Source organism: Callorhinchus milii, unplaced genomic scaffold (assembly GCF_018977255.1).
Source record: "Callorhinchus milii isolate IMCB2004 unplaced genomic scaffold, IMCB_Cmil_1.0 Scaffold2, whole genome shotgun sequence".
Taxonomy (NCBI): domain Eukaryota; kingdom Metazoa; phylum Chordata; class Chondrichthyes; order Chimaeriformes; family Callorhinchidae; genus Callorhinchus; species Callorhinchus milii.
Window position 1 is genome coordinate 88,986,020 of NW_024704743.1, and position 72,089 is coordinate 89,058,108.

The following is a 72,089-nucleotide window of genomic DNA, read 5'->3' on the forward strand; positions in this document are numbered from 1 at the left end:
CTATTTGCATTACCCAAGATATCTTGTCCTCATGTCTTTTGTAATTCAGATAAAACCCACCTTGTCAACACAAACAAGAAGGAAAAATGTGATTATCAGGTTTTGTGGTATCACCAAACCAAAGTTATTTTAATTTAGTTCCTGCTTAGAGAAAAAAAGGAAGGAGCTTTGAAATCAGATTTGAGTCAATCAGGCAATTCATAACCAAACTGTAAGCTCTGAAACTGGGTGATTAATAATAATCTTTGCGTTTGATATAGCGCCTTATCACATCTTCGAAACATCTCAAAGTGCTTCACAGAATATACCGTAAAGCGAATTGACTATATATTTTGTGGGTGAAACACGGCAGCCAATTACACACAACAGTGTCCCACAAACAGACGTGGATTGAAGTGACTAATTTATTCTTTTGATAGATTGGGTGAGGCAGTTTGGTGAGGAAATCAGGCATATTTATCAGACAGAGTCCGATAACTCTCTTAAAACATTAAACTTCCAATGAGATGCATTATTAAGAAATAATCTTGGAATTCCTGTATATTAGACCCTGGAAACAGGATGGAAAACATAATAATGGAAAATTTAAATTACTGTAGAGAATATAGAAGTAACACAAAATGGGGAACAGAAAGAGAGCAGGAAGTAAACAGAGAAGATAAAACAAGAAAGGGAAATTTTAAGTATGTATTTTACAATATTAGAATAAACACAAATGCATTTTGGTAGCATTATTGATGTTAAATTAATTGTGAATCACACGTGAAGTGCTAAAAAATGGCTTATATAAAAGTGTATCATTCTATATACATTAATATTAATATAGTGTGGGTAGGGTAGGGATTAACATTTTTATATCAATTCACCTTACTCCACTGGTTGAAGCATACTGTGCTTGGGAGTATTTTATGCAATGCCTGAAGTCCACTTGTGGTGCTAACAGTGTTCAGGAGTCTTACGTTATTATTAAATTTAGCTCCTGGGTCCAGGCTAAATGCCACCTGCTATTTTCACTCCAGGCTTTGAAAAACTGTCTTCACATTTTGACCAAAACTGCCACAGAAATCTGTATCCATTTCTGCTTTCCACTATATTAATGGGTAAGATTTAATGTTACAGAGACTAAGCTAAACGTTGCACTTTGGAAAGCTGTGGAAGTGAACCATGCTAACCACACTGAATCAGCCGGATTTCTGACTAGTTACATTTACATTACACAGGAACATAAGAATGTGCAAGGCCGGAAAAGGCCATTGTGTTGCATCAGATCCGTCCTCCCAAAATACACACTAATCTGACTCTTGAACACATGTCTTCACCACTTACATACAGCAGCTATTATCTTATTCCTTCTTGAAGTTGCTGACACTGTTCACCCAACCAGGCCAATAACAACAGATGCATCACTCACAAGTGCTACATAAAGCCTGATTTACAGCCCTAGCACCAACATTCATATTTCTCCATAAATGTTTGCAAAGTATGGCAATATGTTTTACCTCTGTTTACCTAGCAGTAAGTGGGAACCTGGTTGTTAGTCAATTGGTGGATTGCTGCGCAGTGTCCAAATTAAATTGCCTGTCATGTTTCGCCTGCAAAATACACAGTCAATTCAATTTACAATATATTCTGTGAAGCGCTTTCACATGTTTCAAAGATGTAATATGGCACTGTATCAAATGCAAGAATTATCATTAATAATAATATTTTCAAGACTTTGTCATTCCTACAATGGCACCTTCAGATTTATTTTGATTCAAAATTTAGTCCATATTCTTAATCGACTTGGGGATTGGTCATGATAATACAATCAATTTTGCATTCTACATCTTGTTGCCTCGCACTAAGCTTCATGACCAATCACCTGGCTCCCTATCCTCCTGGGGTTCGAGTTTAAAATCCTTGCGCTCACCTTTAAAGCCCTCCACAGTCATGCTCCGCCCTACCTCTGTTACCTTCTAAAACCCTACCAATGTGTCTGCCCACTCCACTTGACCTACTCCGTATCCCCTGCCCTGCCCCCTCCATTATCGGACGTTGGGTTTTCAACCTTTCTGCACCCATCCTCTGGAACTCCATCCCAGAATCCCTCATGCCATGCCCCTTAGCTTGCGTCCTTCAAGGCCCAACACAAAACCTTCCTCTTTGACCCCTCCCTGAGTCATCTTCCCACCACCATACTCCTTGACTTCACCCCTTTTGACTCCAGCCCACAATTTGGGTGCAAACGCTTGACCGTCCAACACCTTCGGACGTCCTCCCAACTTGAAAGGTACTGTATAAATGGAATTTTATGTTGGCACAGCTCGGATACAGACCCAAACCATTGCTCAGTGGTAAGGAATATGTCTCCAAGCTGTGAGCAGGAAGATACAATAAAAAATAATAATAATCCTTGCATTTGATATAGCACTTTTCACATCTTTTAGATGTCCCAAAGCACTTCACAGACTGAATTGACTGTATATTTTATTTATCGAAAGGCAGCAGCCAATTGTGCACAGCAGTGTCCCACAAACAGTCATAGATTGAGTGACCAATTTATTATTGTTTTTATTTTCTTGAGGGATTATTATCAGGGATGTTCAGTAAGGAAACTTGTCCAAGGTTTCGCCCTGCCACGAATCGAACCCAGGTCTCTCGCTTGCGAGGCGAGTGTTCTAACCACTGAGTTACAGGACTCCAAAGCTGATTGAATTTCTCTCACACATTTCATGCTGAGCTGTGTTGCTTATCAGGAAGTTTGCAGGGAGCTCCTGGTATCTGCCATTGATCCATGAGGGCTCAAACCCATGCTTGTCAGATGTCAAATGACCAACGAGTGAGTATCCTCCTAAGTGAATCTCCTTGGAACTTAACTGACTCCAAGGTGATATTCTTGGCAATGGAATGTCAGTATTTGAGTCAACTCTCTGTGGCAGTCTCGGTTTCTGAGTAAGGTGGGTCCTTTCAGTCTAAGGCAGTGCTGATGACAGACAATGTGGCTCATTAACAGGGCTTGAAGATTCAGACTGCATCGAGAGCAGGGATTTCTTCTCACTCAGCTCCTGTTAACCCTGTCCTAGGTGTATAACATCTTTACAAAAACCAGCAGTTGTGAAACAGCTCACTTAATGAAATCAGAATGCTTCCTATTTAAAATTGTTAATAAAACACTGTCTTACAATATTTAATGCCTACGAATCAAAATAACTATAACTAGATCTACTGTATCACACACAATGTTTTAACTATTTAATAAGATAACATTTCTAAATAGCTGGGACTTTGCAGGAAATAATAAAACAAATTTATAATTGATAGTTATTGTTAGGAAAGATTCCAACCAGATGCTGATTTGCATGTTCAAACAAATTTCTAAATAATTTTGAGCATTGCAGATTCCTTCACATGAAGCAGATATGAATTACTAATGCAGAGCCTGATCCGAAATGGTAAAGAGTGCTACAGTCAATCAATAGTGCCATTAAATAGCATTAGTGTCACTTGAGAAGCTATTTTAATCCTGTTGCAATCTTGTAGAAGGACAGAAGTTCTAAGCTGTACTGTTACTAGAAAGGGGTGGGGAAGAGAAGTTAGAGTTTGGAGATGTAAGTCTCCTCTATTCCTACCTAATTGTACTTCTATATCTCGCACACTATTAGCACTTGTGCTACTTTTTTTTTGATCACTTTTACTCTCCTTGAAAGTATCTTTCCCCCAAAATAAATGAAACAAAGGCTCCAGTGTTTGACCAGGCGAGAGTTTTAAAATAACATTTATCTAATTTTCCATTTCATTCATTGACTTTTCATGTTTGGGTGTGGGACTGGTTCCTTTAACAGCTACTTTAACACCTTAGAGACCAGAGAGCTACCAACTGAGCCAAGCTGACAGCTTGGCAGAGTGAATAAATCATAAGTTACATATACTTTGGGCGGCACATTTGGCACTAGCATTGAAGTTTCAAAACACTGGGTGAATTGTCCAGAAACTGTTTAATATGGCAATATGGACACTCCGTTTGTATTGATTTATTGAGGGAGATGGTGTAAACTCCTGATAACTCGACCCTGCCTAACTCATCACTATCACTTATGTTGTTGTTTCATCAATATCCCAAGCACTTTCCATATAAACTGCTTGCTGTACCTGTTGCAGCTTTGCTTGCAACCAAAGCATCCAATATGGAATGTAGATTGACACAGAGAGACACAGACAGACATTTCGCCTTTATCTATACTCAGCTGGGAGGACTCCTTTTGGGAGGACTCAGTGGGAGGATTCCTTTAATATATTTTCTCTCCCAGTCTCTCTATCTCTCTCTCCCAGTCTCTCTCTGTGTCTCTCCCAGTCTCCATCTCTCTGTCTCTCTCTCAGTCTCTCTCTCTCCCAGTCACTCTGTGTCCCTGTTGCTTTCTCTCAGTGTCTCTCTCAGTCTCTCTCTCTCTCTCAATCTCTCTTTCGCAGTCTCTCTCTGTCTGTCTCTCCCAAAAACACACAGTCACTACACTTTATAATATATTCTCTCTCAGTGTCTCTCTCTGTCTCTCTATTGATATGATCAAGAAAATGTATTTTGTTGGCCAACTGTAAGGGTTGGCCACCACAGGAATAGATGGATTTTAGGCCTCCACTATCTTAAAAAAAAGTGATGCAAGGGTTTGTTGTGTTAAAGCTTCGACTTTACTAACCAGGGGATTTCCTGCCCAACAAATAAAATAAAAATATTTACAAATATGTGAGTTGTGGAAATAATGGTGGTTTTTCCCTCAAAATTTACTTCAGGTTTTCCAGTGACTCACAGGAAATGATCTGCATACATTGTATAAATAAGAATCACAAGTCCGACAAGCCATTGGTCTTGGAATAAGTGTATGGATTTCACTTTATGCCTCTGTTGAAGAGAATGCCTCATACTGTAGAATGATTTCCAGTAGTCCTGCAGTAAAAGGGTTAGTGTATTTATATTATGCCAGAAATGCACCTCAGCTCTCCAAAATTCCAGGTGGAATGTCAATAGTTAACTATTAACGCTTCTGTTCCTGTATATGATACTCACCTCCCAGTTCTGCTGCCCAGAATTCTCTCCCACTATATGCAAATTTTCATATATTTTAATCACTCATTGCAGGTATATTTCTGATGCTAAGAAAGCTTTGACAATTTTATTTTTTGAATGAATGAATTAATTAATTACTCTTAATTCATAAAAGCTACACATGAAACAGTTGACAAGGCAATAAACAAGGTCTTCAAGTGGAGGTTATTCCTAAAAGATTCTAATCAGATGCTTTGTTAGTTAAGATTCAGGGATTTGTATTTGTTCTACATTTGTAAATGTTAAGGTAAGGTAAAAACAAACCTTGCATTTGATATTGTACTTGAAGAGGATGTCTCAAAATGCTTCACAGGATTTACTGTAAATTCATAATGACGGCTATGTTTTAGGTAAACAAGACAGCCAAATTGCTCAGATGAATGTCCCACAAACAGCCAAAAATGACCAATTTTATCTGGGATATTGTTGGACAGGACACCGGGAAAACCTCCCTTTTCTTTACAAGTTGTGCCATGGGATGTTTAACGTCAACCTGAACAGCCAGATAGGACCTTAGTTTAATGTCTCATCTGAAGGACAGTTAGAATTGCCACCTGGCTGTTTTTTAATTAGCCTGGTCATTTTTATATTACCATGTCAGTCGAAAAAATTCAATGCGCACTTGTTTTACAGTGCCGGGATGCATTTGTGAGTGTGTTTGTGTGATAGAGAGAGACCATTCCAAGAAATTTTTAGAAAAAATCTATACAGTAAACTCCTGATAACTTGACCCTGGCTTTACTTGTCACTATCACTTAAGTCATCATTGCTGTCAATATCCTGGCCACATATAATAATTATTTGGTGACTCAACCCTCAACTGTTTGTAGGAAACATTTGTAGTGCCCATTTCGCCCACAAAATATACAGTCAATTCACTTTACAATATAATTTGTGAAGCGCTTTGAGATGTTTAGAAGACATGATAAGGTGCTGCATCAAATGCAAGGATTATTATTATTGCTATGCCTAACTCACTACTCCAGATAACTTGTCGCTGAGCCCTATTCCCTCAGAGTAATGAGTTATCAGGAGTTTACTGTATGTTAATTAAAGTGAATCAGAAACTGGGGACTAATGAAGAGGGACACATAAGCCAACTGAGTCATGAAAGCACAGGATTAGGTAAGAAAAAGGAAATAGCAAAAAACTACACAAATTGTGTTTTTTTGTGTAAAATGGTTCTCTAAAACATGTTAGTGCTGTAGTTGCCACGAGGGCCCTTTTTGTTGGTAAATGGTGGCCAGTGGCCGTTTTGTTTTATGTCTCAGAGGTGGCAACCCTTGGGGCGGTATCTCAGTCAATGCAACAATTCCCCCCAGTATTGCACTGGAGCATTAACAACAACAAATTACATTTCTGTATTGCCTTTCAGGTTGGGATGATGTCTTAAGATGCCTAGACTATGAGCTCAAAATCTTGATGAGGAATTTGAAACAACAACCTTCTGACTCAGACAAAAATGATGCCAAATGAGCTAGCCTGCGGATCAAAACTCTTCAACCTCCCTGGACTCTCCCTCATACTCACCGAACCAGTGCATAACCTAAGCGTCCAGTTCGACCCCCAGCTGTCCTTCCTCCCCGACATCCAGTCCCTAATCATAACCGACTTCTTTCACTTCCACCACACTGCCCACCTCTGACCGTACCTTACCCAAAAATGCAGCCGAAATCCTCGTGCATGCGTTTGTCACCTCCGTCTGGATTACTCAAACGCCCTCCTCATCGGTCTCCCCAGCTCCACTATTCAAAAGATCCAGCTTATTCAGAACTCTGCGCCCACATACTGACCTGGACCAAACTCTGTACCCACATCTCACCAGTTCTGGCCAGGCTCCACTGGCTCCCCATCACCAAGCAGATCGACTTCAAGATCTTCACACTCATGGTCAAATCCCTTCACTCTCTGGCATCTCCCTACCTCTCCTACCTCCTCACTCCTCAATCCACCACCCAGCACCTCCATTCAACTGGCACCGGCCTCCTGCTCATCCCTCACACCCTCCACCCCACCATTGGCGGGAGCGCTTTCAGTCACTATGTCCCAAAACTCTGGAACACTCTCCCTCAATCCTCCGCCTTGCCACCTCTCTCCACTCTTTCAAGTCCCACTTGAAAACTTTCCTCTTCGACCGTGCTTACCGCCACCTCCCCCCCCACTGGGTCGGAGTTCGGCTCCGCCAGTGTTAAGTGCTCTGTGATGCGACCCTGCATGGAGGGCGCTGTATGAGGGCAAGTTATTGTTGTAGGGTGACACCTGGATGGGGCGATAGCACAATAAGTTGATGCATTTAATGTGTTGTACCACAGGTGGGGTGGGTATGACAGATTCGTTGGCAGTGCTCGGGTATGCATGTGGTCAACATTTTTTCTCACGTGATCAGTTTCTCCCTTGAATTAAGTCACAGAAACAGTTCAACTGAATGAACATTAGATGGCGTCCATGTCTGGGGAAACTCAGGACTTTTGACGGCTGTTTCTCCTGATACCACATGCAGACACAATGAGGTCTAAAATTGACCTCAGATTTGAGAATATCCAATCACAAAATTCACAAAAGGGTAAATTGCGAAACCCAACCTAGTGAAGTCCAAGAAAGGTTTCAGTCATTTCCTGCTTGTGTTTTGCTCCTAGTCTGTTATTTTTTTCTGGAGTTTGCTGGCTTGCGATTCATGATGTGCTGTATTGTGAATACAGTATTCACAATCATAAATTATTATTAACAAATCAAACCCCACTTGCAGATATCACAATGTAAACCCAATTTTCCTTTTTTATATAATAATAATTATTTTATTTGCTATAGCATCTTTCACACTGAAACAAAGTATTTTTCAGTCATTACTGAGACTGTTTATTTGTAGGTGAACGTGGAAGAAAACTTCTGCTAGACAATGTCCCACAATGTCTCACACACAGCCATTGATAAATGACCAATCTTATTGGGGAATTTTGGGCCAGGACACCGGGAGAAATTTACTTCTCTTTTCAAATAAAGTTATCAGATCTTTTACATCCACATGAAAAGCAGACTTCGGTTTAACATCTTATCTGAAGGATGGTACCTTTGACAATGCAGTACACCTCCATACTGTGCTGAAGTGTCTGCCTAGACTGTGAGTTCAAAGTCTCTAAAAAATTAAATCAATGTTTTTAGTCGAAAACAGATTTCTTATATCTGCTGTACCAGTTATACCAGATGTTACATTCAGTAATTGTACACAAGACTACATTGCTTTTCAATTAAACATAGTTCATAGGTAATGATATAATACATAGGTAGTGATATAGTACATAGGTAGTTTGGGACATATGTGCGTGCGACTGCCAGAAAGGTGGAAGGTGAACTGGACCTTGGTCTTTTTTTGTCCAGCATTTCTTATGTTCTTGTGTAACATTATTTTGTATTTCATCATTAACACTACATTAGCAAGATTGAGTCCTAAATTGTCTGAATATTTGTATAAAGAACATTAACAAGAGAAGTGAGTGCTAAATTGAGTCATAGGATAACAATCAGGAAGCCTAGCTTTAAACTGGACTGAGACATGCGTAAATTCCACAGTAATCTGAGGCATGTGGGATATTAGATTAAATTATGTGTTCCCATGTCAGATAGACAAGTATGTCACAATCAAAATGTCTCAGCACCTTCATGTTTATGCATTTTCTTTTATCATCTATGATCTCAGATCAACTCTCTCCACATGTCTCTTTCAGCTGGGCGAATCTGGGCTCATAGATTTCCTTGCAACCATTCTATTCATAGACTGTTACCACACAGAAACAGACCATTTAGCCCACAAATCTGCTGTGTTAAACAAGATGTGTTAGAAATTCTGGGAAGCAAAGGGTTAACGACTAAAGACTGGGAGGTGGCATGTGGGACCGGATTATTGAATTGCAATGTGTTAATGATACCTTTCATTTGTCAAATTGTTTGGGGAGAATAATTAGAAATGTTATCACCACTATGGTGATTGATTTGATTGAAAGAATTTCCCCCCTGCTCCCATCTCATTCTTTTTTTGATTTATTTTTCACTCTGAGATCAAGTGTCCTGTAGCTCAGTGGTTAGAGCAATCGCTTTGCAAGCGAGAGACCTGAGTTCAATTCCAGGCAGGGCGAAACCTTGGGCAAGTTTCCTTACTCCACACAGAGCCTAATAATAATCCCTCCAAAACCAAAAACAATAATAAAATTGGTCATTTTCAATCTACGACTGTTTGTGGGACATTGCTGTGCGCAATTGGCTGCCACGTTGGCCCACGAATATACAGTCAATTCACTTTACAGTGTGTTCTGTGAAGCGCTTTGGGACGTCCTCCCGTGAAAAGCGCTATATCAAATGCAAGGATTATTATTATTTATTATTAAGTGGGCAGCAATAATACAGATACCAGAGTATGTGGGGGTTGGTATGAATAGCTGGTCAATCAGATCTTTTTTTTAAAGGTCAGTGACCTAGTGACTTCTCCTACTTGTGCCTTTGAGGTGTTCCTTCACTAACTGCACATAAGTAGTTTCTATAAGATCTGAGAACAATTGAGGCTTCCACACTCAAAGACCAGATGAGGCAAGCTTCTCCTTTTCGCTTTCACTTTGAAGAGCATGCAGTGAGGCTGTAATTCAATTTGATAATTTTCCACTGGTGTGTCTAAAGAGATTCATTTTCTTTCAGTGTGAATACTTTTTTGTTTTTCAAAATTCTGAATGGTTTTGATAAGAGTACATTTGATAAGAGTACAGAGTACTTCTCTTTGGCCGTGCCTTCAGCTCCCCTCTCGACTCTCTACCCTCTCCTCGCTCCCTCACCCTGACCATTTCCCCCTTGCTCGGGTCCTGACCCAACTGTACAGCTCCTTGGGATGTCCTCCCGACGTGAAAGGCGCTCTATAAATGGAATCTTGTCTTGTATTGGAGTGGAACATATATCTAGATATTGAGATAACATCACTTAAAGAAAAAGGGGAAAGAGTAGGAGTGTGGAATTAGATAGATAGCTCAAGTGAGACCGCTAACATCAGCATAGATGGGATGTCATCTGTGTTGTAAAATTTCTGTGATTCAATGAATGAATCAATATTTCTTTCATCTTTATTATAGCTCAATTTGTGTCAAAGTATTCTAAGAATGTGACAGCAACATTTTGAGAAATAAGATGAACACACCCTTCTCTGACGTAATTTGGATGCCGGTTTTCCACAGATGCTTCTCCGATCACACTGAACTTTATGACCCAAAAGGAAATGAAGTCTAAATTTGAGAGCTTTCCAAAATTCTGCACAATTTTAAATGTTAATGCTAAGACTATGAAAACTGCTCAGCATCCAAGGCCCTAAATCTCGACTTAGAAGACTTCTGTCATAAAATTTAAGTTTGAACAATATTATGGATCATTCTTAAAATCAGGCTTAATTTGGAAATCCATTTTTTAAACAAAGAAAAGAACTGAAAAACTGGCTTCCAGATTCAGACTGAATTTAAGAGTTTTCCACATGCTGAATTTTAAGTCTTACAGACTATTACTATAAAAAAATTATTGACCTTTGATGCTGGTTGTGTGTCGAAATATTACTCTTCTAGCAATCCTTTGCCTAGTTTCAGTTCCTTTTATTCCAATGAACCACATGTCTGGCCCAGACTATATATAGTTACTGGCTGCTGATTGAGCTTTGTGGGCTTTAGAATTTCTATAAAAATCCTTTTCTTTTTTGCTGTAAAATGTGTTCCAGTGAAGTAACTTCAGCATTACTTCTTCTCCACATACTGTAGAACTTTTTTTAAAACAATCGTTTTAAGCCAAAAATAAAATGGATATTTTAACTGAACACCTATTATCAATAGATTAAAAACACAAATAAGAAAGTAATTACAAAAACTGGAGGGTAAAAGTATATAAAAAAGTCTAAACAAATCTTTATTTCAAGTACAACATATTTTATTGACCATTTGAAAGGTTTGAATTGTCAGCACTTGTATGGGAACTGCGAGTTTTTACATGTGACTGTAATGTTCCATCTGTAATGTTCAAATGAAACTGATCATTCACTCCATGTTTGTAAGTACTTCATTCCTGTGCTTATTATTTGGAGGAGGAGATGACCCTTTATCCACTGGACCAATATAGTAGTGTTATAAAAACATACATAAAATCATTCTATGTTCCAATAACACTTTTCTTGACAAATGCTCCATCACTTGAACCAATTTTGCTCTGAACTACATTGATCTCCATTATAAGGGTTGTTTGAGGAATCCACCTCATATCCAGGTTATATGTACTGAAGGCTTCCAATCACAAGGTTTTCAAATGCTTTTGAAACAGCAAATAACATGTTCCTGAACCACTGCTGTAATGTGTTCCAATGAAGTAACTTCCAGAATTACTTCTTCTTTCATTTTCACGCATCTTCTCCTAAAGAACAGTGGAAGCAGTTTTTAACCCTTCAAGGACTATGGTGCATTTCCACAGCAAACTTCAAATAGTTTGGAAAGCTTCAGTTAATTGAAAGAATGCGGCAAACAGAACCATATAGAATTAATATTTATCTTGTTTTGTGCTTTTCAACTTTGAAATACTATTTCATTCTGCAATCAAAGCACAATACTTTAAGTAGAATTTAATTTCCCATCTTGTTCATTTGTAGTGTCGCTGACATGATAAGGAGTGTTTGTTGATGAGCAAGTTCTTGTTGTTTCACTCTGGTTTTAGCACCACATTTTCCTATAAGCTGAAAGAGCTGTTCAATCTAGTTCATGGATATCTCTATAACTAACACCCATCCTGTGTGTGGTTGATGCATATGGAATTGTTATTCAGTAACAATATAAAAAATGTTTGCATTTGATAAAGTACCTCATCAATCTCTAAGATCCTAAAGTGCTTTGCACACATGCAGCAGTAAATCTGCACCAACCGCATTCGACAAACAACCAATCTGTTGAATGGTTAATTTCCTTTTGATGAGGGAGAAAAACTTCTGATTTTTTTTCAACTAATGCCATGGGATCTTTTGTATCAGCCTGAACCACCAGATTCGATCTTATTTGTTTTAAACTGAAGGACATACCTCCAACACGGCATTGTCAACCCAAAGCAGGATATCAATTCTTGTGGCAAGGCTGAAACCCACAACCTTGTGACCCAGATTCCCACCAACTGAGCAAGACAAGTTCTGTTTCGATTAAGGCTTTCTGCCAAGGTTATTTCTGTCGTCTGAGATCTTCCAACATTTAAAAATTCGAGAACATAAGACGAGCAATTCCATTTGGGTCTAGATTTACTCTATGTGGGATTTTGGAATGCCTAGAATTTGGGAAAATTTTAAATAAAGCCTTAATTTTTAAACTATTTTTCTGGAAGTCCTTCTTCGAACTACAGAAAACTGATTTCATAGTTGAAACTGAGTTGCACAAATTGAAAAATGATGGTCCCTGTAAAATTCTACATAAACAGAGTAAATGGCCTACAAAGACACAGTCACTATACTTAACAATAAATCTGTGAAGAGTTTTCAGATGTCCTCTCGACATGAAAGGTGCTATATCAAATTTAAAGATTTTTTAAAAATCTTGACTTGGATGGAATTTCCACCACAACATCAGTGATTTCGGCCTCAACAGACAACAACAACAACAAAATTACATTTCACATCGGGAGAATGTCCCAAGGCGCTGGACAGACAGAGTTTCGGACCCGAGCTGGGGGTTGGGGAGGGTGGAGGGGGGGAGGGGGTAATGCATGGAGATCGAAAGCAGAGTCAAAGAGGAGAGATTTGAGATGGGTCTTGAAGGAGGCAAGAGAGGGAGGGAGGCAGAGGGATTGTGGGGAAGAGTTCTAGAGGGTGGGGGCAGAAGGCCCACCCGCCAATAGTGGGGCGAGCGAGGCGGGGAACGTGAAACAAGCTGGAGCCCGCTGAGTGGAGGGAGCGAGCAGGATGATAGGTGGTTAGAAGGTCGCAGAGGTAGGTGGGGAATAAGACCATGGAGGGCTTTGAAGGTCAGGACCAGGATCTTGAACTGTATCCTCTGTGTGATGGGAAGCCTGTGGAGTTGGGTGAGGATGGGGGTGATAGGGTCACGGAGCCTACTGTGGGAGAGGACACCTATGTAAAAAAAAACCTTACAACTGCCAAGGGAGGGTATTTGGAAAATAAGTATAACATTTTAATAGTTTATTATAATTAAAAAAATAAATAGAAAATAATTAAACATTGAGAATTTTGTGAAACTTTTTTAAAATTTAGTATGAAAAGAGAATTTGAAACACTTTAATTAAAAATAAATTAGCGCTAAATGCAAACAAAATACAATATACTCTATTTCCTAAAAAATTTTTTACACAGTGCAAATATGGAGGGCTGGGCTTCTCCTATTTAAAAAAACCCATCATAATAGCAAACCCCTTCACTGAAAAAACTTCATAGAATTTTAAAGTAAATTCTGGTTTAAAAACTATATTTATTACATTTCTCTTGTACAAATTCATCTTACACGGATGGACCATTTCACATCTGTACATTTTGATGAACTGAATGAGATCAAACGTGCATTACTAAGCATCAGACATTTCCAAGAATCACTTTTAAGTAAAAAAAAAACCAGATTTCACAACAGTCTGCTTACAGCATACAGCTGTACAGCTATACAGCATACAGCATACATATAAGGCAGTCAGCTAGATGTGCATTTTTTAGTAATTTTTCTTAAAATGTATTGGGCAACTCCTATGTAAAAAAAATATTTCCTACTGTTTGGTTTTGCATTCACTGAATGAATGGTAAATGTCGGATCTGTCATCAAATCAAAATGATGCTTAAGTCCTGTGCTTCTTATATGTTCCTATACAATCTCAAGGCAACCTACCTCTGAAATCATGACCTGTTATCAAATCGTGCAACCTGGAAGATCGTATCACACTTCGCTTATAACCTCCTCTGAGCTATTGCTGACCCAGAGGACAATGAGAAGGTATGCTGCTTCTATAGGGGAGCCTATTATAAGGCAGTCAACAATAAATGCAAGGATTTATTGTTGACTGCCTTATAATAGGCTCCCCTACAGAATTTGACTCATTCTTCTTCATGAATACAATGGCAACAACCACCTGCATTTATATAATGCTCTTCATTTAGTGTGGTGTCTTGAGGCATTTAAATATCTGCAAACAGAAAAATAAAGTGAAATTCATCTGGGATGGCCTAACCTTCATATGAGCACCTATAGAGGATAGGTATTTCCTAGCTTCTGTTCACTCTATATTAAGTGTTAATATAGAAAGTAACATCTTCTAAACTATGGCTGGGATTAAAATATTGTGGGTTCATGTTAAATAATAAACGAAAGTCTGAACTATTTGTACAAAATCAACATACATCAAAAATATAAAACGACACAATTACGATAAACCAATAAGTAAGTGCCGTGGTTTACTTTGGATAACTAAATTCAACAAAGAAAATTGCCGACAAACTAAACAGTGAAGAGGAGAAGCTGCAGTAACATATGGCTCAGACAGCTGGGACTTCATCTCATTGGATCAACAAGGTCCAGTACTGCAGTCTTTACAAAACACTGTCTAACAGCCAAAAAATAATTCTGTTTAAAAACACCAGCCTCTTAAGGAATTCCACTAACTTATAAATACAATTGTGTAAAGACTTCCACTTCAGGCATTGCATACTGTAGATCTAGACCAGCAATATTTCCCACACGTAGGAACACAACAGGAATTTTAGACAAAGGACAAACAATCAACCTTTTAAATAATATAGCAATCCTAACACTAAGATTATAAACCAACTGTAATTGTACCTGTTACCAGCTTATTTAGGAACATATTTGGCTGATGGTCTCATACTCAATAGAGAATGGTCTCTATCCACTAAGGCAAAGAATGCAGGCTGAAAATTACATTTTCAGAATATCTTATCCTTTTTCTTCCTTTCACATCTCAACTGCAAATGCTTTCATATCCTTCTCCAGCTATGAAGAGAAACCAACCTCAGACTGTAATTGAAGTCAAGTGTCAATGTCTATGCTCAAACCACAGAGCTCATTGAGAAGATAATTCTTGGTCACCACACCATCTCCCTGCAATGTCTCACACTCAGCTTCGCAGAAGTATCCAATCTATCAGCCTTGCAAAGAATTTATCTGTGGCTAATGGACATTAAGCAAAAATCCCCCAGAATGAGAGGAAGCAAGGTTGAATGTCCATGTCCATGGTTGAATGGGCAGGGTCTTACACAATTTCTGTCCGCAAGATAAAAAAAACTCCATTATTTTTATTTGAAGCATCCAATGTTATATCAACACTGTTCATTACCTGCAATTTGCAGCACAAGGACAGTGTAAGATCAGAAAGCCCAGAGACCAGGGCAGGCCAGCAGTAGACTTCTCTGAAATATAACAGATATGCAAGATATTTCAAAACTCCACTGAACTGTAACAGAACTGAAAACATTAGCTGTAGATCCCGATATGGAATTATTAAACTTTGTAACTCCTCATAGTTTAAAGTTGCTGAAAAGAGAGTCATTTATCTCCAAAAGTCATGGAGATAAAATCTAATTAAAACAAGTCAGTCCTTGTCACTTGTATTTGAGATTTGTTGATGAAAAGCTCCCAGAAGCGACTGGAGAAGGCACAGCAGACAAATCTGGAAAAGGCTGCAGACCCATCTGTCTATTATCCTTTAACTTTTGAACAATAACTTTGGCAAAATCTTCTCCCTGGTTGTCACAGGTGTCGAGTAGCTTTCGGACTTTAGCTGTCCTTGTGGGTTTAGTAGCTATAAGCTCGTAGTCCTCTCGCATTATTAGATCTCGGGCGATCAGGCCATCCAGGGATTGATTGAGACACGCCTCCGTCATCTGACTGACAATGTCCTCTCTTTTATTCTGAATCCACTGTTGAGCCACCCCTTGGAAGATAAACTCTGGCAAGAGAACAGCACATAATATTTGAATTTATAAATAAGCCCAGTTAAAAGCAGCAGGAACAGCAATGGCAACATAGTGAAAAGGTGGTGTAAATCCTGGTTAAACTGCATGTTATTATAATTAGATACTATTATATAAATGCAAATCATGCCAGAGCTTTGCTGCTGAGATTACACAGTGGTTTTGGTAGGATTCCAATGTACTGCACTGCACTGTTAATGTGACTGTTGTGAACGCCTGCTGGCTCCACTCCCAGATGGTCTGTTAAATGTTCTCGAATGGCCTAATGCTCATGCCAGCTCCTTAATAAACTTGATTTTGGAGTTGTACGGATGCATTTATTTGCACTTTCATGGCATTTTGATACAGGTTGTTTTCTTTAACCTCCTCAAGCCAATAAAATATGGAAACAGACAGTATAAACCCAGCTCTGCACTGCTCTGCTGTTGGAAGTTTGATTCATTTCCAGAAGTAAAAATAGGCCATGAAAAGCCTCGTGTTGCTTCAGCATAAATTGAAACATTGGTCAGGATTTAAAGAAGCCTTAACTTTGACTGGCGCAGATCCCTCAACAGAATGAAATTTGAATAATAATAATTCGTACACTAGCTTTCACATTGGGAGATTGACCCAAATTGCTTCATAGTAATACACTATAAAGTGCAATGATTGTAGGTGAATATGGCAGCCAGTTTGAACACAGCAATGTCCTACAAACAGCCATGAAGTAAATGACCAATTTTATTTTCATTTGTGACTCACTTTCAATCCATTATTTGTTTGAATTGATTCTCTTGCTACAGTCCTCAGTAGAGGCAGAATGAATTAAGTTGCTTTAATAGGAAATAGATCGACATTTATGGAACTGAGCATATTAAGAAGTAAAGAGAAAAGACAGTAGACAATGGGATATTTTGCTTTGGTCAGTCTGATACATGGAGGAACTTATCACCATACTTAAGAATACCCAAACCAGACTGAGTTCCAAATATTTATATAACCTACACATGGAAGTTTCCCTAGATCTGGAATGGAGGGATGCTCCCTGCTTACCAAATTCCAGAGAATATTCGGCACAGGTTATCAAAAGCCATGGGTTGGATCATAAAGTCTGGAATCTATTTCTCAATTCCAACTGGGAAATAATTTTCCCTTTCAATAATAAATTACATCAAATTCCTTACTCACCAGTCAAAGAGGGCTGAAGGATAAATTCCCCTGGTCCAGAATCAGGTTCACTTTCAGGAACTCCTTTACCAGGCTTACAGAAACTGTTGGATTGATATTCAGCAGAACGGCGATGCAGGTTATCTTCAAGACTGAATTCAATTGACGATATTCTGTTTAACTCTTCACATTGAGGTTTCAAACTTGATAGAAAATTAGGATTTGCGATATCTATGGAGAGATATAACAACACGGAGCACTTTAATGTACAGGTTGTATGTGAAGGGCAACATGCAGCAACACTTATTGTACAAGTAAAACAGCAAATTCCCATAGAAACATCTAGCAACTCATTTGGACCTGCCATCCTTGAACAGGATATGGGATTCATTAAAAGAAACAATTTGATGCTGTAAGCATACGAAGGAAGACTGCTGAGTAGGCACTCTGGAAAGATGAGCTATGTATCTTTACTTCTCTATCCCTGTAAAGCTCTCTGAGACATTATGCTATGTGAAGGACACTTTATGAATGCAAGCTGTTGTTGATGTCTTATGATCATGATGTCTAAAATGTTTTCTGTAATGATAGATTTGTATTGTGCAAATTCAAAGGATCTGGTTGGATGGGATGAAGAAGGCCCTTTGGCCCATTTCATCTCTTACTTTCAGAACTCCCACTGTCTTGTACTATACTGACTTCTCATCACAGAATCAAGCTAATTTGATCTGCATAAAACCATTGAGCATGTTTTATATTCAGTTTATACTAACATAACATGTAGGAGCAGGAGTAGGCCATTCGGCCCTTCGAGCCTGCCCCGCCATTCAATCATGGCTGATCTTCCAATCTAACTCCAACTAATAACCTAACCCTGTCTTATCCCCATATTCCTTAATCCCTTTTGCAATAAGAAATATATCTATCTCAGTCTTGAATATGTTCAAGGACTGAGCGTCAACAGCCCTTTGGGGTAGTGAGTTCCATACATTCACTACCCTTTGAGTGAAGGAAGTTCTTCCTCAACTCAGCGCGAAAGGGCTGGCCTCTGATTTTAAGGTTGTGACCCCTGGTTTTAGTTTCTCCAACCAGGGGAAACAATCTCCCACTATCTACTCTATCATGCCCTTTGATGATCTTATAGGTTTCTATAAGATCCCCTTTAATTCTTGTATATTCTAGAGAATATAGGCCCAAATTGGTCAGCCTATCCTCGTAACTCACCCCTTCATCCCTGGTACTAACCTAGTAAATCTACGCTGCACCCCCTCCAAGGCAAGTACGTCCTTCCTTAAATAAGGAGACCAAAACTGCACACAGTATTCCAGGTGTGGTCTCATAGGGCTCTATACAGTTGCAGCAAGACGTCCCTACTCTTATACTTTAATCCTTTCATAATGAATGCTAACATACCGTTTGCCTTCCTAATTTCTTGCTGCACCTGCAGACTAACTTTCTGTGATTGGTGTACAAGGACACCCAAGTCCCTCTGGACGCTAACACATTCCAATCTCTCCCCTTCTAAAAAAAATAACCAGCTCTACTGTTTTTGCTACCTCGGTGGATGACTTTGCACTTCCCTACATTATACTTCATTTGCCACCTACCTGCTCAATCACCTGTTGATAACAAAATAACTTACAGCAACAAAGCAATAATGTTATTTTTATACTGACCGTTTACAGAATGAAAAGAACAGTATACAGTAAAACTCTCATAAGTCGTATCAGTTGGGACCATAACATTTAATATGATTTACGAGAAGTCCAAGATGCAGGCAAACTGTAGAAGTCGTAGAAAATCCGATTTAATCAATAATCTACAATGTGCATGCGTAATTTAATGCAGCCTGTAACTGCGCATGAGGTAGTTCGTCACTGCAACTGGTAAGCACGCATGCGGTGACGGGTTAAGATTATTTTTCTCACGATTCAGTGCATCCTCACTCATCACCGCAAGTGCACGTACTAACAAACTTTAGAATCGCGATAAATGAAGTTCTTCTGTGCATGGGTTGATGGATGAAGACTATGTTTCCTGCGATTCAAGGCCTCCAATAAGCGTGGGAGTAATGGAGGGTTGGGGAGGGGTATTATGAATTAGAAGTCAAGTAATACAAGTGGTGCAAAGAAATCTAAGTGGTTTTAATAATAATAATCCTTCCATTTGATATAGCGCTTTTCACATCTTCTAGACGTTTCAAAACGCTTCACAAAATATGCTGTAAAGTGAATTGGCCGTATATTTGTGGACGAAACACAGCTGTACTGTTAAACCTGCAAGCCAATATATGTATACTAAATTTTTATTCCTTGCCCCAACCAATGTAAAATTTATTGGGCATATCAAACTCAGCCATGCACAGAGCCCCAATAACTGGTGGTTTTGACCTTAGAAGACTCATGAGGAGCAGATGCTGAACGATTTGCAAAGCCTGAATTTATACTGCAGTTGTACAAATCAATCAATAATACTTCCCTCAGATAGATCTGACAATCAGGCTCCAGAAAGATTTGTTTTCACATTGTGCTGCTTATCGCCAATTTATACTGCACTTTTTTGGGGGCCAGCCGGGTGTCTGACATGTGTGGACACGCATACCATGCTCGAGAATATCCAAACTAGGACTGAGAGTTCTTGTGTCTGCCATCTATATATAGAAATTCCCATGTTTTGGAATGGTATGCACACTCTCTCCATGGAGAGACGCATCTTGCTTACCTAATTCTGGAGAGGATTAGGTTGACAAGAGTCAAGGCTTGAGGACCTCAGAGTGTACATTAGGGTACTGCTGGGACCTAACCAGCCAAAACTACATAGCTTGCCATTGAAAAAACTGTCTGGCAAGCTTTCCCGCTGCTTGTCCAGCTAGGACCACCCTACCAGTTACAGCCTTGGCTTGCAGGTTTAATAATAATCCTTGCATTTGATATAGCGCTTTTCACGTCGGGAGGACGTCACAAAGCGCTTCACAGACCACACTGTAAAGTGAATTGACTATATTTTGTGGGCGAATGTGGCAGCCAATTGCACACAGCAATGTCCCACAAACAGTCGTAGATTGAAAATGACCAATTTATGATTGTTTTGGGTTTTTGGAGGGATTATTATTAGGCATGTGGAGTAAGGAAACTTGTCCAATAATAATAATAATAATCCTTGCATTTGATATAGCGCTTTTCACATCGGGAGGATGTCCCAAAGCGCTTCACAGAATACACTGTAAAGTGAATTGACTGTATATTTGTGAGCGAACGCGGCAGCCAATTGCGCACAGCAATGTCCCACAAACAGTCGTAGATTGAAAATAACCAATTTATTATTGTTTTTTGTTTTGGAGGGATTATTATTAGGCGTGTGGAGTAAGGAAACTTGCCCAAGGTTTCGCCCTCTGCCTGGAATTGAACTCAGGTCTCTCGCTTGCAAAGCGAGTGCTCTAACCACTGAGCTACAGGACTCCATAGTACATGGTTCTTTTCATTCTGAAATGCAGAATAAACTGGACATTATTCTGATCACCCTCCTTCACCCCCTGCCCTCCACCTTCCCTGATCCCAATCCCCAGCTTGGGTCCAAAACATTAACTGTCCAGCGCCTTGGGACATTCTCCAGACGTGAAAGGAGCTAAACAAATGTAATTTTGTTGTTGATACAGCAAAATGGTTCTGTTCTTTCAATTCCTTGCACACCAAGCTGCTATATATAACTTACTACAGCTGTGCATCTGAATGTTTTACTTTAATAGTTTTACAGAACTCAGTTTTGTTGAATTACATTGAATCAACAGCAATGAAACAGTCTATTCAACCTAACCATCCTAATCGCCCTTCACATGTTCACTTTGTTGCCTCTAACGGCTTCTCTTCTAGCCCCCGCACTATCACGTCTGGCGTCCCCCAGGGCTCTGTCCTTGGCCCTCTCTCTTTAATATCTACATGCTCCGCCTTGGTGACATCATCTGCAGACATGGGGTCAACTTCCACATGTATGCGGATGACACCCAACCCTATCTCTCTCTCTCCACCCTTGACTTCAGGACCACTGATGTCTTGACAGACTGCCTTTCGGACATCAAGTCCTGGATGAGGGTAAACGTCCTACAGTTGAATGTGAACAAGACTGAGGCCCTCCTGATTGGCTCGCGCCAGCGCCTCTGCACCTCAGGCTCTGGCAGCATCAACCACCATGGTTGCACACTTCGACTCTCCAAGCCAGTCAGGAACCTAGGTGTCTTGTTCGACCCTCAACTGTCTTTTCTCCCCCACATTCAAGCCATGACAGATAATCCAGAACTCTGTAGCCCATGCCCTCTTTTGCACCAAACTCCGTGACCCCATCTCCCCCACTCTCACCCGACTCCATTGACTCCCTATCCTTCACAGGATCCAGTTCAAGATCCTGGTCCTCACATACAAAGCCCTCCATGGCCTCGCCCCACCCTACCTCTGCGACCTCCTAACCCTCTACCAACCCGCCCTTTCCCTCCGTTCAGCCGGCTCCGGCCTGCTCCACGTCTCCTGATCCATCCGCCCCACCATTGGCGGGAGAGCCTTCAGCCAACCTCTGGAATTCCATCCCCCAGTCACTCCGCCTCGCCCCCTCCTTAAAGTCCCACCTCAAGACCCTCCTCATCGACCATGCCATTGGCCACCCCCCTTCCCCTCCCCTCCCTTCTCCCCCCAACCCCAGCTCGGGTCTGAAATGCTGTACACTTTCCAGCACCCTGGGATGTCCTCCCGGCGTGAAAGGCGCTATACAAATGTAATCTGGTTGTTGTTGAGAACTGAAAAAAAATGAACAAACATGATTTAAAAAGTCTTCACTAATGTGTGTGATTTTCTCAATGGTGAAAAACAACTATTTTAATAAAGAAATCGCATGTGATATATTCTAGCAATCTTCAGCGTTCTATATCTTTTTTTACCTGTTGTAGGGAAAATGTTAAATTGAAGTGGCTGCTGGCTGGCCTGTGATGGCTGTGGTAAACAGCACTCTTCCTGATGTGAGCGCAGTGATCGGGGACCCATACTCTCTACCTGTAACACAGAAGACACAAATCTTTAAAAAGTAATGAAGTGTGTNGGGGGGGAACAACTATTACTGATAATAATAGCGCTTGTAATTTATTTAGCGCTTTTCACATTAAGGGGATATCTCAAAGCCTTCACAGAATTTACTGTGGATTTTGTAGGTTAACTCAGCACCAATTTGCACACAGCATTCTCCTCCAAACCACCATGAAGTGAGTGACCAATTTTATCTGGAGGATGGCCTTCTCATTTTTTTTTGAGTATAGTCATACTACAGGACCTTTAATGTCCACTTGAACAGGACCTTCATTTAACATAGCATTTAAAGGAACTCCAAAAAGGTCAGTGATCCCCTAAACTAGGGGAGCTCAAAGTCCAGATGTGGGACTTGACAGACTTGAACTCACAATTTCTGACTAAGAATTGAGAGAGTGCCTCAAGGATCTCTGTAAAAAGAGAAAGGATTTTCTCCCGGTGTCCTGGCCAACACTTCACCAGATAAAACTGGTTACTCACTTCATGGCTGTATGTGGGACATTGCTGTGTATAAATTAGCTGTTGTTGTGTTCACCTACAAAATGCACAGTCACTACACTTTACAGGACATCATGTGAAGTGCTTTGAGACCGCCTCCTGACATGAAAAGCATGATATCAAATGCGAGAATTATGATTATGATCAAGGATCACATGTGCGTATTACAAGAATAGGGTGTTATTTGTTGGTGCTCCAATGCCTGATAAACTGTGCTCTCAATAGTGCCATGTATCGAGTGCACAGCATTTCTTCTGCATGCAGGGCTTCATTTCCTGCAAGTTAATACAACAAGGCAAGCAAACTCTTGTAAGTGGAGCTACTGCGGCAGGATTTAGGGGGCATTCAGAGTTAAACCTGAATACATCTTTTGTAATTGGAGCAATAAGTGAGAACTCACTGCAGCAAGTTGTGCTCCTGGTCAATTAAGCTAATGGAGCAAATCGAGAAGCTGTCTGGTCCAAGCTATGAATTGCGTAAGATTAGTTTGAACTCGATAGCACTGGGGATCTTTCCAATCAAAATGGCAATGAGCTGACATAGTATAATTTAAAAGTCTACAGTAATCATTTTAATCAACTTTATATGTCAAATCCTGAAGCTAAATTAGTAGTTATCAATAAACTGACTTATTTAGACAGATATTAATCTGTCTCTTCATCTATTTTGGATACAAATAGTCAGGTTGAAAAAGCATGTGAGCACTGCATAAATGTTGGAAAAAGAACCTGCAAAGCAAACTAGATTTCTGAAGGGAAACTCCTCTGTCGGTCATTTTGACTCATGAGCTCTGACCCAAGCTCTCCTTGTAGCTGAGGTCTTATAGGCTGGTGCGATGTACAAGGGTTCCCTTCAGAAAACCCAGTTCATAGTCAAATGACTTTATTAGCCAGCATTGATTTCAACTTCATTTTGTTTCTTATGAAATTATCGACTTCAGGGCATGAGTCCAAATGCAAATTGTTTCCCCCATATTTAAGGAGGCATCAGCTTGACACAGTTTTAGAATAATATCCCACTATTACATCAAGGGAGTTATTAATAATCAGAGGAGCTGTCTTTCACATTGAAAGATAAACCAGGAACCCATCTGCCTATTCAGTGATTTTAAAGATCCCATGCCATTTGAAAAGCAAGTCCTGGCCAGTAATTCTCCAGATTCCTGGATCAATCACCTCAAGGCTGTTTGTAGGACATCGCTGGTGCAAATCGTTGCTGTATATGCCTATAAAAAATAGTCACTGGACTTGGCAGTCGTGATCTATGAAGCCCTTTGAGGCATTTTGATACATGCTATAAAAATAACCTTTTGCAAACATTAGTTAAAATTAATATTTGAATAAAATGTTTGCCGTTTAGCTCATTACAACAACAACTAGCATTTACATAATGCCCTTCATGTGGGGCAGCTTCTCAGAGCGCAATTCAGTGATTGTGGGCAGAATGTTCGCCCTATAGTGAGCTATAGCACCTTCCATGTTGCGAGGATGTCTCAGAATGCTTTATAGGAGTTAGTGTCAAGTGTAGTGACTGTGGATTTTGTAGATAAATGCAGCAGGCAAAGATTAATATACGTACATTTTCCCACTTGCAATACTGATAGCAGTGGATTTGATCTTAGTCCCATCTTCAACCTAGGATGCTGAGACTCAATGTGATATCAGCTAGCTCAGCACACACCAGCGTCTAGACTTGGGAGTTTTCCTGTTTTTATGGGTCAGTTTGAGCAGGATAGCATATTAACACACAGGTCTTCTGTAAAGCAGCGTCTGAAAAGGCTTCTCCCACTTCCAAAAGAAGCAAAATCTTTTTTGGCTGGCTTTGGATGCTATCATTATTCAGAGGTCGGGTGAGAGAAAATTTCTAAATATATTTTAACCTTGTACGTTAATTAAGGAATGAAATATGTTTAGGAATACCATATGCGCCAATCCTACATTACAGTATTATTCTATTAGCTGGTCTGGTATAAGGAATATAATATTATTCTATTAGCTCATCTGGTATTATAGAAATATTACAGTATCATTCTATTAGCTGGTCTGGTACAGTGAGTATATTACAGTTTTGTTCTTGTTTAGTTGGTCTGGTACAATACGAATATTAGAGTATTGTTCTAGGAGCTGGTTTGGAATAGTAGATATATTACAACACTACTTACCATTTCTGGTACCGGGCATATATGATGTGTCTTCAAATCCCCATTCAGTTTGTTTGTATATCCTGATGACAAAAGGTCCGAGTCACTATTCATCTACAATAAGAAAAATGAAAATAAATTATTAACTTAATGGTATTTAAAAATGTCACAAAACAAACCATTTCATGAGGTTACTATTAAAGCATAACCACAGACTATGTATTTATATATAATGTGGGTACACTATGGCCCTACAGTATACTCATAAAACATTTTGTCCATCAGCTAATAATGTTTTTTTAAAGGGCATTGAAACCCCTCTCTTTTTTCCTCTACCTGGCAACCAAGAGAACGTTGCAACCAATGTTGCTCTTAGCTGGTTGGAACACTAAACTAGTCAAGTTTGAGCCTCTTCCAAATCTGTCCCCATGGAGACGCAACAAACCTCTATCTGGCATCTCTCTGCAATTACATATCTGCGGTAAGAAGGTTGGAGCATGAGCGTTTATCTAACCTGCACCACTCACTGTAGTGCCATACCCATCAGTAATCCACCAAGAAATAAAACATTACACAAAGTATAGCAAAAACAGTGCCTAACAAAAGCTGAAACCCATCGTCATTCCTTAGATGCAAGGTCCCAAAGTAATACATTGTGGATAAAATACTCAGTGCACCCATCACCCTGAAAATCGGCAGAAAGGAACCTTTCCTGTCTTTTTTTCAAAAGAAGGAAATTACTTTAAATTCACTTACTTTTCCTCTTTTAAGTTGTAAAATATCTTCAAGTACAGTCACTTCATTGAATGTTCGCACCACTGGCTCCAATTCCATCAGGCACCCTTTATGAGCAAACATATTAAGAGTTGTTTGTTTTGGATTTGAATTTCCAAACCAATCTATTCTATATCCCTCATGCTCTGTGAAAAGTGTAGCCTCCACTGTTACCAGCACGAATCGTTCAGCACGAGTTCACATTGATTGAATCCTTCTACATTCAGAATTCAAACCATATGCTTACAATGGGAACATCATTTGAGCAATACCTGCACCACTCAGGAACTTTTTATCCCCTCTTCCAAATTTATCATCGACCAGCAAGTTGAACTCACAACTCATTTAACTAAAATTAAGGTGCAAATGCTTTTCTTATCTTTCCCCTGAAGTTTATTTTTTTCCCCACCCCTTCCTGACCTGAAGGCATGGACTCAGCTGGGCTGTGTTCCATGACCTTCGTTCATCCTCCAGTAGCTCAATCATAATGTTGCTCTTCGTGTGGGAGTCTCGTAGGCATTTTTCATGTCTCTATTCAACTGTGCAGACAAACCTGATTCGCTCTATTGATTTATGGAGGAAAGCAGAGGGAAAAAGCAAGGAAGTGGGATTTCAGTTGATAGCACTAGAGTACATTTGTGCACTCCCAGCCTTCTGTGCAGTAATTTCTATCATCTGACAATCAACATCTATATGTTTCTAGCCCAAGGGTGAGTTTGGTCGCATCAATCCATGAGCCCAGCACATTAGTCCCAGATTTGAACATTAACTCCTTACATCTATGACTTAAAGCTGCGCCAAAAAGTGCCTTTATCCTTTGGGCCATCAGGGCAAGATTCTATTCCCATTTCATAAAAATATTTTACCTTTCATGGGCCCACATCTAGATTTTTCATGTGCCTAACAAACAGAAGCTTGAAGTTGAGCATAATGAGAGCCGCTGCCTAACTAGCAATATTTCTTAATGAAGCACCCTATTAGAGTTCACTCAACCCTTGGCTGAACTAAGAAGATGGAGATCAAGGTCCTGTCATTTTCTTCAGGTAGGTGTTGAAATGGTTAATTAATGATTTCTCCAAACTGGCATTTCGGGAGGAAAGAAAAATTCAAATCTTTTGTTAGTTTTGTGCCAGCAGTGACTAACAGCTCCCCAAAGGGTGTGAGCAGCGCAGGGCTGCAGAGATGCAATTTTTCTGAATCCAAGTCTTTCTCAAGTTTTATAGTTGAAGATTAACATTTACTTGCTGCTGAGTTAGCTGATTCTAGACTGGGTGATCTTTACAGGATACTAAAAGTGATATCAGGGCCCCTGGTTAGGGAATGGAAAATTAGCTTGTTCCTGATTTGCATCCAGCAGCCATTGCCAAATGTGTTGTGTACTGAAGTTGAGGGAGGATCAAAACTGTTAAGCAGGAGAAAGGGTAAAATTGGTGAAGAAAATTGGTGAGAAAGAAAAAAAAGTAACTGGCATGGAATTCAGTGAGTTTCTATTTCAATTTAGCAATGAAAAGAGTGGGAATATTTGTGAAGTGAAAATATCACCGTGATTGGATGCAGTTCCATTGCAAATTATTGAAAGTGAAAGCTCCAAATAACTATCAATTGCTGCAGTTTTTAAGTTGCTTCAGTACATTGTTCATTTAGAGGAATCATCATATAGACATAGAAGTTGTGTGAAAAGGAGAATGGATTAAAACATTTATCAATATCAACTGTAAATGAACAATAAACACAACATTTAAAATAATTAAAACAAAACAAGAAGTAATATAAGCAGAAGTGACAAACAAGAGAGATCGATGAACAAAATATATTGCATTTTCTAGCATGTGAAATATCTGGAACTATCAAAATAAAACATGAATAAGGAGAACACAATGTGTGGCTTGAATCCACTTGATGATATAAACTAACACTGCAATGCTGCGTTGTCAAGGTGTCTTTCTTTGGTGAGCACCAAGTTCCCATTTGTGTGTTCGGGTGGATGTTAAATCCTATGGTGTTATTTGAAAGAGAAGAGAGTTTCTCCCAGTGTCCTGACTAACAATTCCCCATATATATATATATATAATCCCACATATAGATTGGTCATTGACTGTTTGTAGAACATTGTGCAAATTGGCTGTGAAGATCTTATCAATGCTTAAAAGGCACGATATTAAATGCAAAGATTATTGATCACGGTTATATTTTCCATTTGTGTTACCCTGAACTGCCCAATAGGAGGTGTACATTTCTCTTAGCCTTTACCCTTTGCCTTTGCCCTTTCCTCTCGGTGATTGTTTTAAAGTTAACCTATCAATGAGTGTAGCTCATAACAACTTACGTGTAAAGGAAGGTCGTTCATCAGGGTTTTTTGACCAGCCACTAGTCATCAGCTCCAGCAGAGTCTCACGATATGGAATGTCCTGTGATAAGCTCTCCTCACTGGTGTCTGGTCGAGAACCTTGTAGTACGCTAAACATGATCTGCATTGGATTTGTAGCATCTAAGAGAAAATGTTACTCATGAGGTACATCATGCTTCTGTTACCTTTAAAATTAATCTTGCGAAATGACACTGACTCAACATCCTCTCATCCGGTAATGGTTTTGAAACATTTTAACTGCACCAAAATGATCTGTGCAGCAGTAGGTTCAAAGGTGCTGTCGGTCTGTTCAACGACTGTCATAAGCATTTGATCACAGCCTGTGGTGGGCAGGGTGGTGGAATGCACCACAATGTCATATGTATCACATCACACATCACATTTCATTCTATTCACTTAAGTGAAAGTCTTTCAATCCAAAATAAGAAAGTCGTCATACATCACGGAATTCATTCATTTAATAAGTGTTTTAGCTAAGGTCAGTGAAACAGCAGAAATTGGGGACTAGTTTGCGATATTGAGAGATGGGATCCAAAATGCTTATTATGATTTCTGTTTGTGGGCATTGAGAGGCATTTGATTTAAAAATACCCCAAATGGATAATTCTGATTCTGAAAGTTGTTTTGCTCTTCGGGAAATCGCATTTAGGTGTTTTGTGAACATTACAAATTAGACCTAAATACTGAGGAGGCCTTTTCCCTGAGCCCCCCAACCAGATATTCTGATATCACACAAACCCAAGCTCCCACAATCCTGTGGCTACCCTGAATAGATTGAATTTGCTATAAAGTATCTCATGCATGCATTTTCATTTCAGTGATGAATGATTTTGCGTGTGACCTAAAAGGTAATTTTCTCTGATTCAGCAATCCCAGCCATTAAGGCAAGTTGAAACAAAATAATCGGTGCTTGCTATAATTGCTAAAATATATTCATAAGGGTTACAATATTGCCTACACTCTAAAACACAGCCACTTATAATTGTGACATGGATTGTAATGCAGAACAAAGTTAACATAAATTTCTCTCCTGTTCAACTTGTAAAAGAATTAAGACAGTTGTTCCTGTTCTTGTCACATATATGAGTAGTTACACCCCCAAATAATGAGGATGGGGCCTGGTAGAAAATTAATGGGGAGAGGTAAAAAAAAGTGGTGTGAGGACCTATTCCACATGGTACAACTCTATAGAATTTGTATGGGCTACTTTGTTGTCTCTGAGACGTGCTCCCGACGCAAAAGGCACTAAACCAAATGTAAGGATTTTTAAAATTCTTTACTTCCAAGAGGTAATGTATGGAAGCGGTAATTAGAAAGGAAACTGATAGAAAGCAGATTGAAACATAGGTGAGGAGATTGTTACCTACACCTACACAAATCAATGGGATTCATCACCTTGGATTGATCACTGTTTAGTGCAGGTTATGCCCCTCTCCTCCAATTCCGCAAACCTCAGTTCTATTAAGTTAGAGTGGATTTGTGGGTTTCAAGAGGGAAGAAGACAGGTTGATAGGGCAGGGCAGGTGGGGTTGAATGAACAGTTTACTCCCAGATGTGTTGCACACTTGATAGGCCAAATGGCCTCTTTCTCCACTGTAAATTTGCTAGATCTTTCTTTGGGAGAACATGGACATTGCTCTATATATTCATTTGAAAAGGGGCAGATTTACATGTTTTGATCAGAAGATATTTGAGGCACAAATAAAATAAAGTAAATGACAATGGGAGGTTGGGGTGGTCATGGCGATTTGAATCTTTAGCAACAATTTTATAAAATTATTGTGTAATGCAATTTTTTTGGTAATAGTCTCCCCATTGGCATCCTCTGGTACCTTACTCCAAGTGGCTAATGCTTATCTGTGACCCTTGATAGTGAATGGCTGCAAGCCACTCAATTGTAGAGGATATCTTAGCTGACCCTGACCTCTCCCCATGGCTGGGTTAACGAAGGATGGGGCCAATTTAGCCTCTCGTAAGTCATAGAATTATACAGCACAGAAGGAGGCCATTTGGCCCATCGTGTCTGTGCCGGCTCTTTGAAAAGAACTATCCAAATCAATCCCATTCCCCTGCTCTCTCCCCATACCCTGCAAACTTGTCCTTCCCAAATAATTATCTACTTCACTCTTAAAAGTTGTATCGAATCGGCTTTCACCACCCTTTCAAGCAATGCATTCCAAATCCGAACAACTCGTTGTGTGAAAAAATTTCTCTTCACCTTCCCTGTTTCTTTTAACGGCTATTTTAAATCTGCTCAGAACAACAAACTCAGTACAGCCCCGGATTCGAACCAACAAGCTCCTGGTCCATAAGCTACAGCTCTATCCACTACAATAATAACAATAATCTATCCAATAACAATAATAAATTGGTCATTTTCAATCCATGACTGTTTGTAGGACACTGCTGTGCGCAATTGGCCGCCGCGTTCGCCCACAAATATACAGTCAATTCACTTTACAGTATATTCTGTGAAGCGCTTTAGGATGTCTAGAAGACATGAAAAGTGCTATATCAAATGCAAGGATTATTATTATTGTTATATTATTACTACACTATCGGGGCAATATTTTCAATTGAAAGTCAATTTGAATTATTAAATTACTTACACAAGAAGCCACTAATTTATCAACACATTTGTCCAAACTTTAGCCTCAAAGCAGAACTCACCTTCAAATGGCTGCTTTCTTGAAAGAACCTCCCACATGATTATTGCATAGCTATAAACAGAATGTAAAATAATAATGAGATGAGGAGTTACATAAGAGTTGACAGTTCATATACCTAATTCATGTGACATTATACACCCTATTTCAGATTTGAACTGTCCATTGCAACAATTCCCCAAAATAAAATTGGTTATGATTTATTTCATGGCTATTTGCGGGAGATTGCTGCATGCAAATTGGCCAGTGCGTTCGGGTACAAATACAGGTTCACTACGCTTCACAATAAAATCCTGCAAGTTCCTTTAAGAAATATATTTATGTTATATTTAAGATTTCAGTCTTTTTTTCATTATAAGGAGAGTTGGTATTTTATGGGCCTTAAGATCATGTTATACCAAAGCTCCACTGAATATAATAAAAAACGGATATCTAATGGCCTGATTAGTTTGGGAAACCAATTCTTGATCTGACACGTGGAAACCTATCAAAAATTCACCAGGTCATAGCTAAGATCTATTCTCATTAATTGTCAATAGCCAATTTAAAAAACAGTTTTCAAAGCTGTTTTCAAGTCCAGAGTCCTTAGTAAGATGCCTCAGAAGCACAGAAATGTACAGCACAGAAGGCCGGAGCTAGTCGAGTGGAGGCAGCAGATTGTGGGTTGGGGGATAAGCAGGTCGGAGAGGTCGGGAGGTGCCAGGGCATGAAGGGATTTGAAAACAAGTGTGAGGATCTTGAAATCGATCAGTTCAGTGATAGGGAGCCAGTGGAGTCTGGCTAGAACTGGTGTGATGGGGGCACGGAGTTTAGTATGGGTGAGTATCTTTAAACCTCGCTTGTGATTGTGTAAACTGATTTTTGTTCATTGATCAGTGCCAGTGATGTGAGCAGCTTTGAGCCCAAATATTGTGATAGTGTTGGAGGAGAGCAGGGAAGGGAAACAGACACGCCTGAGTCCAGTCTTTAATTATGGACTTTTGTCAAATGTAATTTATCAATGTTGTGAGAATTATCACCCGTTATAACTAACACAAAATTATGAAGTTATTGTAGGAATCTGCGAGACCAGTTCCTAAACTATATAATTCTTTAAATATAAAATATCAGTCAAACATAAAATACCATCAAACTGACAATGCTATTATTGACCAAAAACTACTTCTAAAATAAACTATTTTGTAGGTATGAGGAAAGATTTAAGTAAAATAGACTGGAGAATATGATTAAGAGGAAAAAATGTAGACCAACAGTGGCAAATATTTAAGAATGCAGTGCAAAATTCTCAGCGGTCGCATATTCCCTTGCGAAATAAGAGTACCACAGGGAAAGCAATTCATCCGTGGCTAATTAGAGCAGTTAGGGAAAGCATCAAATTAAAAGAAAAGGCTTATAAAACTGCCAAGAAAAGCAGCAAATCTGAAGATTGGGAGAGTTTTAGAAACCAGCAAAATAAAACTAAAAAACTCATTAAGAGCGAGAAAAAGGAGTATGAGCGTAAGCTAGCTAGGAACATTAAGTCTGATTGTAAAAGTTTTTACAAATATATTAAGAGGAATAGGTCCACTTCAGTCAGAGACGGGAGAAGTTGTAATGGGGGATAAGGACATGGCAGAGTCCCTAAATGGGTACTTTGCATCGTCTTCACCCTAGAAGACACAACAAGTCTGCCAACAATAGAGATGCACCAAGGGGATAAGGACAGGGAGCAACTTAGGGAAATTTTCATTAGTAGAGAATTGGTGCTGGGAAACTGTTAGCACTAAAAAGTGACAAATCCCCTGGTCCGGATGGCTTGCATCCCAGGGTTTTAAAAGAGGTAGCTTATGAGATAGTGGAGGCCTTATGTCTGATCTTCCAAAATTCCTTGGATTCTGGAACAGTCCCCATGGATTGGAAGATCCCAAATGTCACACCACTATTTAAAAAAGGAGGAAAGGAAAAGATGGGGAACTATAGGCCAGTTAGTCTCACATTAGTGATAGGAAAACATTTAGAATCATAAATTAAGGATGTGGTAGTGTGGTATTTAGGGGAGCACAATATAATTAGGCCAAGTCAACATGGCTTTACAAAAGGGAAGTCATGTTTGACAAATTTTTTGAGGATATTTCCAGTAAACTAGATAAGGGTGAATCAGTGGATGTGGTCTATTTGGACTTCCAGAAGACATTCACTAAGGTGCCGCATAAAAGGTTAGTCCACAAGATAAGGGCCCATGGAATTGGTGGGAGCATACTAACGTGGATTGCGGAATGGTTAATGGGTAGGAAACAAAGAGTAGGGATAAACGGGTCCTTTTCAGATTGGCGGGATGTGTCTAGTGGAGTGCCACAAGGATCAGTCTTTAAGCCTCAGCTATTAAAGCTCAGCCATCTACATCAACGATCTAGATGAGGACATCAAAGTTAATATATCTAAATTCGCAGATGACACAAAACCAGGAGGAAGTGTCAACACAGAGGACGACATTAAAAAAATGCAGCGAGACATAGATAGGTTAGGTGATTGGGCAGGTAGGTGGCAGATGAAGCATAATGTAGGGAAGTGCAAAGTCATCCACTTAGGTAGCAAAAACAATAGAGCGGGTTATTTTTTAGAAGCGGAGAGATTAGAATGTGTTAGCGTCCAGAGGGACTTGGGCGTTCTTGTACACCAATCACAGAAAGTTAGTCTGCAGGTGCAGCGAGCAATAGGAAGGTGAACGGTATGTTAGCATTCATTATGAAAGGATTAAAGTATAAGGGTAGGGAAGTCTTGCTGCAACTGTATAGGGCCCTGGTGAGACCACACTTGTAATACCGTGCGCAGTTTTGGTCTCCTCATTTAAGGAAGGATGTACTTGCCTTGGAGGGGGTGCAACGTAGATTTACTAGGTTAGTACCAGGGATGAAGGGGATGAGTTACGAGGATAGGCTGACCAATTTGGACCTATATTCTCTGGAATATAGAAGAATTAGAGGGGATCTTATAGAAACCTATAAGAACTTCTTCACTCAAAGGGTGGTGAATGTATGGAACTCGCTACCCCAAAGGGCTGTTGACGCTCAGTCCTTGAACATATTCAAGACTGAGATAGACAGATTTCCTATTGCAAAAGGGATTAAGGGATATGGGGATAAGGCAGGGTTAGGATATTAGCTGGAGTTAGATTAGAAGATCAGCCATGATTGAATGGCGGGGCAGACTCGAAGGGCCGAATGGCCTACTCCTGCTCCTACATGTTGTTATGTTATTTAAATAAACTATTTTAAATATTTTGCCAAATGTTGAAGATCCCGTACACTTGTACCTGTATATGTCGTGTTTCACATCTGCACGTTTAATTTTGCTCGGCTCATACTGTTCAGGAGCCATATAGATAATTGTTCCTCCAGTTGAAGGAGACTTCAGGCCTGACGACTTACTCATGGTCAAACGCCGCCACTTTGAGAGGCCAAAGTCTGCGATCTAGGAAGAATACAATAAATCAAACCGTTGAATTAAACCAAATATGTGGGCTCCTTTATAGCACAGTTTCTTAAACAGAAATGGCCTTTGAAGTTTACCATATGCGAGTTCATTAGAATGTTTGTGAGTATTAAAAGCATTTATGACAATAATGATCCTTAGCACCGTATCGGGTTATTGAAATGTCTCAAAGAGCCTCACACGATTCATTGTGAAGCGTAGTGACTTTAATTGCAGGTAACTGCAGCAGCTAATATGCACACAGCAATGTCCCACAAACAACCATGATGTAAATGATCAATCCCTTCTCTTTTCAAATAATGCCTTGGGATCTTTAAGCTCCACCTGCAGATGAGGCCTTGGTTTAAGAACATAAGAATTAGGAGCAGGAGCAGGCCATTCGGCCCCTCGAGCCTACCCCGCCATTCGATAAGATCATAAGATCTGACAATGCAATACAACCCAACATTCCACTGGAGAGTAAATCCAGACTATAAATTCAAAGTCTCGACTTAGGGTTTGAACCCACAACCTTCTGATTCAGATGTGCGAATGCTACCAACAAGCTGAGCAATTAAAGTAGAAAGCTCATCTTTCTCCCTGGAGGGCATTCTGCGCTTACTTACTTGCAGAAAGTATTAGGTGCAGGTTGCTAAAAGCCAATGCTTGGGGCCTCAGAGTATGCATTGGGGTATTGCTGAAGTTTAAGCAGATAATTTGTCATTGAGAGCACTTCCTGGCAAGCTTGTCATTGCGGGTCCAGCTTCAATAAAGGAAACATGTTTCACTTTGCACATAAATATAGCAATTCACTTTGCAATATATCCTGTGAAGTGCTTTTGATAAGATAATGCGCTATATCAAATGCAAAGATTAAGATTAAAATCACATGAAATATGATTACAAATATACTCTGCAAAAGCCATAGTATCACCGGATCATAGAGTTCATAAAGCAGGGGCTTAGATCACTGCTAAATTTCTTGATGTCAGCCAGAAAATTAGGCTCAAGTTTTGAGTCTTGATCACTACTTCTGCCAGGAAGCTGTATCTGTGTGTGTAGGCACTGGGTGAAAGGGGGAAATGAGTTCAGCTGTGATGCTCACCCCCACTCCCATTTTCATAAAGCACCATGAATGCTCACACATGAATAATGGCCACGTGGGTGATGTACAGCGAAGCAACTAACACCCTTGGGACCACTTCTCCATTATAAGCAAAAAGAGTCCAAATGACTATAAGCAAGAAAACTGGAGTCATAGCAGTATATATAAAAAAAACATTGACAGGCTTTACAATTATAATTGTAATAGAATAAAATAATTTATGTCTTGCATATTGCCACGTAAGACAACACTTTGAGTTAATACTTCAGCACATCCGTTTGTAATGACAGGATTGCTCAGAGTTTACAGCCCATCAGATCAGTAAATGCAAACACGGATCAATTTTCTTTATAAATGCATTACTGTTCAAATTAATAAATGATATACTGGTGACGTTCTGTGCAGTCCATATAACTGCAAGGCTATGCTCTTTTACCTAATCACAGTAACCTTAAGTTTCCATTCTGCATTGCTGTACTTTAGATCACAATCTCTCTGACTTTGTACAAGAGCAAGACTTCTGCAAATTGAAACACTAAAACGGGAATCAAAATAAGAAGTAATGTATTTGTATAGTTAGTTGTTTACTGGTGTCAACAGAAAGGCATGTTAATGGATTGTCTTTGTCTTTTAGTTGATAGGAGAAACACAACTCTGAGCTTTGAAATGATCCTGCTGAGGGTCAATTATGAAACTAAAAACTATCTGTTTAGTTACAAACAGATTCCTTAGTCCTGTTAGAAATTGAGCCAACTCTCAAATGTATTCATTGAGTTTAGGGTTTGACCGGATTGGTGGATTGGAAAAGAAAATTGGAGAAATTAATTTTAAAGAATTTGAAAGTCCATTATATTCAAAATAGTGTTTGTTTGTTAGGTTTGTCTGGAAATAACTTGTTTTGACACACAACTTGCTGGCCCTGGTGTAACAGCATCTTCATCAAATGCTCTTCCCACACTGATTTCTCATACCTGGCTTTGGTACTGCTAGTTAGATCTATACATTTATTACAATGGCTATATACCTTCAACTTCCAAGTTGTCTATACGAATGTCTTGAGTATTTACACCTTCCCATGCAGATTTTCATTTAAACAGCAATTGCAATCTCAGCCTGGATCAGTTGATAAGAGTCTCATCTCTGTGTCAGAAGATTTTAAATTGAAGCCCCACTTCAGGGCTTCTGAACTAACAGGGAGGGCGCTATATACAACAACAAAATAACATTTATAGAATGTCTTACACGTCAGGAGACATCTTATATAAATATAAGTGCAAGTTGTTGTTGTAGTTGTTGCTGTTGTAAACGGAAATGGTTCTTAAGAAGCCTAAAGCTCCATTGACATTGCTTAGTAGAAAGGCTCCAGCAGCAACACAGATAAACAATCTTGTTTCCATGTTGTGACATTTTTCTTGGGGAAGAACTTAAGACAGTGAAATTCTTCACTCGGGAAAGAATGATTGTCAAAGATCCCGATGGCATTTCTGCAGTGCTGGGTATCGCTGTGCAGAGACCAGAGGAAAATCCACCTCAGGAGATGGTGCTAATGTCTTTGGTTAATAACAGAATACAACTCGGCACATTACACCATCCTCTTATTGACACTAAGTGTCCCCTCATTGACACTACAGAGTCACTTCATCGACATTACTTCATTATGGTAAAGGAAGTTGCATTATAGAAAATACAAGCTTTTTCTGAAATTCTTCATCACATATTTAGTGAGTGACCTATTCCCCAATAGATTTGATTGGTAATAGTATACTGCTGTATTTCTGCCACTAACTAAACAATTACTCTTCAGGAAAAGCTAAAGGAACAAGTACCATGTTATCTGCATTGTTTGAGAAAATGAGAAGATTGCAAATGTGGTGGCTCAACACATTTGATTCACTGATGGCATCTGAGAGTCAGTATCAGGAGAATCTGCTAATAACAAGCTATCCATCCATGCAGCAGTAAATCATGATAGGCTTCGAAGTGCAGGTTCACAAAAATTGGCTGTGATATGCTGGTCGTTAGAATTCCCAGTTAGCAACTTTAGGCCTGAAATTCCACAAGTCTTACCCTGTAACAACATTTTGCCTTAATCTTTGAGATCGAACGGGATCATGGAGATTCCTTAAATTCAATCTTTATTTGGGATCCGGTTTGCGCAGAACTTTTTAAAAAAGTGCTCAAAATTAAAGTTAAGAATTCTCCATAATCTTGCGTGATCTTAAATTTTAAGACAAATAGTTTTGAAAGCTAAGACTGGTGGAATTTTGGTCCTTTTGAGTGACTATGAATAAATCCCCTTTGTGGCCTTTTTTACAGTTATAAAAAACAATGGTAGCTTCATGATTAAGATTGAATGATGAATTAAAAAATCATTAGCAGCAGTGTGAGGCTTCATTATTTATATTTCTGTTAAATGAACGAGCAAATTAATGAACTCCACCCCACAGTGCCTTCGCCTTGCTTCCTCCCTTTCCTCCTTCAAGGCCGGTCTCAAGACCTTTCTCTTTCACCGTGCCTTCAGCTCCCCTCTCGACTCTCTACCCCCTCCTCGCTCCCTCCCTTCCCTCCCCTCACCCTGACCATTTCCCCATTGCTCGGGTCCTGACCCAACTGTCCAGCGTCTTGGGATGTCCTCCCGACGTGAAAGGCGTTCTATAAATGAAATCTTGTTGTTGTTGAATGTGATTGCAGTAACAAATTAATACAATTAAATCATTGTACTTTATTTTTCCCTGTGGTTCATATCATTTACTGGCTTAAAGGTCTTCTCTGAAGAGACCTAGAAAGAGATATCAGCTAGAAAAAGATACCTCTGATTCTCCTCTTCCAGTCCTTCCCACTATGATCAAATAATTACTATATTTACATTTAATGTAGTATCTTTCAAATCAGGAAGATGTTTCAAAGTGCTTTACAGAGTATACTATAAAATGCAGTGGTTGCATATTTTGTACATGAATGCGAATAACAATACCAACACCAACTTGGATTTATATAGCTGGCCTTGATGCCGAGCCAGGGAGAGGGGGGAGGTGACTGTACACAAGGTTGAAGAGGTCTTCAAGTGTGATCTGAAAATGGGCGTGGAGTTGGCAATGCAGAGGGATTGAGGCAGAGAGTTCCATAGTTTCAGGGACAGAGAACGCAACAGCCAATCTACACACAGCTATGTCCCACAAAACAACAACTTACATTTGTATCGCGCCTTTCACGTCAAGAGGACGTCCCAAGGCGCTGGATAATCAGAAATCCACACCCGAGCTGGTGGTTGGCATCAGAAGGGGTGGAGGCCGGGGAGGGTAGGGGTAGGAGGGTGACTGAAGACACGGTTGAAGAGGAGGGTCTTGAGATAGGTCTTGAAGGAGGCAAGAGAGTGGAAGAAGGGGAGGGTCTGCGGAATGGAGTTGCAGAGGGTGGGGGCAGAAAGGCTGAAGGCCTGCCCGCCAATGGTGGGGCGGGCAAGGCGGAGGACATGTAGCAGGCCGAAGCTCGCTGAGCGGATAGGTTCGTAGGGGGTTAGGAGGTCACAGAGATAAGGAGGAGCGAGGTTGTGGAGGGCTTTGAAGGTGACGACCAGGATCTTGAACTCTATCCTGAGTGATGGGGAGCCAGTGGAGCCAGGCAAGGATGGGGCAAAAGGCCATGAAGTGACTGAGCTGTTTTATCGGGGGGATTGTTGGCCAATTCCCTTCTCTTTTCGAATAGCACGATGGCATCTTGTCAGCCTGGCTCAGTCAGTAGCATTCTTCCTCTGAGTCAGAATATTGTGGGTTTAAGCCACAAACAGTGCCTCTAACATCCACCTGAACAGGCAGACGGAATTTTGATTTAACATCTCATCTGAACACAACTTCAACAATGTGGCATATCCTCAGCACTGTAATGAGAGTGTCAGTCTATATTCTATATGAGCTCAAAGTCCTGACATGGGGCTTGAACCCGCAACCTTCTGGCTGACAGGCAAGATTGTTACCATCTGAGCTAGGCTGACATACTGTTACCACTGGGATTGGAAAATAACAAATACACACTCTCTTTGCTGCTCTCTCTTTCTTAGATATGGGGTATTCAGTGTCACTCTCAGACTAAAATTACCCAATCCTAATGTCACTGCCAACAACACATATTACCAGGGGTAGGGGATTTTAACTGAAGTTTGCTTTAAGGTACTGAGTTCTACTTTCACTTCCCTCTCACTGCCTCCAAAAACTATGTTTTAAAACATATTCAGATCCACTAATGGACGTCGGAGTTGGTTCAGCATGATGGGCCCGAAATTGGGGCTATGGAATAGCAGGAGTGATGTGCTGCTTCTGATCATGAGTCTTACTGATGGAGTCTGAGATTGGAAAACGCTTGTAAAGCACATTGATTGGAGAAGAATAGCTCTACTTCTTGATGCAGAAAGTAGTCTGTAATATCTAATTGAGCCTTCTGCCAACTAAACTGTCTGCAACACAGTTACTATTCAGAAAGAGCTAACTAACTGGTTGCTTGTGAGACATTGACATGGACAAATTGACTGCTGCATTCATCTACAAAAGTCTATCGTTACACTAGAGAGGTCCGAAGGCCCTGGGAGGAGAGTGACACATACTGGGGGGGATGGTTACTGGATATTTGGAACCACCTGAGCCAACAGAATATTAACCATTGTGTCTGCATTTTGTTGCAGTAAGCATGAGGCCAGCATATCTGTCATGGATAAAATTTTAGCAATCATATGCTCAATAGTTATTAAAAGGTCACTGATGATTTTAAGCACTGCTTGGATTGGTCTAAAATTGCAGAAAGTGAATCACTAGTGGCAAGAGGTCAACATCAAACACGTTCATTTTGCAATATTTAAAACAAAGGTTTCACAACTTCCTGATCCATAGAAGCTGGTCTTATCTATTTGACATTTCACAATCTAAACTAACTGTTTGCGATACAACAACAACACTCAACACAATTACATTTGTATAGTGCCATTCACATCGGGAGGATGTCCCAAGACGCTGGCCAGACAGAGTTTCGGACCCGATCTGGGGGTCGGGGTGGGGGAGGGTGGAGGGCAGGGGGAGAAGGAGGGATATCGAAAGCACGGTCGAAGAGGAGGGCCTTGAGTTGGGTCTTGAAGTTGGCAAGGGAGGGGGTGAGGCAGAGGGTCTGTGGGATGGAGTTCCAGAGGGTGGGGGCAGAGTAGCAGAAGGCCAGCCCGCCAATAGTGGGGCGAGCAAGGCGGCGGACGTGAAGCAGGCCAGAGCCCGCGAGCAGGATGGTAGGGGGGTTAGGAGGTCACAGACGTAGGGGCGAGCACGACCATGGAGAGCTTTGAAGGTGGGGACCGGGATCTTGAACTGTATCCTCTGAGTGATGGGAAGCCAGGGAGTTGGACAAGGATGGGGCTGATAGAGTTGTGGAGCCTAATGCAGCAAAGGAAATGGGTTGCAGAGTTCTGGATGATCTGAGGCCTATGGAGGGAGGAGTTGAGGAGGCTGACAAGCAATGAGTTTGCATAGTCGAGCCTTGATGTAATGAAAGCATGTATGAGGTTTGGCGGCCTGCGGTGTGAGACAGTGGCGGAGCCGGGCGATGTTGTGGAGGTTAGGGGAAGGCAGAGCGGGTCATGGCACAGATATAGGGTAGAAAGGATAGTTGAGGGTCAAACAAGATGCCAAGGTTCCAGACTGGCTCAGTGAGGTGGAGTGTGCATCCTTGGATGATGGCACTGTCAGCGCCTGAGGTGAGGAGGTGCTGACGGGAGCCAATCAGGAGAGCCTCAATCTTGTTGATGTTCAACTGAAGAAAGTTAGCTCTCATCCTGGACTTGATGTCTGACAGACCTTCTGTCAGGACAGCAGTGGTTCCTGGAGTCAAGAGTGGAGGCAGAGAGGTACAGTGGTAGAGTACCAATGGACAGGGAGACATTTATGACGTCTGTGCATAGAGGGGCAAGGACGTGGAGCTGGGAGGTAAGGAGAAGGGTAGGGATAGGGTCGAGGGAGCAGGTGGTCAGCTTCATGAGGGTTACAGTGGTGGTGAGAGAGGAGTGGGAGACAGGTTCAAAAGTGTGGAGGAAGGGATGGGTAGGGGCTGGAGTGGGAGGGGGAGATGGGGAGGGTGCAGCAAATGGAAATGGAATGGCAAGACAGCTGAGCAGATTCCCTCAATTTTGGATTCGAGGAAGTCCAGCATCACCTGGCAGTTGGCATTTGATGTTAGGATGGACGAGGTGTGAGAGGTTGGGCGGAGGAGCCGGTTGGTGATGGAAAAGAGGAGCCTGGGGTTATCCTTGCCCTCCATGATTGTCTTGGAGTAGAACGGCGATTTAGTGGAGGCGAGGGCGGAGTGTTAAGATTTGATAAGGTACAGCCAGATCTGCTGATGGATTGGTAAATTTGATTTAAACCAGGTGAGTTCAGCGGCAGGCATCTGTGCTTTAAGGAAGCGGAGGTGGCTGGTGTACCATGGTGAATAGGAGACGGTTGGGGTAACTGGATGGTTGTGGGATATTGCTGTGCACAAGTTGGCTACTGTGTTCGCTAACAAAATATGCAGTCGCTACACTTTATACAGTAAATCCTGCAAAGCATTTTCAGACATTTTGACGACATGATAAGGTGCTGTACCAAATGCTGATAATGTATCAATCAAATAAGTATGATTATTTAATACAGCTAGATTTAGGAGTAGAAAAAAACTCTGTTGGTTCCCCATCCCCCAGCAGCTCAAAACTCGAGCCCTCACAATCAAATCCCTGCATGTCATTTGCCCCATCCCAACTTCCTGCAACTCTAACAGCCCAGCAAACAACGATCTGCTTCATCTCTCCCGCCCAGTCGGTCCCCACCATCTGCTCCTGAACTCCCTCCACCTTGTACTTTCCCTTCCCACTTTTAAAACCTGTCTTAAAAACTCTTTTTGACTGTACCTTTGGTCCCAAGCTCCCTACTCCCATCAGCTGTCCTTGCTCAACTCTGGTATCAAGTCAGCAATGTGAAGCACCTTGAGATATCCTCGTTGCACAATGTAAATTGTTTTTGAACAGATACAAATTAGAAAGGTATGGCAAAGAGTGGATAGTTCCAGTGGAAAACCAGCTTTCTATTTGTCTCATAGCTAGTTCACAAGAAAATAGATCAGTTTTGTTTCACAATGCAATATGACTAATGAACACAATCAAAAAGGCATAAATGATCCAAATGCCTTTTATTGCCCAATAGCAAAAGAAAATGCAGTAAACACCGAAAACAGTGAATGATGAAGAATGCACAAGAGATTAAAGATACATTTAGTTTTAGTAGAGGAAGTCTAAAATATACACAGCTGCTATACATCACAATAATTTCTGTGAAGTGATTTAAGATGCTCTTATGACATGAAAGGCCAAAATCAAATATAAGGATTATTATTTTATTACTAAGAACACCTGCTAATCGATTCTTAAATATATCAGCAAAAAGTACTAACTGCTCCACAGCACTTGATGAACTCCATCATGAGTAGCACATGATTAAAGCTTTACCTTGACATGGAATTCACTATCGAGCAGAATGTTCTGCGCTTTCAAGTCATGATGCAGCAACGGTGGGTTCATGTTATGAAGGAAATTTACCCCGAGCGCAATTTCATGCAATATGCGTAATCGCAATGACCAAGGAAGTGTAGGGTAGGTTTCTTTCTGTATTGAGGAAAGAAAAAACATAGTAGTTACAAATTTGAAATCAATTTTACAAATGGAAAAGAATTAACACATAAAGGAGATTAACCAGTTGACATCTGATGCCAGATTTCTTTAACTGTTAGAATTACATCAAAAGAAGATTTTTGCATCCTGCAGCTTGAAAACCCAACATCTCTTTCAGATTTGAAATGTGAATGGATATTCACTCTGCGTCATGGAGGAAATGTGGTGTTGTTTAACCCTGTTTGTCCTCAAGCCCTACATCCTCTGAAACATTGCTTACCTACACCACTAACTCTCCCTCTGGGCTGCCTGGACCCCCATTCATGCCTTCATCACATCCAGGCTCAATTATTGTCGCTACTTGCCAAACTCCCCATCTCCTCCCTACACAAGCCACAGCCCATCCAGAATTTACTGTTGTAGGAAATATGCCACTTATATCAGTGACTATCAAAAGTTCAATTCAAAAGGAAGAGAAAGGAGGGTATTGGAGGGAGTACTGAGTGGGTGGAGACTCGTGGAGTTTAATCAGCGGCACAGACTGCATGGGACGAATGGCTATTTCTGTGCTGTACATGTGTGTAAATTCAACCTGTATAAAAGCGTTACTTTTAGTCAAGGCATCAAACGGTAATTGGATAGTTGAACCAAAGAGCCTTTGTTCTACCACACAATAAAAAAACAACATAAGTCACTCACCAAACAAGGACAACAACAACTTGCATTTATATAGAGCTCTCCACGCCAGGCAGCATCACAGAGCGCTTAACAATGGTGGAGCCCGAGGCTGAGCCAAGAGGAGGGGGAAGTTGACTGTAGGCGTGGTCGAAGAGGAAGGTCTTCAGGCGTGACCAGAAGACGGGGAAGGAGGGGACGAAGTGAAGGGGTTGAGGGAAGGAGTTCTAATGTTTCAGGGCGTAGTGGCTAAAAGCATGGCCGCTGATGGTGGAGCGGAGGATTCAGGGGACACAGAGGAGCCGGACCCAGTAGAGCGGAGGCAGCAGCTACTGCTGTGAGGAGAGAGGAGGTTAGAGAGATAGGGGGGTGCCAAGGAGTGGAGGGATTTAAACACTAGAGTGAGGATCTTGAAGTCGATCCACTCTGTGACAGGGAGCCAATGGAGTTTGGCAAGGACTGGAGTAATCGGGGTATGAAGTTTGTTGCGGGTGAGAATGTGGGCTGCGGAGTTTTGAATGAGCTGAATTTTTTGAATCGTGAGGAGGGGAGACCGGTGAGGGGGGCGTTAGAGTAGTCCAGCTGAGAGGTGACAAAGGCATGGACAAGGGTTTCAGCAGCTTTTGTGGGACGGTATTTTCGGAGACGGGCAATATGGTGGAGGTGGAAGAAAGTGGTGCTGGTCAGGGACTGGATGTGGGGGAGGAAGGATAACTGGGGATTGAACCTGACGCCTAAGTTGCTTACCTGCAGGAAATTTGCACTCATCCAGTTCTTGATGTCCGACAGAAAAGCTGACAGAACATCGGGGGACTGGGGTTTGCAGCTGGAGGTGGAAAAGTAGAGTTGAATATCATCCGCATGCATGTGGAAGTCAACCCCATATCTGCGGATGACATCATCAAGATAATTTTTTATATTGAAAAAGTATTTTTTTCAATATAAAAAATAAATGTCTCCTACAGCAACAAAGCAGATGAGATGAATTATCCTACCCAGATACTCTGAGCAGGTAGAATAAATATTGGAGATCATAACTCTAAATTAATAGTCTATGGAGTCACCTATCCCAAGGACCAGATGGCTCAATATGATTAAGAAGAGAAGAGCTGAAAACAACTATTCATTAAAAGCTAGGGGGCATTTGAATGGAATTTCACTCTAACCATTTCAGTCCATTTCCACCCACAAAGAGAAAACAACAACAACAAGATTCCATTTATTGAGCGCCTTTCATGTCGGGAGGATGTCCCAAGGCGCTGTACAGTTGGGTCAGGACCCGAGCAGGGGGGAAATGGTCAGGGTGAGGGAAGGGAAGGGAGGGAGCGAGGAGGGGTAGAGAGTCGAGAGGGGAGCTGAAGGCACGGTCAAAGAGAAAGGTCTTGAGACCGGCCTTGAAGGAGGAAAGGGAGGAAGCGGCGAAGGCACTGGGGGACAGAGTTCCAGAGCCTCGGGGCTGAGAGGCTGAAGGCCCGGCCACCGATGGTAGGGCGGTTGGGGCAGGGGATGTGGAGCAGACCGGAGCCAGAGGAACGGAGGGTACGGGCAGGTAGGCAGGGGGATAGTAGGTCGGAGAGGTAGGAGGGAGCAAGGCCGTGAACGGCCTTGTAGGTGAGGGTGAGGATCTTGAATTCGATCCTCTGGGGGATGGGGAGCCAGTGGAGGCGAGCGAGGGTGGGAGTGATGAGTGACCCCGCTACCTAACATGGCAAAGTCCAACATGTATATTAATGGTGAGTTCTGTTCAGAAACGCAGAATCGGAGTGGGAGAATTCAAAGTTCAGAATGCTAAGAAGATATGAAATTTGAGTTCAAATTCAAAGACTGAGATTCAAAGAGAAGAGAAATGAAGCAATTCTACTATGAGAGGTATAAAGAAGAAGATTCATGAATAACGTGATTAAATAGAAAAAAGATTACGAATTCCTTTAACAAAAGTTGAGTTACACACCAAACTCCTATAGAACTTGGACCCCAGCCAGACGATGAGGGAAATCTTATTTCAGGTCTAATTATGACTGAAAATACTTTTTCAATATAAAACAAAGTGCAGAGTTGGAGATCTGAAGGAAACTGAGTGGCCCAGTGGAGGCTGCTGATAATTATCAAAATAATGAATTTAGTGGGATTGCATAATGAGAATTATCACACAAAACACATTATGAAATGTTGAAAATTGTCACCCGATAGTGCATGCAGTGAGCAGTCTGTTCATTGCTCTACTGTTTTAGAAAAGAGTTACACAATAATTATCAAGGTAGACAAAGTGAATTGCCCAAGAGCTTGTCGACTAGTCCACAATACCTGATGCAGCAGATGGTCCAGTGATCCATTGGTCACATATTCAGTCACAATTCCCATAAATTCAGGCTCATTGCAAATTCCAAATATTGGGATTATGTGCGAAAATCTGGCCCTGTGGAGGACTTCTGCTTCTTTTAGAAGGCTGTTTCTTTCCCTGGGGAGCAGAGGAGAAATAATGAACAGAGCTATTCATTCACAGCAGAATTTCCCTTTCATTTTAGAAGGAGATTACAATTCAAGAAGGAAGAGAGTCAACGGAGGCATGAATCATTTGATGCACTGATGTCACAATGAGAACCACAAGGGCTGTTTTGTAAAGCCAAGGAGAATTACACACCACAATAAATGATGAAAAAATCCCCCAGATTTTTCAGCCATGACACTGTTGGCTGAAAAATTTAAATTTAAAGTGAAACACAAAATGCAGCATTCTACATACGCCCTTCCCTGGCTCATCTTACATTTCAAAACTAGGATTGTACATTGGTCTGAAATATCAGCTCATCTTAAAGTAGAATCAGCAGGCTGTGAGCAGGTTAGCTGAAGGCACTTAACAGAACTCAGAAGGTTTAAAACAATAAGTGATCTCCCCACAATGAAACAAAAACCCATTACAAGGAGCTTAATTGACACTTTCAGAGAGTTACCACCATTGCTGAATTGTCAGTATACAAAAATTTAGAATTGTTTTATATTGGGGGGGATCTAAAATATGTTTACAAAATACACACATTTTTGTACCAGTGTACTGTATGCATGAAAGACATTAACTTATGCATAGAAAGCAACCCATCTATTTCAATTTGTTGGAATAAAAGGGTATTAACATAATTCAGGAGAATTTAGACCAACGTAGAGGAAATGTAAAGGAGATTTGCTGAAGTGGTCATTAGAAGTTTTGTAAAATTTGTCCACTCAAGTTGGAGGACCTGGGTTTGATTCCTGGGTAGGGTGAAATCTTAGGCATGTTTCCTTACTCCACATGCCTCTGTTTACCTAGCATTAAGGAGGAACCCGGTTGATTGGCGGATTTCTTTCCGGTACGGATAATCCCTCCAAAAAAAATTAATAATAACCCTCAACCTATGACTGTTCGCAGGGCATTGCTATGCACAATTGGCTTCTACTTTTTGCCCACAAAATACACAGTCAATTCACTGTACCTTGAGTGTAAAACTTTACTTCTCAATGACGTGATAAGGCCCTATATCAAATGCAAGGATTATTATTTTATCTTAAAAAAAGAATTGTCCAAAGGGCCGAGAAAAATACTTCTTGCAAGGCTGTAATAAACAAAATACTTAAAAAGGCACTACCACTATCCTACTAACAAGTAGCAGCACGACTTTCAATTACCCTTCAGAGATTAAGCCCTACAGGAACGTTTCATCATCTTACAGAATCATAGAATCTTGTAGCACGCAAGGTGACCATTCTGCCCATTGTGTTTACCAAATAGTCCCACTCCCCCTCTCTTACCCCATAGCCCTGGAATTTTTTCCTTTTCAAGTACTTAGGTTCTTAAACCTGACCTTCTCTCCCACTCATTGCCTTCAGTTGACCTAATCCCATTTATGGATTCAATTTAGTGATACATGGTTCAATCAAGCACTTTCAGACAACCTCCTTATGCAAAGTAAATCACTGCAGCACGAATAATAAAAAAGCCACATATAGTCTAGATGGTAGGAACCTAAAAGAAGTAGATGAGCAAAGAGATCTAGAGATTTTGATCTCCAAATCTCTCAAAGTAACTACCTAGATGGATAAGGCTATATAATAGAGACAGAATATGAAAGTGAGGAGGTGATGTTGAATTTATATTTGAGGACTGGTGTTTGATTCTCGGGAACGGCGAAACCTTAGGTAAAGTAGAGGTATCTGGCTGTGGATTTCGGCAAGTTTTCTTACTCCACACACCTCTATTTAACTAACAGTAGGTATTGTTAGTCGATTGGCGGATCAATTTCTGGGGTTAATAATTCCTTCAAAGAATATATTTTTTTCAATCCACTCAATTCTCAACTGATTTTGGGACACTGCTGTGTGCAATTGGCTGCCACGTTTCAGCCACGAAAAATACATTCAATTCACTTTCCAGTATATTCTGTGAAGTGTTTTGAGACATGTCTCACAACGTGACAAAGCGCTACATCAAATGGAAGGATTATTATCATTATACAAAATTTTGCTTAGACCACATTTGGAATATTGTGTGTGTCCAATTCTGGTCTCCACACTATGAGAAAGATATAGCAGTAATGGAAAGAGTACAGCATAGGTTTACTAGAATAATACCAGGGCTGGCAGGTTACTGTTATCATGATAGGTTGGATAGGTTAGACCTTTTTTCACTTGAGAAGAGACACTTAAGGGGAAACCTAATAAAGGTGTTTAAAATTACTGAATAAGAGGGTTTGATAAGATAAACATAAATAGGATATTTCTACTGGATGGGGAGTCCGTAACCAGGAAACAGGTATAAGATTGCGACTAGGAGATCTAAAAGAGAATTTAGGAGGAACTACTTCACAAAGATTGTGGAACTCACTACCTGAAACTGTGGTTGAATCAGGTAGTATAGATCCATTCAAAAGGAAGCTAAATCTTTACATGAGGTAAAGGGGAATCGAAAGGTATGGGAGTAAGGATTGGGTGAAGATGGACTAGTCAGGCCAAGTGGCCTGTTTCTGTACTGTACATTCTTTGCACATCTTTACATAAATTGAGCTTCATTTTATCATACCTCATTCAGGAAAAGCATTGGAATAAGAGGGGAAATGCAACTTGTGATGTAATAATAATCACTGGTGATAAGTGCCCTAAAAACCTGTCACCAACGATAGATTTAGGGAACGAACACTCCTGACTTTGAGGGCATGTTGTTTCCCCTCAGAGCTGCTGATGGTTCAACACTAGCCCCAGTATATAAGGAATGGGGCTGCTGTTTTTGCCTGCCAATGTTTTAAGATTCCTTAAAAGATAACACCCAAAATATCAAACCTGGTAATGAGTTCCAACTGCTGACTATCCTGAGTAAAGAAATAATAATAATGGTTATTGTGTTAATGTGTTAAAATTGACCTACACAATAGTAATAACCCTTGCATTTGAGACGTCTCAAAGCGTTTCACAGAATACGATGTAAAATGAATTGATTGTATATTTTGTGGGCAAAATAAATTGCACCCAGCAGGGTCCGACAAACAGTCATGGATTGAGTGACTAATTTATTATTATTATATATTATTTGGAAGGAATTATTACCCCCGGAAAAGCAATCCACCAATTGACTAACGACCAGGTTCCGACTTACTGCTAGGTAAACAGAAGCGTGTGGAGTAAGGAAACTTGCCCAACATTTCACCCGGCCGGGAATCGAACCCAGGTCTCTCGCTTGCGAGGCGATTGATCTATCCACTGAGCTACAGGACTTAACAAGCTTGAACCTGTGACCACTCTTCCTGCTAGCTTGGTGTATCTAAAACTATAGTTCTGCGTTTATTTTCTGTTTTAGCAACTTATAAAAAAGGTTATCTCTGAGATATCAATTTTGAAACCTGAGTAGCCTTAGCTTATCTAATCATTTCTAGTAGCTCATCCCTCTTGACTGGGAATCAACCTCTCCACACTGCCTCTAGGATGTTAGCCTTTTAAAATAATAAAGACAATTGACAAATTGTTCGGAACAAATCTCTCTTGTAGATGAATCAAGAACAAGACAATATAATCTTAAAATTAGAACTAAAATCTGAAAGTGAATCAGAAAACATTTGATCACACAAAGGCTATTTTAAATCTGTGTCTTCGGGTTACTGACCCACCTACCAATGGAAATAGTTTCTCCTTGTTCACCCTATCAAATCCCCTCACAATTTTGAAAACTTCTATTAAGTCTCCTCTTAACCTTCTCTTCTCCAAGGAGAATCATTCTAGCTTCTAGTGGCTATGCATTGGAAAAAGAGATCTGTAGGATATTCTTTGTACAAATTTGCATAGTTTTGAATCAGGCCCTGTAGAGATTTATAGATTAACAGGTAATTTTGTCAGGATACCAGATGGCAAAAGTTTACGGAAAATTGACTTAAAGGAAACTGACCGAACGAATAGTCCTTGTATCTATTCTAACAAAATGTACCAAGAGCACAGAGGGGCATGGCTCTAGATTCTCTCTCCCTTAACTTCCGTTAACGCTGCAAGCCAAAGGCCTAAACAGATAAGGTGGTCTGAGCTGGACAAGCAGCAGGAAGCATGCCAGACAGTGATATCAATAGCATTTATGCTGATTTAATTGGTTCAACACTAGCATTATCCATACACTCAAAAGCAAGGAAATAATGTTGAACTTGCACATGAACTTACTTAGGCCACAGCTGAAGTTCTGAATTCAATTTTGGCCAATTCTAACAATGCAACTATAAAATCCAGCTTTTNCCCCCAATTACAGGAAAAAAATAGGATTTGAGTCATCCATTGCAAGAAATAAGTGATAAAACAGAGCTGAACTAACAGCTGTAAACCTCAAATAAGTGTGTGAACTTAATTGGAGGCTACTCCTTTACTCCAACAATGGAGAACTATCTAATCTCTAATATAGTGCAGTAAGTCTTACACTATATATTAATCAAGATTTTTTACAGAGAATTATATTAAAAGAAAGGAAGAGATGTGAGACTCCAGAAACTTAGAAAGATTTAGAAAGTGGAAGTTCAGCAAGTTAATTTGAGTTCATGGTACAGTTGAATGAGAGAAACTCTGTTACCCTGCTAGAGTTGCAGAGAAGCAGATTTAAGCATGTGGTCTTCCTGTGACAGACTTATGTAGTAAAAGCCTTCTAATAAAGAAGTCGGAAAGTCAAATTGGAAGTTGAGAAAGTATCCTAAGATGAAAACAAAAACAGGAGTTGCTGGGAACACTCAGCAAGTCAGGCAGCATCTTTGGAGAAAGGAAAGTGAGTCAACATTTCGGGTCCACGACCCTTCGTCAGAACTCAGACCCTCTCCAGTTGCACTATAAGCATTTGGGTCAAAGCTGAAGAATTTTCCAGTCAGCATATACAATGGGATCAATAACAACAACAAAATTACATTTGTCTACCGCCTTTCGAGGTGGGAGGAAGTCCCAAGGCATTGGACAGACAGAGTTTCAGACCCGAGCCGGGGGTCAGGGTCGGGACGGGTGGAGGGCAGGGGGGGAAGCAGGGAGATCAATAGCACGGTCGAAGAGGAGGGTCTTGAAGGATGCAAGGGAGGGGATGAGGCGGAGGGACTGTGGGATGGAGTTCCAGAGGATGGGGACAGAGTGGCAGAAGGTGAAGACCAGGATCTTGAACTGTATCCTCTGTTGGGAGCCTTATTAAGTTAGTACCTTAAAACAGAGGTTCGAGTTACATTGAAACAGGAGTAGGCTATTCAGCCCCTCGACCCTGTTCTGCTATTTTATGACATCATGGCTGATCTGTACCTCAAATCCAGTTAATCGCCCTTGCCCCATATCCCTTGATACCCTGATCGAATATCTAACTACCACTGTCTTGAAAATGTGAATGGATCCAACATCCACAGCCTTTTGGGGGGAAAGAATTCCAGATTTCCACTACCCTTTGGGCGAAAAACTACCTCCTAATTTCACTCCTAAATGGCTGGAGCTCTAATTTTAAGATCATCCCCTTTGTTCTGGATTCCCCCACCAGAGGACATAGGTTCTCCTTATCTACCCTTTCAAATCCCTTTATTGTTTTAAAAACCTCAATCAGATCACCCCTCAACCTTCTAAACTCAAGGGAATAGAGACCAATTTTATGCAACGTGTCCTCATAATTTAACCTTTTAAGTCCTGGTATCATTCTGGTGAATCTGCGCTGCACCCCCTCCAGAGTCAATATATCCTTCCTGAGGTGCGGTGCCCAAAACTGAACGCAGTACTCCACATCATGTCTGCCCAAGGCTCTATATAGTTGAAGCATTCATTCCCTCTCCTTTATATTTCAGCCCTCCTGAGATAAAGGCCAACATCCCATTAACCTTTTCGATAATTTTTTGTACTGTGTCCTGTAGCTCAGTGGTTAGAGCACTCACTTTGTAAGTGAGAGACCTGAGTTCAATTCCAGGTCAGGGCGAAACCTTGGGCAAGTTTCCTTACTCCACACGCCTAATAATAATCCCTCCAAAAAAACAAAACAATAATAAATTGGTCATTTTCAATCCATATGACTGTTTGTGGGACATTGTTGTGCGCAATTGGCTGCCGCTTTCGCCCACAAATATACAGTCAATTCACTTTACAGTGTGTTCTGTGAAGCACTTTGGGACGTCCTCCCGACGTGAAAAGCGCTATATCAAATGCAAGGATTATTATTATTTTATTATTATTACTGTAAGTTTGTTTTTAGTGACATGTACATGGATACCCAAATCTCTTTGCTCCTCCACAGTTCTTAGTTTCTCCCCATTTAGAAAATATTCTCTTTTGCTAATTTTGGATCCATAGTGGATGACCTCAAACTTCCACGCATTGAATTCCATTTGCCACAGTTTTGCCCACTCATTTAATCGATCTAAGTCCCTTTGTATCTTCCTGCTCCCATCTATACAATTTACTGTGCCTCCTAACTTTGTGTCATCTGCATATTTGGATATAAAACTCTATTCAACCAAGTCATCATTTATACATATGGTGAAAAGCTGAGGCCCAAGTACAGACCCTGGGGGACTCTGCTTGTCACATACTTTCAATCAGAGAAAGTTCCTCCTATCCCTACTCTCGGTTTCCTGCGTCCCAACCAATTACAAAACCACATTGAAAGGTTATCTCTGATTCCATGCACTTTTATTTCCGCTAATAACCTCTTTGGATTTATTGGATTTCCTCTCCCGCTCCAGGCTCCGGGAACCTATCAACCCCATTCTTGCCGAGCTTCACTGGCTCCTGATTCCTCAAAGAATCAAGTACAAAACCCTTGTTCTTACCTTCAAGGTCCTCCAAGCTCTTGCTCCCCCCAACCTCTCCGACCTCATAACCCCGTATCAGTCTGTCTGCTCGGTGAACACTGGCCTGCTTCAAGTCCCCCGCACGTTCCGCCCCACCATTGGCGGTCGGGCATTCAGCATCTCTGTCCCCATACTCTACAACTCTATCCCGCAATCCCTCCACCTCACTCCCTCAACCCCTCTATTGCCTCCTTCAAGTCCTGTTTGAAGACCTTCCTCTTTGATTGGGCCTTTGGCCATCCTCCCAAATTATGACTATTGTTATCTGCAATTTCCACCCCTACTTCCTTTAATACCCTGGGATGGAATCCATCAGGTCCTAGAGATTTGTTGATCTTTACTTCTCCATTACCATTTTTTAATTTATATTAAATCCATTTAGTACTTCTCTGTCTTATTTTTAGGTTCCCTTGTACCGCTTGAATTTTGTCCTCTTCCTCTACAGCGTGAGTTACCTCAAATTGTATTTGCATGATACAGTAATTGGAAATAAGATTTGTGTCAAAGTGCCAAGGATAACAGAAGGCGGATTCCCATGTTTGGCTTGTCAGTATTGAGTGCGTGAATTCTCGGGAACTTTTAACCGGCAACTATAATCCAGTCTCAGTCACATTCTGGAAGTGCCACATCAACATTCACTAGCTAGGGCTATAGGAAATGACTACACCTCATTAAGTCATACATGAGGGAGAAGGAAACATAAGAATATGGGAGGGGATTGGAGAAAGGGGATTAAGAGAGATGGAGACTCATGAGCATAAACACCAGCACCAGGATTATGATGGGCTGAATGTTCTATTATGATAGATATGAATCGTTGAATTTCAAGTATTCTTCCAAATAATGGGAAAGACACCATCAACTTTGAAATAGTTATAGTTTACTTAAAGGAACTCAGTTTACCTAAAGCTCATCAACATCCTGGAAATATGAGTGAAACTAATACCAATTCTGATGTCAGAGCCTTGAGACGCCCTCCTGACATGAAAAGTATTATACAAATGTAATTTGTAGTCATTGTTGATACCTTGTAACAATGCATCAAAGAAGCAGATTGTTTCTATTGCTTTCTGGTGATTTGCAATCAGTTTCTCAACTGCTGCTGTATGTTATTCAACATGAAGAGTGGTATTGTTAGGATATTTATTCCATAGCCTTTGAGTTCTTAATAATGTTTACACCGTTGCTACTATAACTAGCTCTGCAAGCAAATGTTCAGACCTTTATTATTAGTTATAGTTAAATCTTTTGGATCTCACAAATTGTTAGAATTTACACTTTTTGTATAATGTTAGAATCATAATAGATGTTGCGAACGGGTTAACTTTTAAGTTAAGTGTGTTCTGGGCAGCTGGACTGAAACAATCAAGCCTTGACGAACGTTTAATGATGTTGCATGTCTGATTGTTTTTAAAGCTGAATATTTGACTATATTACCTAGGAAGTTTGTGATTGTCTCCTTGTCAGGCATTTGAGTACGCTGGCGATCGCACCAGGCATTTATGTGCGCTGATGTGCGTGTGAACGACATTCGAATATGTTGATATATTGTGTGTCGATGTGGAAATTGCGTAAGTGATGGAATAACTTTCGGGCGTTCGAACAGTCAGTGGGAAATCCCCTATTACCTCTGGGTAAGGAGAGGGACCGGGACCGACAGTAATTGTGGCTGTGGTCACTGGAAATAACCTGTTGGTTACGACTGAGCTGTGAAACTCGAGAGAAAGCTCATTAAGAGAGTTTGCCTCCTGGAAGTACCATCCTCCCTCCCAGGTTGTGTGACCTTGTACTATTTTTCTGACTTTGTATTATCTGTCTTTTTGTACTATCAGGTTGTGTAACCTTGTAGTATTTTTCTGATTTTGTATTTTTTTTTTGCAATTTTGTGATGCCTCATGTTCATTCGGTATCAAGGTGGGGACTGTTAGAATTTACACTTTTTGTATAATGTTAGAATCATAATAGATGTTGCGAACGGGTTAACTTTTAAGTTAAGTGTGTTGTGGGCAGCTGGACTGAAACTCCCTGCACGTACACGAGATAACGGACTGTCTCAAGGACAGTGCGTTTGTGTGTGTGAGGCACATACACCCCATGAGGTGTTCACGTGAACCCGGCATGATTTCGACCGGGTGATCTAATATCCACACCATGATTGGATGAACATTGGCATAAGAGTTCTGATAACTTTGTGTACGGGGCGGAGACAAGGATACGGGAGATGGAGCCGTCCCAGATCGTGGAGACAAGGATACGGGAGATGAAAGACTGAGAGCTGGAAACACTAAGACTGAGGATATTAGATGGAAGATTGAAAGCTGTAAGCAAGAAGACTGAAAGCATGAAGAATCAAGCTTGTGTGCTGGAAAGACACAGTGTTGAACTCTTGAACTCGAGATATCTATAGTGGTGTTATTCTGTTATAAGATCTGTTGATTGTACCGGCCTTTGGTCTGACCCATCGGGATATTGGGGAATAACGAACGAATTATAATAAAACAGTCTGATATCTGGTTAGAGGAATTAGCGTTATTTCCTTGCAGATTTGGCTGATTTTATTTTCTAACAAAATGAACAACTAAACTGCTAACAAGCAGTTTAGTTGTCTCTCGAAGGAATGTGTCAACTTTGCAGTTGGTAAAGCTCTTGTCTCTAGGTCGAAAGTATGCATAGGTTCAAGGCTGACACTCCAGTGCAGTACTGAGGGAGCCTCTGCTCCATTGTCAAGGTGACATTTTTTCAAATGAGATGTTAACAATAAATTGCATGTATGTAGCGCCATTCACGTCACAAGGACTTCCCCCCGCACTGTCATGCCTGGCATCCCCCAGGTCTCTGTCCTTGGCCCTCCCCTCTTTAATATCTATATGCTCCCCCTTGGTGACATCGTCCGCAGACATGGGGTCAACTGCCATATGTATGCGGATGATACCCAACTCTATCTTTCTGCCTCCACCCTCAACTCCAGGACCACTGCTGTCCTGACAGACTGCCTGTCGGACATCAAGTCATGAATGAGGGCAAATTTCCTACAGTTGAATGTGAACAAGACTGAGGCCCTCCTGATTGGCTCGCACCAGTGCCTCAGCACCTCAGGCTCTGGCAGCAACAAACTCCATGGCTGTACACTACAACTCACCAAACAGTCAGGAACCTCAGTGTCTTGTTCGACCCTCAACTTTGTTTTCTTCCCCACATCCAAGCCATGACCCGCTCTGCCTTCCCTCACCTCCGTAACATCGCCCGACTCCGCCACTATCTCACCCCACAGGCTGCTGAAACTCTTGTTCATGCTTTCATCACCTCCAGGCTCGACTATGCAAACGCCCTCCCTGCTTATCGGCTTTCCCAACTCCTCCCTCCACAGGCTGCAGATAATCCAGAACTCTGCAGCCCATGTCCTCTCCCGCACCAATCTCTGTGACCCCCATCCTCACCCAACTCCATTGACTCCCTATCCTTCAGAGGATCCAGTTCAAGATCCTAATCCTCATCTACAAAGCCCTCCATGGCCTCGCCCCACCCTACCTCTGTGACCTCCTAACCCCCTACCAACCCGCCCATTCCCTCCGCTTAGCCAGCTACGGCCTGCTCCACGTCCCCCAACTCACCCACCCTACCGTTGGTGGGAGAACTTTCAGCCACTCTGCCCCCAACCTCGGGAATTCCATCCCCCAATTACCCCAATCACACTGTGGAGCGCCTTGGGACATCCTCCGGACATGAAAGGCACTATACAAATGTAATCTTGTTGTTGTTTTTGTTCCTAAGGGTTTAAACTAAAGTCCTGTCTATCTGGTCAAATAGCATGGAGTTAAATATCCCCATGGCACTATTTGAAAAGAGAGAAGATTTTTGTGGTGTTTTGACCAACAATCGTATTGATAAATCACCTTATGGCTGTTTCCTGGCTGCCTGACTGCTGTAGGCCACATCAACAAGCCACCAATCCACTTTCAGAAACGTTCACCTGGCTGGAACTTTTCTGAACATATTCTGTGTTCAGTCTGTGGCCAGAATGAGTGAATCTCAAATGGTGGTTTACTAAGCTATGAAGTAGTAAATAGTGTAAATAATGACAGAGCAGAGTCGCATGACAATTACACCGACTGCTGGTGTGGGCATTCCTCACATGGGAGTATCATCGTGGAGTCCTGTAGCTCAGTGGTTAGAGCACTCGCTTTGCAAGTGAGAGACCTGAGTTCAATTCCAGGCAGGTCAGGGCGAAACCTTGGGCAAGTTTCCTTACTCCACACGCCTAATAATAATCCCTCCAAAAAACCCAAAACCAATAATAAATTGGTCATTTTCAATCTACGACTGTTTGTGGGACATTGCTGTGCGCAATTGGCTGCCGCGTTCGCCCACAAATATACAGTCAATTCACTTTACAGTGTGTTCTGTGAAGCGCTTTGGGACGTCCTCCCGACGTGAAAAGCGCTATATCAAATGCAAGGATTATTATTATTATTATTATTATTTTGAGACGAGGACAACTGACAGCCTGAAAATGTTTAACACTGCAATAGAATGAATGTCCCACAGCAGTTCTTCGCTCTGTTATCTGACCTTGAAACACAATCCCTGGTACACCCCACCTTAACTGATACAAATAACCGGAGAACAACAGACAACCGGGAGTGACTGTAAATCTGGAAGCACAATCGGTTGGCATGAAATTCCCACATCAGTGAAATCCAAGTGAATACATTCTGAGGCACCTAAACATGTCACACCCTCAAGTGACATGTGTAAGGTAATAGTTCTTAATGTTGTTCTTTGGATTGAGTGCCATTCGCACCAAAGGCACCAGAGAACTGACTGCAGAACGAAACGATGTTATACAACTCGTGATTCGCATGAAATAACAACTTGTTGGGAGGAAAGGGGGAAGAGTTTGAAGAGTTTAGCATTCGAGTGGCGCAGCGATGATGCGGGAAAACGCCGCATCTGCAATTGGTTTCTCACCAGAGAGGAACAGTTACAATATCCAATGGAAGTGAACCGCGTGTTATGTGATGTTGGTAAAAGACTTGAGGGACAACCCCAATGGCTGTGCAATGTGTAAGTGATGGTGTTATCATACCCTTCCCCCACAGGACTGTCGAACTGCAGGCACTTGACCGCCACGGTTATCCTCCAGTCGCTGTGCCGGGCTCTGTACACCACGCCATAGCCTCCTTTGTTAATGTAATGCAAGTCCACCAGCTTCTGGTAAGGGATCACGTCCAGAGTGGAAGAGATGTCGGATAAGCTCTCTCCTCGCGAATCCTCCATTGCAGCTTTTCAAAAACACATGCACCGCGCAAACCCCAACTCACAGCCCCCGCCCCGCCCCGCCCTGCCCTCAGCTCCCCTCCTACACCCACCCACTCACTGTCCCTCCTCACCCCTCCTCACTGTGTGTCCTCCCCTCACTGTGTGTCCTCCCCTCACTGTGTGTCCTCCCCGGGCCCTCTCCTCACTGTGTGTCCTCCCCTCACTGTGTGTCCTCCCCGGGACCTCTCCTCACTGTGTGTCCTCCCCTCACTGTGTGTCCTCACTGGGCCCTCCCCTCACTGTGTGTCCTCCCCTCACTGTGTGTCCTCACTGGGCCCTCCCCTCACTGTGTGTCCTCCCCTCACTGTGTGTCCTCACTGGGCCCTCCCCTCACTGTGTGTCCTCCCCTCACTGTGTGTCCTCACTGGGCCCTCCCCTCACTGTGTGTCCTCACTGGGCCCTCCCCTCACTGTGTGTCCTCCCCTCACTGTGTGTCCTCACTGGGCCCTCCCCTCACTGTGTGTCCTCACTGTGTGTCCTCAACGTCCTCTCCCCTCATTGTGCCCTCCCCTCACTATGTGTCCTCACTGTGCCCTCTCCCCTCACTGTGTGTCTTCACTGTGCCCTCTCCCCTCACTGTGCCCTCTCCCCTCACTGTGCCCTCTCCCCTCACTGTGTGTCCTCACTGTGCCCTCTCCCCTTACTGTGTGTCCTCACTGTGCCCTCTCCCCTCACTGTCTTCTCCCCTCACCCCCTTCTCCCCTCACCGTGCCCTCTCCCCTCACTGTGCCCTCTCCCCTCACCGTGCCCTCTCCCCTCACCGTGCCCTCTCCCCTCACCGTGCCCTCTCCCCTCACCGTGCCCTCTCCCCTCACCGTGCCCTCTCCCCTCACCGTGCCCTCTCCCCTCACTCTGCCCTCTCCCCTCACTCTGCCCTCTCCCCTCACTCTGCCCTCTCCCCTCACTCTGCCCTCTCCCCTCACTCTGCCCTCTCCCCTCACTGTGCCCTCTCCCCTCACTCTGCCCTCACCCCTCACTCTGCCCTCACCCCTCACTCTGCTCTCCCCTCACTGCGCCCTCTCCCCTCACTGCGCCCTCTCCCCTCACTGCGCCCTCTCCCCTCACTGCGCTCTATGCCCCCTCCCTCTTACTGTTTAAAGTGAGGAGCACAAACTGCATTTTCACCAGAGTCCTTTTGCTCCCGGAGGCAAAGCGGCCGAAAGATCAGGAAGTACCTGGAGCTCGACTGCCCTCCGTGTGAACAACTTTCAAGCAAACACAAAAGTGAAATGAAGCTGTGGGTCTGACAGACAGGAATTCCCCTCGGCCTCCGCATCAGTCACTGCTCAGCTCAGCTCCGCCTGCTTACTGAAAATGAGCACAAGTCCTCCCTCCCTCCCTGGCCAACTCCTTGAGTACAATAGCATATTTTACTCCTTTTTTTTGTCTGAAATCAAGAGTAATAGTCAATTTATTTGCGTCCCCATGTGTTCAGTTTAGGTGACTTGGTTATGTGTTCAGTTTAGGTGAGCAGGACTCACCCAGTAAGGATTGCAAACAACAACAACAACAACCCATTACATTTGTAAAGTGCCTTTTGGTTGGGAGGATGTCCCAAAGTGCTGGTCAGTCAGGGACGTGCACCTGAGCTGGGGGTTAGAATCAGGAAGGGTGCAGGGTAGGGAGGATCTGGGTAGAAACTGGCCAAGCTGGAAATCTTAAACAGAAACATAATATACTTCAAGTGCAATAGAGAACGACAGGTGTGGGAAATGCAGATGGTTCATTGGAATCCCATCAGTAACAAATACACAGTCATTTCACTCCATAACAAGCAACACCCTGTGGATTGACGTTACAGGGAATGAATGGATTATTATTTAAACCTTGGATCTGTGGGACCACTTGAAAAGGGAAGGGTGTTTCTTCCTGGTGCCTGGTCAACAATTCGCCAAATATCATTGATCGCTCCATAGCTGTTTGTGGGATATTGTGTGTAAATTGGCTGCTGCTTTGACATACACAGTCACTTCACTTTGCAGTAAAACCCAATGAAGCACTTTGAGACATCTTGATGTGATAAGGCTATTTATCAAATATAATGGTTATTTATTACACTTTCCCTTCACATTTTAACCCCCAAATAAAAACATCTAAACTACAGAATTAAATTATTTTCCCTTAAATTCATTTCTGCATGATAAATAGAGGTTTGTATATAGAGCACAGGATTCTTTCCTGTGCCCCTCTCCCCTATAATAACAACAATAATAATAATGATAATAATACTGAAATCAATCAAAACACTTCAACAGTGAGAAATGTGGCCAAAAAACAACAGCGAATTTTAATATGTATAATGTTAGGAGCCAGATAATCATCAATATATGAAGTCAGTTATTGACGCAGGCCACCAATTACAAGGCAAAATATACATATTTCACAAAGACCCATCTAAAGGAAATAATAAATTATGTAAGAATCCTTGCATTGTTTTCGATGGTATCCCATTAACTTAGACCCAAAGAATAGGTTACTTATTCAAACATTACACAATAACAATTTACTCAAGCACAACAGTCTGTAAAAAGATTTTGTGAATGGTTGAGAGCACTTCTCCCTCTTTATGATTTATGAATTATGGTCATGATTTCCTATATTTTACTAAATTTCTCTAGTAAATATATGCACATAGATCTCATAAGTCCTGTAGCTCAGTAGTTAGAGCACTCTCCTCACAAACGAGAGACCGGGTTTGATTCCCGGTAGGGCGAAACGTTATAATAATAATAATCCTTGCATTTAATATAGCGCTTTTCAACATCTTCGAGACATCTCAAAGCGCTTCACAGAGTATAGTGTAAAGTGAATTAAATGTAAATTTGTGGGCAGAGCACGGCAGCCAATTGCGCACAGCAGTGTTCCACAAACAGTCGTGGAGATTGAGTGACCAAATTATTATTGTGTTTTTTTTCTTGAGGGATTATTATCAGGTGTGCGGAGTAAGGAAACTTGCCCAAGGTTTTGCCCTGCCGGGAATCGAACCCAGGTTTCTCACTTGCGAACCGAGTGCTCTAAATGTTGGGCAAGTTTCCTTACTCCATACGCCTCTGTTTACCTAGCAGTAAGTAGGAACCCGGCTGTAAGTCGATTGATGGATCGCTTTTCCGGGGGTATTAATTTCTTTAAAAAAAAGGTCACTTCAATCCACAACTGTTTGTGGGACACTGCTTTGTGCAATTAGTTGCTGTGTTTCACCCACAATTCACTTTACAGTATATTTTATGAAGTGCTTTGAGATGTCTCAAAGACATGACAAGACGCAATATCAAATGCAAGGATTATTATTATTATAAGTAGTTTCCTAAGATATAGAACTATTCTCTCTCTCTCTCACTCTTAAGGGGATACATTGATAAAATATCAAACAGGACCTGTGATAAGGTACAATATGAAATATTTGTATTTCATATTTTACATTATCACAGGTCCTGTTCGCCTGTTCAGGTAGACATTAAACATCCCAGTCGAAAAGAGAAGGAGTGTCTATGGATGTCCAGGCCTACAATCCCCCCTCCCCCAAATTAGTTATTTGTTTCATGGCTATTTGTGGGATGTCTCTGTGCGCGATTAAGTTGCCATGTTTGCCTACTAATACACAATCACTCCACTTCACAGTAAGTTCTTTGAGACATCCTCATGATCTGAAAAGCATTATACCAAAGGACCTTGAGTTCTGATGAATGGTCATTGACCTGAAACGTTAACTTACTTTCTTCTCTCCATAGATGCTGCCTGACCTGCTGAGTGTTCCCAGCAGCTTCAGTTTTTATTTTTGACCCTTAGTTAAGCTTCAACAAGCATAATGGTTCCATTGCGTTGTTTGGAAATATCATACTTGTCCTACTTTGAAATGAAAGTGGTGTAAGATTATATTTGTGATGCTTACTGTTTTTAAGATTTTTAATTAGTATACTTTTAAAATATAACCGAACACTCGCAATCTGTTTAGTATATCATTCCTTAGCTATTAGAGTATAAACAAGGCTTGTATTTTTAAATGACTAACTGCTAGGGTACATGTAGCAATTAGAGTAGCAAAGATAAAGATATATTGGCTTGACCCCGGCTGAGGGCAGGTTCTGATAACATTCCCTCGCTCGGTGCCTGGGTTCTATATCATCCTCCCAACTAGGAATTGAGTATTCATGTCCTTGAGCACCGATGTGAAAACAGGGAGATTCAGAGAGAGAAGCACACTCCTGGACATCTGATTCGCTCAAGACTAAGAAACAGGAATCCTCCCAATTAGCTGTCCATATTTCTTTCTCCGTATCAGTTATTTTCCCACGCGAAAAGAACCAGCTCAAAAATTGCTAGCAGGCCTGCGAAGGGTGGGGCCTATCTCTGTGACAAGGGGAGGTGGAGTTAGCAACACATAAAAGAAAGATGTAACTTTGAAATAGTTGGAGTTGTGTAGAGAGTCAGCGCACTTCCCAGTGGAATCAATATCGATTCTACTGTATCTATAGTCTCAGTTTTAAGAATAAGTTAAGCTATTTGTATTACTAAATAAACCTTGGATTATTACACAACCGTATTGGTTGTCTTCATCCGAATCTCTTACAGTGGTCATCTTGTCAGTCTAATCTAGTTCATTCTACCAATTTCTATGTGCTTGGGGGATGGACTCCTCATGCCTTTCCTAAACCAACTTTTTACCCATCACAAGGGTCGAAAGGATCTTTACAGTTTGAACACTGGTTGGCATGGTAACCAAAATGGATAAAGCAGTATTAATGTTTAGAATAATATCATAATCCTTGCATTTGATATAGCACCTTATCACATTTTCGAGAAATCTCAAAGCGCTTTACCGAATATACTGTAAAGTGAATTGACTGTGTGTTTTGTGGGCGAAACACAGCAGTCAATTACACAAAGCAGTGTCCCACAAACTGTCTTGGGTTGAGTAACCACATTATTATTATTTATTTATTTGAAGGGATTATTACCCCCGGAAAATCGCTCTGCCAATCGACTAACAACTAGGTTCTTACTTACTGCTAGGTACACAGAGGCGAGTGGAGTAAGAAAACTTACCCAACTTTTCGCCCTACCCGATAATAAATCCCAGTTCCTCTCACTTGCGAGGCAAGTGCTCTAACCATAAGCAAATTCATTTTGCTTCGTAATAATAATTATTATTATTCTCTCTTGTATCTCTCTTGTTTGGATACAAGAGAGAATAATATTAATAATATAATAATAATAATCCTTGCAATTGATATAGTGCCTTATCAAGTCGTTGAAATATCTCAAAGAGCTTCACAGGATATATTGTAAAGTGGAGTGACTGTATTTTGTGGGTGAAATGTGGCAGCCAATTGTACACAGCAACATCCCAAAACAGCCGTGGAATGAGTGACCAATTTTATTTGGGGATTGTTGGCCAGTACTTTTATAGATCCAATATTGTTGAAACATCTCAAACCACCGTTTGTATAGTGACTGTTTTTGTAGGCAAAAGCAAGAGCAATTTTGTTGCATAACAAAATACCACAAACACCCATGAGATGAATCACTAATCATTAGTTGGCCAAGACACTGAGTCAAATCCCTTTTGCTTCATAAATAGTGCCATGGTCTTTAAGGTCCACCTGAACATGCAGATTGGATGTCGGTCTAACAAGTGAGTGACTTTCCAGACTAAATAAATTTCTATCATCAACTGTTTCAGATCCTGGATTGAGACATTCAGTAGCTAAGGCAGCAAATACTTACAGGAGACCTGATCCGTCCATTCAACCAAGACAAAAAATCTAAACCACAAAACAGAGAAAGCCAGAGACCTTCCCAATAATAAGTTATTTGGAAAAGAAAAGATTAAACAGGTCCAAAAATCTCAGGAGAGGGTTAAAAAAATAATAAAGTCTTTTTCACAACAGTGAACTATCCTTTTATAAATTGATGTTAAACTTAGCTGAATTCTCATAACTTTAAGAGGTTTGAGGATCTGCATTGCATATTGCATATTGCATATTTGAATAGCTAACAGTGCCCTCTAGTACAACCACAACCGCCCAAATACAGCATATAAGGGCCAAACATGGAATCAATTAGTTAACTCTCAAATTTCCAAGGAAACGCACAAATGTGCATGTTGTATGTGCCTATAATAATAATGTTTTCTGTTCCAATTATCTTGTAATGCAAAAATTACACCACTAACTGCAAATAAAAAGAATACTGCAGAAACAGTGGGTGTTTGGGGAATCGGTCACGGGGAAGTTGGAAGGGCACCATGTGTTTGACCACTGAAACCTTTGCATTCAGCCTAATGCTGGGAAAATAAACCATAAGATATGTCTGATGTCCATCTTCAAAAAAGCTGTTTATAGGGGCAAACGGAGGCAAGAAAATGCAATCCTTTGGTTCCTGATTCCGACAATGAAATATAAAACAGAAGACTGAAATCCCAGTTGCCAAATTCCTGCTGACATTTCCACCATCTTATTCAGTTCGAGTCACAGTATTCCATTTGCAATAACAGACTATCATTCTTCAATAATTTTTTCCTTGGCTGAAATTGCTGACACATTCTGGTGCACAGTTTCTCTGCATTTGCATCCTGCAACCTCACCCAAATGACTATATATCACGCGTGAGTCAAGACAGTTCGTGTCTGCAAGATGTGAATCATAGACCAGCCTGGGCATGTCATCAGCTTTTTTTTACTTTAGAAACACATGACTTTCACTCAACCGGTACCACTATGAAATATATAAAGGCTGAGGTGTATTCTTGACAGCATGCTCTATCCATCAGCTAAAAAAATAACCAGTTAAACCAGTTAAGAATGGAGTGAGACATGAGCCTGGAAATTATAGACCAGAAAGGAAATTACAGACCTGACATCGCCAGTGGGGAAAATGCTTGAGTGCATTGTACAGGATTTTATCAATACTCAAGGACAGATGCCATAAGAAGCAGTTAACATGGACTTAGAAGTAACTGGTTATGCCTCACAAATCACTTGGAATTATTGTCAGAGGCACCGTCCTTCAGATGAGACATTAAATTAAGTTTCCTTCTGACTGTTCAGGTGAATGTTAAAAATCCCTTGGCATTATTGGAGGTAGTCCTGCAGATCAGTGGTTAGAGCACTCGCCTCGCAAGCGAGAGACCTGGGTTTGATTCCCGGCAGAGCGAAACCTTGGGCAAGTTTCCTTACTCCACACACCTGATAATGATAACTCAAGAAAAAAAACAATAATAAAATTAGTCACTTCAATCCACAACTGTTTTGTGGGACACTGCTGTGCGCAATTGGCTGCTGCTGTTTGCCCACAAATATGCAAGTCAATTCACTACAGTATAATTTGTGAAGCGCTTTGAGACATCTGAAAGACGTGAAAAGCGCTATATTATTTTTCAAAAAGAATTGGGTGTTTCTCCTGGTGTTTTAGCCGACAGTATTCCAGATAGATTGATCATTCACCTTTCGGCTGTTTATGGAACTTTGCTTTGTGTATGTTGGCTGCTGCATTTGCCTATATATATGCAGTCATCACACTTTACAGGAATGATTTGTAAAGCTCTCTAAGACATTTCAACATTATAGATGCTTATATCAAACACAAAATTTATTATTATTTCAAATTTGTAGGAGTATACTAGCTATGTAGGATGATAACTAATACAAGGAGTATAAGTAACATTCAGGAACAACAACAACAACAAAATTACATTTGTATTGCGTCTTTCACGTCGGTAGGATGACCCAAGATGCTGGACAGACAGAGTTTTGAACCCGAGCTGGGGGTTGGGATGGGAAGGGTGGAGGGCAGGGGAGGAAGCAGGGAGATCGAAAGCATGGTTGAAGAGGATGGGATTTAAAGGTGGCAAGGGAGGGAGCGAGGTGGAGAAACTGCGGAATGGAATCGTGGGGGCAGAGTGGCAGAAGACTCGCCCGCCAATAGTGGGGTGAGCAGGGCGGGGGACGTGAAGCAGGCCGGAGCCCACTGAGCAGAAGGAGCGAACAGGATGGTATGGGATTAGGAGGTCGCAGAGGTAGGGGGAAGCAAGACCATGGAGGGCTTTGAAGCTGAGGACCAGGATCTTGAACTATATCCTCTGCGAGATGGGAAGACAGTGGAGTTCGTCAACGATGGGGGTGATAGGGTTGCGAAGCCTAGTGTGGAAGAGGACATGGTCTGCAGAGTTCTGGATGATCTGCAGCCTGTGGAGGGAGGAGTTGGGGAGGCCGACAAGTAGTGAGGTTGCATAGTCGAGCCTTGATGTAATGAAAGCATGTATGAGCGTTTCGGCGGCCTGTGGTGTGCGTCAGTAGCGGAGCGGGGTGATGTTGTGGAGGTGGGGGAAGGCAGAGCGGGTCACAGCGCAGATGTGGGGTAGAAAGTATAGTTGAGGGTCAAACAAGATGCCAAGGTTCTGGACTGGCTCAGTGAGGTGGAGTGTGCAACCATGGATGGTGATGCTGTCAGCACCTGAGGTGAGGAGGCGCTGACGGGAGTCAATCAGGAGAACCTCGGCCTTGTTGCCGTTCAACTGAAGAAAGTTAGTTCTCATCCAGGACTTGATGTCTGACAGACACCCTTGGTAGAGGCAGAGAGATAGAGATGGGTGTCATCCACACATATGTGGAAGTTGACCCCATGTATGTGGATGGTGTCAAGAGGAAGCACACAGATATTGAAGAGGAGGGAACCAAGGACAGAGCCCTGAGGAACGTGGCATGAGGCCTTACGGGGGTTAGTGGAGAATCCGTTTGTGGAGATGAAGTGGAGGCAGCGTGAGAGGTACGATCTGAACCAGTCAAGGACAGAGTCATGAAGGTTAAGGTGAGAGGAGAGGCGGTGGAGGAGGATAGAGTGGTCGACGGTGTTAAAGGCAGCAGAGGGGTCAAGGAGAACGAGGAGGCAGAGGGAGCCCTGGTCGAAGATGGACAGAATGTCATTTGTCACTTTGACCAGGGCTGTTTCTGTGCTGTGGGCGGCATGGAAACCCGATTGGTGAGGTTTGAGAAGGGAGTGGCGGGAAAGGAAGGAGTGAAGCTGAGAAGCAACAACTTGTTCCGGGACCTTGGAGAGGAAAGGGAGGTTGGAGATGGGGTGGTAGTTTGCGAGTAGAGATGGGTCCAGGGAGTGTTTTTTAATGATAGGAGTGATCACGGTGGTTTTCAATGTGTTGGCAACAGTACCAGAGGACAGGGAGAGGTTAACAATGTCAGTGAGTAGAGGGGCAAGGAGGTGGAGCTCGGAGGTAAGGAGAGCAGTAGGGATGGGGCTGAGGGAACGGGTGTTCGGTTTAATGCGGGTTATGGTGGTGATGCGAGAGGAGGGGGAGACAGGTTCAAAGGCGTGGTGAGAGAGATGGGTAGTGGTCAGGGTTGATGGGGAGGCGGTAGCAGTTGCAGTGGCAGAGGCAGCTGAGCGAATTCCCTTGACTTTGGATTCGAGGAAGTCCAGCATCGCCGTGCAGTTGACATTTGAGGTGAGGATGGGTGAGGAAGCTTAATCAGATGGATTAAGCAGTGGTACATTTTTAATATGTTTTAATAAATATAAGGTAACACATATTGAAACAAGACAAAAGCCATGTGTAAAGACGAAGGGATGTCCAATAGCAGAGATGATGATGAAAAAGGATTGGGATGAGTTTACTATGGATCACTTTACTTCTCAAGGCATGAGAATCAACTACAAAAATATATGTTTAAATGCAATCTCATTCATTGATGTATGTTCAGGGAAGCTTATAGAATGAGAAAGAATGATTATAAATACTTTCTAAACCTTTGAAAGAACTTGTAATGGAATTAATACGCCTCTAACCTAATGGCAATATGATCAAAGTGATGATGAACTTTAGCGCACAACATATATTCGTTACACAATTATAGATAAGGGAATTTCTACCGATGTCCTGGCCAGTGATGACCCAAATAAAAACAAAAACAGAAGTCGCTGAGAACACTCAGCAGGTCAGGCAGCATCTATGGAGAAAAGAAAGTGAGTCAACGTTTCGGGTCCACAATCCTTCGTCAGAACCCGACCCAAAACTTTCCTTTCTCCATAAATACTGCCTGATCTGCTGAGCATTCCCAGCGATTTCTGTTTTTGTTTCAGATTTCCAGCATCTGCAGTATTGCATTTTATTTTTATGACCCAAATAAAGTTGGTCATTTACTTCATGGTTGTTTGTGGGATATTCCTGTGCACATGTTGGCTGCCTCATTCACCAACGCTTGTCCCAGCTGTCAGCAGTAAGTTGAGCTTCATCTATACAGTGCACCAGATGTGTCCCAAATTATAATCCTTTAGTTTGGTTGGAATTTGAATATATATTTACAATTGTTTGAAATGTTTGAAATTTTTTGTTGAAAACGGGTGGTGCTTGTTTTTCTGGCATTTCATCTCTGTCTTTAAATATCCTCAGATATGTATCAGGCGGCTGCTAGCTCAGATTCCAGTGAACCTGTGGGATCAGTTGCACAAATTATTTTTCTTGTGAGTTCTCTTGAATGCATAAGATAAATCTTCCTCCCCAGCACCAATTCCTTTATGACATTAGTAGTCCTTGAACTCTAATCTAAGGGAAGAAGTACAACATATACCTGCTTCCACTGGGAATCTGTTCTCCATATTTACTTACATAGTTAGAACTGTTTACTTCAATATTTTCTTCTGATCTTGACCCTTCTTGTGAACTTCTTGATGAATTCACACCTGTTACTGGAGTTTACCTAATCTATATTGTTCATGGAATATGTAAAATCACTTACATGATCTCTTCTCCAGCGTAAATTACTGAGTACAGTTTTGAGTGTCCCTCTGGGTCTGGTGTTCCTTCAAACACAGAAGGATTGTTATGTCTACAATATCTGACTATGATCTTAAGTACCCAAGTTAGAAATATATTCAATATAACCCACAATGTGTTTGTGGTTTTTGTATTATTAATTTATGGCACTTTAATATTTAATTCATCCTGTTTTCTTCCTCCATAGATACATTGTTCTTATTTGGGTTGTGATACCCAGGAAATGATGATGCATGATGAATAAAGACATAGTTCATGGATATATTTTTATCACTTTTATTTTTTACTTTACCTGTTTGATGGAGTTTAACACTTGCAAAGTGGCGGGTCCAATGTGTAACTTATGTTTTTAGGAAAGTGAAGTAATAATAATAATCCTTGCATTTGATAAAGCCCCTTGTCATGTTCAGCAAAACATCTCAAAGCAGTTCACATGATTTACTGTGAAGTGTAGTGACTGTGTATTTGTAAGCAAAAGTACAGGCGATGCCGGCTCGTCAGGTGAGGCAAGTGAGACACTGTGAGCATTACAAGAGCAGCGCGGGGGAGCTGAGGAAATTGGGTGAGACTGGCAGGGGAGCAAGGCCAACGGGTGAGTGGCCAAGACATTGCACATGCATGAAGGGCCCATTGCCATGGAAACTAATCAGCTTGGTTAGGCAAACTCATAGAATGTCAAAAAGGTCACCAGCTGCCATTGAGTACAAGCGTGTACTAGAATGTTTCATGACTGGTAAACTATGAAGGACTATAATCGTAATTGACTGAACACTACGAACCAGAATATTCTTTGAATGTTTTATTTTGCCCCACATTTTGCCCCAGACTTTTTGCTCGGTTCACTTAACCTACTTCATAGCTGGACTCTTTCTATATGCATTACTGCACTATCAACAGGAATAACAGGAATGTGTACTTAAATAAACTTCACGTGATCACTGGGAAAATAAGTCCTTCAGTAGCAGTTCCACATAGAAAAAGCAAGTGCCAATTATCTGTAATGGCATTATGATGCAGGTTGTCTACAGCTCGCATCAACCTGGAGGTCATCATCTTGACTGATGATCCAAACTGTGAACGTTTGTGCCAACAGCCATCGTGGTTTACTGACAACTGCCTTCCAGCTCTCAGTGAAACAGCATGATCTCAGCAGTGGCTTGGATGCTGATATGGCAAAATCATACCTGTCTCAAGCTGGGCACCTAACAGCCAAATGACAATTGAAGCTCCGTGAGACAGCAGGCTGCATTCAGTTATAACTGGAGCTGGGAGTTACTGGCTCAATGCTGCAATTTTGGGAACCGGGAGGGTGTTCATTTTATATTGGAAAGCCTGAAGGAGAGGATTTGACTTTTAAATTCCTTATGCGTCTTCAGCCTAAATATCAATGCTAACTGAACATCAGTTTAGACACTAATTAAGGAATCACATGTATATTATACCCACAGGATACTTGAGGTTATTCTGCTCCGTTCACTCCATGTAAAGAATGCATTGACATTGGCTGAATGCTGTTGTGTTCTGTTCCCTAGGTTTAGAGAGATTGTTGCTTTGTGCTTATAAATAACTGTAATGTAATGCAATTTTATTTTACATAAATTGTAATGTAATGTTATTCAGAGGCTAATATTGTGACACTACTATTCATAAGTGTACCGCAAGAAACTTACTTGTCGATGATCAGAGAAAAACAACATTTAGTACAAGTATGCTACATTGAGAGAGTGCAGCAGGACAAACCTTGCTGCCTCCCACACCTCATTCGGGGGCTGGGGAGGGGGGATGGTGGGTAGAAGAATATTCACTATTTTTAGTGATCAGCACAAACTCCATTCATTGTCCAGTGTCAAACATGAACAACAACAACGACAACTTATTTATATAGCGCCCCTCACAGGGTAGCATCCCAGAGCGCTTGAAGAATAAACACTTGTCTAGGGTCACACATGAAGAATAAACAATTGTCTAGGGTCACACATGAAAAATAAACACTTGCTTGACGGAGCAAAGGGGAACCAAAACACCTGAAACTGCAACATGAGTTAGAATTGTAACAATTCAGAAGGCAGTTTCCCTGAGCTCATGATAGTGTAGATCCTACAGGACCACATGCTCCCAGGACTACTGAAAGACCCAACATGATGGCTATCCCAGAATTTCTGTCATTCACTGCAATTACTGGTCAATCAGGTGTGAGGTCAGCCAAGGAGATGGGGAAGGGACTTAGAAGTACAAAATCTCCCAGGAACAAAATCTGCCTTTCCACAACACTGAACCTATGAATAATAGTAATAATCCTTGCATTTGTTATACCGTCTTATCATGTTGTTGAAACTTCTCAAAGCACTTCACAGAATATATTGTAAAGTGGATTGACTGTATTTTGTAGGCAAAATGCGGCAGCCAATTGCACACAACTGTGTCCCACTAACAACCATGGATTGAGTGACTCCNTTTTTTTTGGAGGGATTATTATGCCCATAAAGCGATCCACCAATAAACTAACAACTGGGTTCCTATTTACTGCTGTGTAAACAGAGGCGTGTGGAGTAAGGAAACTTGACTAAGGTGAAACCTTAGTCAAACCCGGACTTCTTATTCATTGATCTGCAATAAAGTGTACATGTCTGCCCACCAAGTCAAGGCTCAGACTAAACATGAATCTCGTGGGCTTTTGCTAATCTAAATCTCCACCCCTCCCCCAAAGGAATGAGAAGTTATGGGTCAGAATCAGTTCATAAGAGACAGAGGGATAGAGCTAGTGGGTATTGTATGGAAGTTAACTATGTCCTCTCTTCTAAACTGCAGAATAATGTGATATGACTCTATTTGTCAGAAGCCTGTTCTGCAAGTTAATGTTACATGTGTGCATGTAGGTCCTGGTCTTTGTTGTTAATAAAGGCCAGTGTATAACCCACAATTATGCATTAGGCAAAATGTGCCTCTCCACTGCAATAAACCTGTAAACAGCAAAACAGCACTTATTTATTAATCTACAATAAGACGTACATACCTGCTGCTACTCTCCAAGCTGTACAGTGGTCACATTACATTAGAACAGGGGGAGAATGGCTAAAAGAAAC

The 72,089-nt window shown here is 41.4% G+C and overlaps 1 protein-coding gene across 1 annotated transcript; it reads right to left on the reverse strand.

The window, feature by feature from the left end:
- Window positions 1-14,125: 14,125 nt before the first annotated feature.
- ripk2 (receptor-interacting serine-threonine kinase 2) lies at window positions 14,126-58,259 on the reverse strand. Its single transcript, XM_007903197.2, has 11 exons — window positions 57,989-58,259; window positions 45,914-46,067; window positions 42,773-42,928; window positions 34,000-34,157; window positions 30,712-30,761; window positions 28,000-28,161; window positions 25,656-25,741; window positions 24,921-25,013; window positions 22,120-22,231; window positions 17,217-17,426; window positions 14,126-16,024 (listed from the first exon to the last, which is right to left on the reverse strand). The coding sequence occupies exons 1-11, from the start codon at window positions 58,177-58,179 to the stop codon at window positions 15,678-15,680; spliced, it is 1,719 nt and encodes a 572-aa protein (XP_007901388.1). The 5' UTR covers window positions 58,180-58,259; the 3' UTR covers window positions 14,126-15,677.
- Window positions 58,260-72,089: the final 13,830 nt, after the last annotated feature.

Bases quoted from the DNA above. Each gene is read 5' to 3' on its own strand.
- ripk2 (XM_007903197.2), bottom strand. From the start codon at position 58,179: ATGGAGGATTCGCGAGGAGAGAGCTTATCCGACATCTCTTCCACTCTG. The intron at 28,162-30,711 runs GTGAGTTCTGCT...ATTTTCTCTTAG, and splicing joins AAGAAAGCAGCCATTTGAAG to ATGCTACAAATCCAATGCAG. The intron at 25,014-25,655 runs GTAAGTGAATTT...TTCTTATTGTAG, and splicing joins TACAACTTAAAAGAGGAAAA to ATGAATAGTGACTCGGACCT.